Source organism: Bidens hawaiensis, unplaced genomic scaffold (assembly GCF_021521415.1).
Source record: "Bidens hawaiensis isolate Kalapana, Puna unplaced genomic scaffold, B.hawaiensis_p1.1 tig00003356_1, whole genome shotgun sequence".
Classification (NCBI taxonomy): Eukaryota; Viridiplantae; Streptophyta; class Magnoliopsida; order Asterales; family Asteraceae; genus Bidens; species Bidens hawaiensis.
In genome coordinates, this window is record NW_027491185.1 from 711,564 (window position 1) to 783,652 (window position 72,089).

The 72,089-nt window shown below is 35.2% G+C and overlaps 2 protein-coding genes across 2 annotated transcripts; both read left to right on the plus strand.

Annotated features, from left to right (window-relative positions):
• The first annotated feature begins 24,518 nt into the window (after positions 1-24,518).
• LOC143623135 (BTB/POZ domain-containing protein POB1-like) lies at positions 24,519-26,407 on the plus strand. The gene is made up of 5 exons (XM_077094111.1): positions 24,519-24,687; positions 24,947-25,011; positions 25,087-25,150; positions 25,227-25,506; positions 25,570-26,407. Exons 1-5 carry the CDS (start codon positions 24,519-24,521, stop codon positions 26,387-26,389), a joined length of 1,398 nt encoding a protein of 465 aa, XP_076950226.1. The 3' UTR covers positions 26,390-26,407.
• A 37,087-nt stretch (positions 26,408-63,494) lies between these two features.
• Positions 63,495-67,381, plus strand: LOC143623254 (jasmonoyl--L-amino acid synthetase JAR4-like). Its single transcript, XM_077094203.1, has 4 exons — positions 63,495-63,534; positions 64,938-65,231; positions 65,315-65,416; positions 65,953-67,381. Exons 2-4 carry the CDS (start codon positions 64,948-64,950, stop codon positions 67,286-67,288), a joined length of 1,722 nt encoding a protein of 573 aa, XP_076950318.1. The 5' UTR covers positions 63,495-63,534; positions 64,938-64,947; the 3' UTR covers positions 67,289-67,381.
• Positions 67,382-72,089: the final 4,708 nt, after the last annotated feature.

A 72,089-nucleotide genomic window follows, 5' to 3' on the forward strand; every position in this document is an offset into this window, starting at 1 on the left:
AGTATAGTTATTGTTGTATGGTGGTGGAATTTCACAGAATCCAATTCCCCCTTTGTTAACCAGGGAACATTGAACACTTATGATATGATCTAACATACTGGAAGAATTTCTAAATTGTTCAATTTTTCTATTCAATTCCACCACTTTTACCTGGTAATCGGCTATCTGTTATCCTTTTCAGCAATTAGTTTGGTATTTTCTTCTAAAACTTCATAACTAAGATCAATTACTTGTATTTTTTCAGCTAGAGTGGCTTTAAGACTTCTGATGTCCTTTTCGCTAGCTTTTATCTTTACCGAGTAACTATTTTCTTTAGTTTTAGAATAGTGATGATCTTCTTTTAAGGTTTTAAATTGTGTGTCCAAACTAACAAACTGATCAGTTAATGTTTTCAATTGATCAGACAAATTTTCACATTGTTCACAATGAAGTTTAGAACTTACCTCAGAGAGCTGATCGTTCACTTCTGCCATGTATGCTTGATCTTACCCCGTCTCTTTCTCACTTCCCCCAGTTTCGATGTTTACCAAATTTGCCTATTCGAACACCTACTCAACTTGTATATTCCAGTTGTATCCACCGAACGGTTGAGATACCATAGCCCTATTTTCACTACCACCCCCATTCTGTTGAGTAGGCCTGTTCTGACTTCGTTCGACTCTTTCATTGGTACATTCCTTAGCAAAGTGACCATTTTGTTGACAGTTATAACAACGAACCTTTGATTTATCAAACCATGGTCTTTCTCCAACAAACTTTCTACCCGTTTTCTTCATAAATCTCTTTACCCTTCTGACTATCATAGCCATCTTCCACTGCAGATCCATCTCTTCCAGATCATCAGCATCGATCTGATCATAGTCTTCATCCAAAGTTGCAGGGTCGACTATTTTACCTTTGATATAGTTCTCATAAGATGCAATGAAAGATGCATAGAGAGCAAACTGTTGTTCAGCTGATTTCACACTCATAGGCATCTGTGAATAGTTCTTGTTCGAAGCATTGGTTGAGAAATTACCAGTTGTAGTCTGAGGTTTTGAGAGATTACTATCACTTGCTATGAAACATATGTCACCATCCATATTGAGACTCACATGACCATCTGGAGTGGAGTTCGGTTCCCCCTTTGAGTAATAGGCAGTGGATTCTGATTTTGAACTTGAGTTAGGAGTGACTTTAGCACCATACATTCCCGGATCCTGAACCTGATCAGTCGGTGTCTTCTTTCGAACCATGTTAAGTTCAAACTTTCGTAACTTATTTACTACCATCTCCAAGTCGATATTCTCAAATTCTTTATCTTCTCGCATCAGAATTGTGTACATTTTCCATTTTGGTGGGAGAGTATCAAGAAGCTTTTCTACTATCTCTTCTTCCTTGTATTCAATGGAGTAGTTATCTAGCTCTGTCATCAGATGATAATATCATGTGATGATATCATTAAGTGATTTATTTTTCAGATACTTGAATACAGAGAATTGGGTTTTCAGCAGCTTTGTCTTGGAGGTACGTATTCCAACATTACCTTCATATCTATTTTCTAGTGCTTCCCATAGCTCTCTAGCAGTTTTGTATTTCTTGAAGGTATGAAGAATATCTTGTGGAAGTGCCATTGTTATAGCTGCATGAGCTTTACTCTCTGCCTCATACATTTTCTTTTCGTCATCTTCCATCTTACTGTACTTCTTAATCTGTTCACGACCTTCAAACATGGATGTTGGTGGAATGTACCCGTCTTGAATGCAAACCCACATCTTAGCATCTTGATACTTCACATACTGTTCAAACCGATCTTTCCATGCAACGAAATCGGTACCCTTAAGCAGTTTTGGAGCTTTAGTTGCTGAACCGGCTTCAACCTCCATCTTTACCAGTTCTGTGATGTTTATTGAAGTCATAGTTGAAAGAAACAAGACTCAAACCTTTTTTTTTAAATAACCTTCTGTGAACAGTGAGCAAATAGCGAAGTTGATATAACTTCGCTTGAAACTTAAGTTCGCTGAACAACTTCGCTAGCCTGACAACTTCGTCTGCTTCTTAACTTCGTCAATCACTTAACTTCGCAGCTAATCAACTTTACCAAACCTACATCTTCGCTTAAACCCTACGTTTTATGGCGGAAACTTCGCTTGACGAACAATGAGGTTTTGCAGGATTTGTTAGGTTGATTGCGATGGACGCGAGGGTGTTTTTAGGGTATATATGATGAGGGAGGAAGAGAAAAAGACAAAAACGAGGTATTTCAACGTAAACTCGTTCCGCGAATAGTCAAACGGAACAATCTTAACACCCGTGTGATAATCCCGAACCACAAAATCACGAGCAAAATGCTCTGATACCAATTGTAGGTTCCCAGCCGGATCACACAGGAGTATCTTGTAACACGAGGGCGCGGAATCCCCACGTAATACGATATGAGTGTAAGTCAAGTAATACGTTGAATCGGTAAAACAAACACACAGGATAATATTGTAAACTAGATATATTGCCAAAACTCCAACACGTGATTCTCAAGATCACAAAACAACTCGTTCTCCAAAAAACTTCACCCTAAAACCCGAAGTTGAGGTTTATATACACCTCGACAACTTCGCCTAACAAGCTAGGCGAAGTTGTCATAACTTAGCTAAGTCCCCAAGTTCGCTTATACATACCAGCGAACTTAACTAATCAACAGTATTCGACATGTAACAAACACACTAAACAATTACAGACACAGACAAAACACGAGATACTGCATGCACCAACAGTTAGCACAATCTCCATGATTAAAGCTAACAAATGCCTAAACCAAGGATGTTTAGCATTTATGGCATACGTAGCCGAAGAATCCAAAAAGAAAGAAATCAATGATGTGCTAGTAGTAGCCGAATTTCGAGATGTATTTCCAGAAGAGCTACCAGGAACACCACCAAACCGAGAAGTTGAGTTCAAAATTGATTTGATGCCTGGAACAGATCCAATAGCTAAATCGCCATACCGACTAGCACCGACAGAAATGAAGGAGCTAAAGAAACAACTAGACGAGCTGTTAGAAAAGGGATTCATTCGACCAAGTTCTACACCTTGGGGAGCCCCAATTTTACTTGTCAAGAAGAAAGACGAGTCAATGAGAATGTGCATCGATTATAGAGCTTTGAACAAAGTAACTATTAAGAATCGATACCCGCTACCCAGAATTGATGACCTATTCGATCAACTCCAAGGAGCGAGTTTCTTTTCAAAAATAGATTTACGTTCAGGATATCATAAGTTGAAGGTCCAAGAAGAAGATATACCCAAGACAGCCTTTAGAACAAGGTATGGACATTACGAGTTCACGGTAATGCCATTTGGACTTACTAATGCTCCAGCTGCATTCATGGATATGATGAACAGAATTTGTAAACCATATTTAGATAAATTTGTAATCGTATTCATCGACGATATACTTATTTATTCTAAATCAGAAGAAGATCACAAAGTTCATCTCATAATTTTACTTGAGTTACTTAGAAATGAGAAGTTGTATGCTAAATTCTCTAAGTGTGAATTTTGGCTTCACAAAGTACAATTTCTTGGCCATGTTTTCAATACAAGTGGTATACAAGTAGATCCTGCAAAGGTTGAAGCTATAGCTAAATGGGAGATCCCAAGGTCGCCAACCGAAGTCAGGAGTTTCTTAGGTTTGGTAGGATATTATAGAAGATTCATAGAGAATTTCTCTCGAATTGCAGTCCCACTGACTACATTAACTCGTAAGAATGTTAAATACGAGTGGGGACCAAAACTACAAGAAGCATTCGGCATGCTAAATTAGAAACTTACAAATGCACCAATCTTAGCTTTACCTGATAAAATACTTTGTTGTATATAGTGACGCTTCTCACGCTGGTTTGGGTTGTGTTCTTATGCAATGAAACAAAGTTATAGCTTATGCTTCACGGCAACTGAAAGTACACGAAAAGAACTATGCAACTCATGATCAGGAGTTAGGTGCCATAATATTTGCATTGAAATTATGGAGGCATTATCTTTATGGAATAAGATTCATAGTGTACACTGATCATAAGAGCTTAAAGCATATTTTTAACCAGAAAGAATTGAATAGCGTCAAAGAAGATGGATGGCGACCATAAATGATTATGATTACGAAATAGTCTATCATGAAGGAAAGGCCAATGTTGTAGCAGACACATTAAGTCGAAAAGAGCATGAGAAACCCAAAAGGGTTAGAGCATTAAGATTAGAACTACAGATTGATTTGATGGAACAGCTGAAGAATGCTCAAAAGCAAGCAATAGAAGAAAACAAGATTGATGAGGAAAAACAAAATGGTACCATTTACTCGTTAGTCAAAGGTGAAGATGATATTTCAGACTTGGGAATAGAATCTAGGTACCAAATGTAGGAGACTTACGTGAGAAAATTATGGTTGAAGCTCATAAGTCTAAGTATATGATGCATCCTGGTAGTGATAAGATGTATCAAAATCTTAAGAAAAACTACTAGTGGAATGGAATGAAAAAGATATAGCTTTGTATGTTGCCAAATGTTTGACTTGCTTACAAGTTAAAGCTGAACATCAAAGGCCATCAGGCTTATTGCAACAACAAGAATTACCAGTCTGGAAATGGGATATGATAACCATGGATTTTATCACTAAACTCCCAATGACTTCACATCAAAACGATACTATCTGGGTTATTATAGACAGATTAACAAAATCTGCCCATTTCTTACCAATGAAAGAAACATTCTCAATGGATAGATTAGCGCGTCTTTATGTGGATAACATTGTATCTTTACACGGTGTGCCGCTATCTATTATTTCAGACAGAGACAGTCGATTTACGTCTAACTTTTGGAAAAGTTTTCAAAATGCCTTAGGCATACGTGTGAACCTTAGCACGGCCTAACATCCCCAAATTGATGGGCAAAGTGAAAGAACGATTCAAACATTGGAAGATATGCTCCGAGCATGTGTGATAGACTTAAGAGGCAGTTGGGATAACCATTTACCTCTAATGGAATTCTCATACAAGTACAACAACAGCTATCACACAAGCATTAAGGCTGCACCATTTGAAGCGTTGTATGGTCGTAAATGTAGAACACCAGTGTGTTGGTCTGAAATAGGAGATAATCAAATGTCTGGACCAGAAGTAGTCCAAGAAACAACTGATAAAATACTTCAAATCCATGAACGCTTGAAAGTAGCGAGAGACAGACAGAAAAGTTACGCTGATAATCGTCGGAAACCCCTAGAATTTCAGGTAGGTGATAAAGTAATGTTAAAAGTATCACCTTGGAAATGGGTGGTCCGATTCAGAAAGAAAGGCAAACTAAGTCCACGTTTCATAGGACCGTTTGAAATCACCAAAAGAATTGGACTAGTATCCTATCGTTTACGTTTGCCAGAAGAAATGAGTGGAGTGCATGATGTATTTCATGTCTCTAACTTGCGTAAATGTTTAGCTGACGAAACATTAGCAATGCCTTTAAAAGATGTCGAAATTAACGAAAATATGAAGTTTGTAGAACAACCTCTACAGATAGAAGATTTCAAGGTTAAAGACTAAAGAGGCGAAAGTTAAAGTTAGTTAAAGTAAGATGGAACTCCAAACGAGGTGCCGAGTTTACCTGGGAATTACAGTCTGAAATGAAGAAGAAATATCCCTACTTATTCGATCAATCTCGAGGACGAGATTAATTCAAAGGTGGGGAGGATGTAACAACCTACAAATTGCCAAACCAATTTTGACAATTTAAAAAGTTGAGGGACCAATTATTCATTTACGTAAAATAAATATATGAAAATTCTCATGAAGCGACACGTGTCCGATGACTAAATCGCATAAAAGCGACACATATCCGATGACTAATCAGATGAAATTGACATGTGTCCAATGACTAATCATGTGGAATGACATGTGTCGCCACATGTCAACAAGAAATGACACGTGTCATCAAAAGAATGAATGGTGGCGAGCGACGGTCCGACCGAGGATGTGAGATTCAACTATAAATAGTGGTCATAGGCTGTTCATTTGTGACATCCCGAACACCAAACCACTCTCACTTTCTCGAAGTTTGTGCCATCTAGTTGGATTCCCGACGCCACTCTAGAGTTTTGACGTTTCATTCCCCGACACCCTACGTATAGTCGAAGTACTCCTCGTTCGTTCTTAAGCGTTATACCCATTATAAGGTAAGAGTTATGTTTAAGATATTTCAACTCATAACCTAGATCCTAGTCGATGGTATAGCCTAAACCTTGAAAAGTTTATAGATATGTTTAAGCTTTTTATATATAAAGTTTACAAAAATAGACGTTTCTTTATTATTAAGAAACATAAAGTTTTGCATATAAAGGTTATTGTCAATTGGCGTTCTTCTAAATGAATAAACGTTAATTTTTTTTATATATAAAAGATAATTGTAAATCAGAAAAACATGACGGGCATGTAGTAACTGGAAGGGTGACGATACCGGTAGTCGAGTCTCTTGTCTAAGGAAAGTAATTCGTATGAATCTCAATCAACCGCGGGACCCGTTTACTTTCCTGAAGAGCTTGATGAGAGTGTTGGAACCTATTAGGCCAAAGCATGCTACATCAAACGTCATATGAACTAAAAGGTTTTAAGAAATCATTATGAATAAATAATGTTTCTTCTAAATGAGGAAACATAAAATTTTTATAAAAACGATTTATTCTATAGGAAGAATAGTAATTCGTATGAATCTCAATCAACCGCGGGACCCGTTTACTTTCCTGAAGAGCTTGATGAGAGTGTTGGAACCTATTAGGCCAAAGCATGCTACATCAAACGTCATATGAACTAAAAGGTTTTAAGAAATCATTATGAATAAATAATGTTTCTTCTAAAGGAGGAAACATAAAATTTTTATAAACACGATTTATTCTATAGGAAGAAACGTATAATTTAGATGATTTCTTCTACAGGAAGAAACGTCAATATTAAAATAGGATTTTATAGAATAAAGATCTAAAGTAATATTTTAACAATAAAATATGCATTCAAGGTTTAAAGCTATTTAACCAGACTAAATGTCTGACACTAGATCATTTGATCTAGATAAATTATTAAACTATTATTCTTGAACTATAGATCCGAGGTAATCGTTCATCAAATACAGAGAAGTTTTTAATTGAGCAACTCATCAAAAGGTGAATACGCCCCCAACTCTTTTAAATTATTTAATCGAGTTATTTCAACGAGTCTAAAAGTTTACATGGGTTTATAGATCCCTAAAAACTTTAGTAGTCACTGGCTCTCAAGCTAGATATACGTGTGGCTGGATCCATACATATGTGGTTAGAGGGTAGGCATACCCCGCCACGCTTAGCATCATGTCCCTGCTCATTGAGCCGGTCTATAGGGCCGTTAGGGCTTGACTACGTGATATATTTGGTATGCCGGTCTATAGAGTCGTTGAGTTGTTACGAGTGAAGCTAAAGGTTTATATAAATGATTTAGTGTCAACGTGCTCACCAGCAATTGTCGCTGACGTATTTTATAAAACTATTTTACAGGTAGTCAGTAGAAAGGTGTAATAAAAGATGGAGGATATAGCCGTTAGACGCATCTGATGGCTCAGTTTGGTTTTAATTATCTAAAAGATATAAATTAACGTTTTATCACTTTTAATATTTTGTAAGACAATACCGGGTATTAAATCCCGAGTTTTCTATAAATGAATATTTTAAACAAGAAAAGACTTCCGCTACGCAACACATACTTTTGATGTATTTTCAAAACAGGTACCAACAATGGTCACACGCCTAGGCCCATGGAGCTGGGTGTGACAGTGGCAACCACGTAGATGTTTTGTTAAGCCGTGACCGGGTCGAATGAATGTTTTAAAATTCCTTAATTTACCCATTGGGGGTTAAGGTGGACGTGTCCCGGGATAGTTTGACTGTCCTTCGGGCGAAATGATGTTTTCAAATCCCCTAATAATTTATCTGTCCTTGGGGTGAATGTTTACTCCGGTCCTTGACTTTGTGTTTTGAACTTGAGAAGATGTGACCCGTGTTACTTGCTTAACGGAGAAAAATTATTTATTTAATTATTTATTATTGTGGAAGTTGTATGTTAAATATCTTAGTAAGTCTTTAATAGATTATATTTATAAAAACATGAACTTACTCAGCTCAATCTGACTTTGTGTGTATGCTAGGTTGATTTCAAGTTAAATGTGGATGGGATTACTGCTTGGATGTGCTCAAGACTACCCGTGGTCCCGAGGCAGTTCCAGTCGATGCTCCTGATCGTTTTAATAATTAAGACGATTATAATTTACATTTTTCGTCTTAAGAATAATATTTGAATGTTTTGTTATTTTTTTGCTGCAAGAATACTCTATGTTGAATTTTTAAATTATATGAAACCGGTATATATTTCATATTTGAATTTGTTTGGAATGATTACCAACTGTAGGACTCCCGGGTTTTGGGGTCTTACATAGTGCCCCAATTTACAGGTCCTCTAAAAAAATCAACGAATATGACTATATGAGTACCTTAACTTTTCACTACAAGAATACTCTATGTTTTCAAATCACCGGATATGACTATGTGGGTACCTTAATTATTCTCGTTCAAAAAAAAAAAAAAACTCAAAACCTGGTCCAACTCTAACCTATTCCGACTCAAACCAAAACGACCTTTTTTTAATTGACCCGTTCTGACCAAACTCATTCTGACCCATGACTCGTTCGACCCAATCCAACTCATTTTCCACCTCATATATATATATAGGTATTGGATCATTTCAGAAGTTTTTTTACAGCGATAAGTGAAGGTGTAACACCATTAATCCCTAATTTCACTCCCTTTCTTACGTGTAGGTGCGTTGTGTATGTGCATATGTATGTGTGTAGGTACGTATGTTTGTATATGTGTATGTATGTTTGTATGTGTGTAGGTAAATAGGTTTGAATGTGGCTCGGTACATTTATATGTTTGTAAGTAGGTTTGAATGTGTAATTAAGACATAAATACAACCAACCTGCATATATGTATGTAACATCATATGAAAGGGAGTGAAATTAGGGATTAATGGAGTTATACATTCACTTCTCGCACTTCTCGTTGTAATATCACTTCTCTCAACTGTAGAATCGGTCAATTTTTTTTATAATTAAATAAATGATTGCTGTTTGTTCTTCAATTTTTCACCTAATCATACAAATTTGAGCCTTCAATTTTACAATTGCAACTTATTTTGGATGTTAAACAAAACTGAAGGCACTGTACATTTAAACGTTCTGACCAAAATGAACACCTTTAAACGTTCAAGTTTAGAAGTCCAGTACAAAAACTTTAGAAGATCTAACAAAACTTTAGAAGTTCTATACAAAACTTTAGAAGTTCAGTACCAAAATTTAGAAGTTCTTACAAAGTGTTTTGGACAAAAATCAACTAAGGATCAAGTATCCAAATATGTTAAGTGAGGTAAGGTGCTAACTTGATAATGACAAGTGTATAAGCGTGATATCGGTGAGCACAATGGTTTGATCACGAGGGAAAAAGCCCTTAAACGCGATAGTCTTACTTCGGTCAAAACTTATCGAGGTAATCGTTGGTAAAATAACTCCGGTCAAGGATTAATAGGATAATCTTTGGTCGAAGCACTTTAGTCAATGATCAACAAGGTAACCTTTGGTCGATGAGTATATGATTATCGTGGTCTCCGGCACAAAAAACCACCGGACGGTGAAAACTATCACCGTCGATTATATTAATAAACAAAAGGTGGTTACAAATGTGGTGGAGTATATGATCGAGATTACAAAGAAAGCTAGTGCGTAGAGAGAATATTTAGTTCTGCTCTAGTGTGTGTAAGTACATGTGTCTCTAGCTCGATCATATCTCATTATAAATAAGATAATAATACTAACAATATTTCCTATCTATTCGGAAGTCTCCCACCTAGCCGCTCCACGACCTTTGACCACGTGCCAATAGCCACCCAGTAGCGAGATAAGCGGAAGAATGAGTCTCCTAGCCGTTGTTGATATTTACACGTTTATCTTCACATGAATTCGTCCATTGACAGCTACTTTGAAGTAGGATCCTGGATTCACGTTCCAGCTATAGGATGTCTTGTGAGGATAACTCGTACAAGTACGTCTTAAAGTTGCTACAACTGTCTAACACATCACCATACTAAATGCAATCATTAGTAAACAAATAATACTGAGGATCGTCGATCCTTTATATCCTGACATATATTTCATGGATAAACTACCTGTAAGACAGCTAAGGATAAAGGATCCTCAGTATAAACATCGTGGCCTAACAATTGCCCCCAAAATGGCGGGTGATTATGTAAAACAGCTGTCATTTTGAAATTCAAACCTGCTGTGAAAACTGATAGATGGGACGGTTTTGCCAGAATATTTATCATTTTGGCCCTCAAGGTTAATTATAACCGTCTATATATGCTGCCCTATATCTTTGATTATATACACGCCTTCATCCGACGCATCAGGTATTCTTCCAACCTTTCTTTCTTATTTTCTTTTATCATGTCTGCCGCTTCTTCTTCTTCTTCTTCTTCTTCTCCGGCCCCTTCTAAACCTTCTGAACAGTCCTCCGGCGATTCCAAACTAACCGAAATGGAACCACAAGGTTTTCTCACCAGCCCATTTTCCGAAATCTGCAAGCTTACGGATCCCGAGGTTGAAGATTTTCGCACATTATTCCCTACAAAAATCGTATTCCGACCCTACGAATCCAGTGTCAGAAGCGACGTGTATTCGAAAGTGTGGATCTTTTTTCCAGCGACTCCCTTTCTTATCGGATATAAAGACCCTTTTCCGCCTTTTACCCAAAGCTTTTTTGATGCTACCGGCATATCTTACATACAAGCTATGCCAATGATTTGGAGAGTTCTCAGCACTATCGAGAGAATCGTTGAGGAGGAAAAGAATGATTTCGGCCTTCCGGAGTTGTCATATTTGTATACCCTTACTACCTTCGGCTCTGCCCGTTTCATCTTTAAATCCAAACCTCGACAGCCACACCCGATCTCAAAAGCCACTCTAAATGATTCCGTGTGGAGGATTCAGTTTTTCTTTGTAAAACGCGACTCAATACCAGGGGGAACTGATCTTCCTTCAACGTGGGTTAGGAAGGGTAGGATCCCGGATCCTTAAGGAGTAGCAGGATCCTTTATTCTTCAATCTTTATCCTTACACTGTTTTTGTTGTCTGTAGTTGAGAACTTCGCTTCGCTGAGCAAATTACCTGGAGCAGAAGAAAAAGCAAAACGGTTCTTGGAGCTGGATACCGCAGTTAGAACTTTTCAAGCTCGATTTGTTGAAGGCTTTTGTGATATCCCCTCAAGTTCAAGCATGTCAAGTAAGTTAATAATTTTAAAGTAAGTAAAATAAAATAGAATACTTATATGTCGATTTTCCTTCCACAGTCACCAAGAAATCCGGAAAGTCTGCCCTCAAGTTCTCCCTGAACGATATCGATTGTATGGTGACTTCTCCCACTGCCAAGAAGGAAGCTTCAAAGGCTGGAACCAGCTCTGAACCAAAGACCGCCACAACCAGGGCCAAATCTGCAGCTTCTAAGAGGAAAAGATCCTCCGATCCCGAGACTCATTACGACATTGTCTGCTCCGTAAGTATATTGTATTTTTGTCTTTAATAATTTAGGATCCAGTATTGTCCCAATCTTGATATCAAAATTGTTGATAGGCTGTGATTGCTATGAGGTATTATTATGAGAAGACTATCCTTCAGATGAGCGAGAAGATGGCAGGTTTAGGGAAAGCTGTGGTTGCTAAGGATAAAGCTATGATCCAACTCAAGAAACAATTGGAGGATCAGATATCCTCAGCCGAAGCCCAACGTCAAGAGGCAGTGGAGCAGGAAACTGATGAAGCCAAGGTGTGGGCTGCTAGGTCGATCTTCCAAGCGCGGATCAAGATGGCGACGGAGGCTGGTGATCCCGCTTTCGACAAGTCGGCCTGGGGTGTTGAGAAATGGAAGGCTGCTCTTGATGACCTTTGCGGTGAGGACGATGAGGAGATGGTTGAGAACACCAAGGCTGGGACGTTAAGGAGGCGGTTGAAGCCGGCAAGGGGGAAGGTGATGTTGCGGTTGAAGACGCAGCTTAAGTGGGCGATGAAGGATATTAAAGACAAGGCCCGAGCCCACTTTTTTATTTGGTGTTGATGTTTTTATGAACAATTTCCATGCTTTGTAATAAACAATAGTTTCTAGGATAAAGGATCTAGGATCCTTAAGACAATTGTTGCCCCTGTTTGTGGGGATGAAGCATTTGTTGCCCCTGTTTTTAATTTCCTGCACTTTATGTACTATTAGTAACTTCCACTTAACCCGGATGGATGGTCCATCTTTTCGTATGGTGAAGTCCGGGTTAAAGATTTTGGATAAGTCCTTGGGGCTTATTCTAATTAATATATAAATCTTTTGACTATCTACTTGTTATTTATTTTCAATAACTTGTTAAATATAAGTTTAGCATTATTGATAGTTTGAAAAACAATTTTAAGTAAAGGATTTTTAGGATATCAGATCCTTAAGAAAATCGATTAGGATAGAATATCCTTAGAGAATAAATAGCAGGAAATAATATACTTAATAGTTAATAAAACTTATATAATAGAATTCCTTCAAAAGGTAAATTTTTAGGATAAAGTATCCTTAAGATAGACAAATTTTTAGTAATCAAATAACTTTGAGAAAATAGTCTTTCCAACCGGAATATCCAAATTTATTGCATTGAATAACAAACTTAAGTTAATCGATAAAGATCATACCAGAAGGTCTAGATAGACCTAAGTTACCAGAAGTACCGAACTCTTAATGTTCCTTACAAGATTAGTTTTAGGATCCGTGATCCTTAGCTGCAAATAATTCATATTATTTACTGGGATAAAACCCATTAAACTGGGGACAAGCCCAACAAATATTCTGGGGACAAGCCCGTGCAACTGGGGACAAGCCCATGTAATAAACTGATGTTAAACTGGCGACATGGCACTTGAGAAGAGGTGAAAACCCCTTAAACCTTGGGATTAAACTGGCGACAAGGCCCTTGAGAAGAGGTGAAAACCCCTTAAACCTTAGGAAATGGTACATCTACCATAAATCGTAGGATCATCCATATAGCCGGAAACAACGAAATTGCCAGCCACTAAGCGTGCACTGGTCTCGCTGCCCCGAACTATACGATGAATAGCGTGCGCAACTGGCGATCGTAAGAAAGGTGAAAACCTTTAAACCGTAGGGGATATGACCATCGGGGGTCATACCCAATCGTGGGCAAGGCCAAGAGAAATAGTAAAGTACCTTATTTGTAAATGAGAGGTGGACAACCCCTTAGACATTGAACTTCTTATCGAAATCTGCATTGTTACTTAAAAACTTGGAAAGGATAAATGTTAAGAATATATTATCTTCAGAATAACAAGAATATAAAATGGATAAGTAATCAGATAGATATTACCGATTTTAGGATCCTTGATCCTCAAAGGATAATATATCCTCTCAGGATACTGGATCCTGATCAGAAAAGGTACTTCTTGAGGTGGATAGCATTCCATGCTCTTGGTGGTCTACTGTCTTCCATTGTGAGAAAATGATATGCCCCCTTTCCTGCTTCCGACTCAATCTGATAAGGTCCTTCCCATTTGGGCGCTAGCTTCCCATCAGCCGGATTCGTTTAAAAATACAAACCATAAAACAAATGAGACTTCAATTACTCTGTTTAATCTAGAATAGAACCTTGAATGCCCTGGATTACCGGATTCATTCTCGTCCTGATCCATCATGAAATTTTTTTTTTGTGTTTTGGAAGGCTTTGCTTAATACTAGATCTCCTTCTTGAAATCTTCTGATTCTGATATTTTTGTTGTATGCCCCAGCTACCCTTTGCTGATAAGCTGCGATTCTGATTTTTTCTAGATCTCTGAGTTCTTCTATAGTATCTAAGTCTTCAAGAAGGATTTCTTCATTAGATTTAGGATCACGGATGGTGGTTCTCGCAGTATGAACCACCATTTATGTGGGAATTACTGCTTCTGATCCAAACACCAAAGAGAAGGGTGTTTGGCATGTTGCATTTTTGGGTGTAGTTCTGTCTGCCCAAAGAACATAAGGAAGTTCTTCAGCCCATTTTCCCTTCTTGGATCCTAGCTTCTTCTTTAGATTGTTGATGATGATTTTATTGCTAGACTCCACTTGGCCATTGGCTTGAGGATGAACCGGAGTGGAAGTAATCATTTTGATGTCCTAACTGTCACAAAAGTTAGTGGTTCTCTTCCCGATAAACTGGGAACCATTGTCACAAACAATTTCAGCGGGAATACCAAATCTAGTTATAATGTTTCGTTTAATAAAAGATATTACTTCCTTTTCTCGGACTTGTACAAATGCTTCTGCCTCAATCCATTTGGAGAAGTAGTCAGTCATAGCAAGCATAAAGACTTTTCCACCTGGTGCTTTTGGTAGCTTGCCTACAATATCCATACCCCATTTCATGAAAGGCCATAAGGAGGATATATGATATAGAGGCTCTGCTGGTTGATGAAGGATATTCGCATGTCTTTGACAAGCATCACATTTCTTTGAATACTCTACCGTATCTTTCTTCATTGTTGGCCAGAAATATCCAGTTCTAAGTATTCTGGAGAATAGTGCTCTTCCACCTGTGTGATTGCCGCAATCTCCTTCATGAAAATCCTTGAGTACTTCTTGGATCTCGGGATCCTCGATGCATCTCAAATATAGACCTGCAAGAGATTTTCTATATACCGTATCATTTAACAAAATATATTGGGATACCTTGAGTTTGAAGGACTTGGGATTTTCTGTGGCTGGAATTTCTCCAGTCTGAATATAATTCTTGATAGGATGGATCCATGATCCTTTATTATCTGAGGATAAAGGATCTCAGAGTACGATTTCTTTGTCATTTGTTATTTCTCCAACTTCCTGTTCTCCTATTGCCGGCGAGAGAATGTGGATTATTGGGATTTTCAAATCTTCAGGAATATTCAAAGATGAGGCTAAGTTTGCTAAGGCATCTGCCCCAGCGTTTTCTTCCCTCGGTACCTGTGTGATACTAAATATTTTGAAGGATTTTGACAATTCCTTCACAACATCTAAATATTTCATTAGTTTCTCACCTTTAACAGCATACGAGCCGTTAAAGTGGTTAGTTATCAATAAAGAATCTACATAAACTTGAAGATACCTGATCCTCATGCTTTTGGCTAACTGCAAACCTGCTATTAGAGCCTCGTACTCTGCTTCATTGTTTGTTGCATGGAACTCACAAGCTATGGACTGGGGTAATATGTCCCCCAGTGGCGATTTCAGTAGGATCCCTAATCCTATTCCTCTCACGTTGGATGCTCCGTCTATGAATAGTATCCAAGGATCCTTGGTCTTTTCCAGTTATTGGACTTCCAAGTCAGCTTCTTTTTGTAGATCACTAGTGAAATCAGCCATAAAGTCCGCTAGTGCTTGAGACTTGATTGTTGTTCTGGGCTCGTATTGGATATCATATGCACTTAACTTTACAGCCCACTTGGCCATTCTACCTGACAACTCTGGTTTTCTAAGAACATTCTTTACAGGATAGTTAGTTCTTAAAATAATAGTGTGAGTTTCAAAATAATGTCTCAGTTTAGTAGAAGCCATAATAAGTGCAAGAATTAGCTTTTCTAAATGAGAATACCTTGACTCCGCATCTAGAAGACTTTTACTTACATAGTATACAGGATGTTGTTCACCTTCATGATCCTTTACCAAGACTGCACTCACTGCATTTCCTGAGACGGCAAGATATAGATACAAGGATTCTCCATCCACAGGCTTTATTAGTGCTGGAGCTGAGAATAAGTAATCCTTCAGGGCTGTAAGTGCAGCTTCATGCTTTTCAGTCCATTCAAATTTTTTGTTCTTTCTAAGAATATCATAGAAGTCTTTGCACTTCTTGGAGGATCTTGAGATGAATCTATTCAAGGCCGCTATTCTTCCGGTGAGTCTCTGGACGTCTTTGGCATTTGCAGGAGACTTGAGATTGACAATGGCTTCGATCTGTTCCAGGCTTGCTTCAATTCCTCTCTTTGTGACCATATATCCTAGAAACTTTCCAGCCTTAACACCGAAGTGGCATTTGGACGGATTTAGTTTCATGTTATAATGGTCAAGGATATTGAATGCTTCCTCAAGGTCTCTGAGGTGATCCTCTGCCATCTTTAATTTTACTACCATATCGTCTATGTATACCTCCACAGTCTTGCCCAATTGGTCCTTGAACATCATGTTGACTAGTCTTTGGTACGTCGCTCCTGCATTTCTTAGTCCAAACGGCATAACAGTATAACAATATATGCCAGTTGGAGTCATGAATATTGTATCCTCTTGATCAGATGGTTCCATCTGAATTTGTTGGAATCCAGAGGAAGCATCCATAAAGGTGAGCATTTCATGTCCAGCCGTTGCATCCACCATGGCATCTATATGTGGTAATGGGAAAGGATCCTTGGGGCATGCCTTGTTTAAATCCGTGAAATCGACACACACCCTCCACTTTCCATTATTTTTTGAAACAACGACCACATTAGCTTGCCATCGAGGGTATTGAACCTCTCTGATCATACCGGCCTTAAGAAGTTTTTCAACTTCTTCTTGTATGATCTTGTTCCTCTCATAAGCTAATTTCCTTCGCTTCTGATGGACGGGTTTTACAGATAAATCAAGGCCGAGTTTATGAGTGATTACCTCTTTTGAAATACCTGTCATGTCTGAGTGCTTGAAGGCAAAAGTAGATCTTCTTCGCCCTAAGAAGGATATTATATCCTCCTCGATCTTACTGGGGATACTGGATCCTAGGAACACCTTAATTTCTGAATCCTCGGGGTCCAATGATACTTCTTTAAGGTCTTTCTCCCGAGCTTCCAGCACGTTCCTAGCGCTATGATTGGCTTGGCTGTTGGCTTCATTGATGATGAATAATAGTTTTTGGCCTCTGCCTGATCACCCACTATCTTTACAACTCCCCAAGGAGTAGGCAACTTGATGCATTGGTGATAAGTTGAGGCTACAGCCTTCATTCCGTGGAGCCAAGGCCTACCTAAAATAACATTGCAACAGGAAATGTTATCTATAGCACAAAATTTTTTATACAAATTTAACCCTTCGATATAGATTGGCAGGTTGATGTCCCCCAATGTCTTCTTAGTTTCGCCACTGAAGTCGACCAGCACCGATGTTCTAGGAATGATTTCTGAATCCGGGATGTTCATCTTCTTGAGGACATCATGTTGGATAATGTTGACCAAGCTCCCACCGTCCACCAGGATCCTGCGTACATAATGGTTAGAGATAAATAAAGTAATAATCAAACCGTCATGATGGGGATCCTGAATATTCATCTTGTTTTCTTCATCGAAGAAGATTCTCTTGTCTGTTGTTAATGTGGTTGACACTATTGGATGATCTCCGTTATCCATCTTGATCTCCTTGGCGAGTCTTTTTGCTGCAGAGAAAGAAGTTCCACAAATGTCTGAACCTCCCGAGATGAAATTAACTGCTCGCACATCTGGCTTGTCTTGTTGAGGATCCTAGGTCATTGAATTGTAAAAGATTCTCTGATCAGTCACTTGAGTGGTGGGGATGAGTGGTCTTCTCTCATCATCCAACTCGAATTCTTCAATGGGAGTTTCTTCTATGGCACAAGAATCTCTAAATAATTCGTAGTCTCTGGAGACAAAGTTGATCACATGAGCATCCGGCGGTGGTGGTGTTGCTTTCTGTGGAAGATCTTCAGGATCCTGGATCTTGGATTTCTTCCTTCCTAGGAGTTCTTTAAAGTGACCCTTGCTCAGGAGGTACCCAATTTCTTTCCTTAAGGCGATGCATTCGTGTGTCGCGTGGCCAAAGTCTTCGTGGAAAGCGCACCACTTAGACTTGTCCTTGAAGCCGACAATCTTTTCATTCTTCCGGGGCCACCTTGCTCTTTCTCCCAGATCCTTCATGGCACAAATCAAGCCATGAGTATCTACAGAGAAACAATAGTCGGAGATGCAAGGATAGTCTTCATCGTCATCTCCTTCTTCAACTGCTCGTACGTTCTGATTGTTGAACTTGGCATATGGCTTCGAATTGTTGTTCCTATTCCAGGATCCTTTATTCTTTTCAGGAGTTCCTTGTTCCGTTTGTCCACTGAGACGATTTTTATCTTCTTCTAAGCGGATGTATCTCAATGCCCTGCTTCTGCCTTCATCTAATGTCTTGCATGGAGTCATCACTAAATCATCATAAAAAGGGGAGCTCTTTTGAATTCCCATCTTGAAAGCTTCAACAGTAGTAGTCATATCAAGGTTTGGGATTTCTAGAGCTTCCTTTCCTAACCTGGTAACGAAATCCCTAAGGGATTCATCACTGGGTTGGATAACACGATATAAATCACTGGTCAACCTCTCAATTTTCCGACTACAGGAAAATTGAGTGTTAAACAAATTAACTAAATGAGAGAAAGATGTAACCGAGAAAGGGGGGAGACTTAGCAGCCATTTCAGTTCAGCTCCCGTTAGTGTGGCTCCAAATCCTTTACAATGGCAAGCCTCTTTGAGTCTCTCAGGAACATGATTAATTTTCATTCTTTCCCGATATTGGGCAACATGTTCCTCAGGATCAGTGCTCTCGTCATACGTCTTCATGTTGGGAGTTTGAAACCGCTTCGGGATTTCAGCATCACATATGGGCGGAGCAAATCTGGATAGTTTGTGACTCCCCTCCGGGATTTCAGGGATTTGACGTATCACTCCCGGGATACTGGATATCATATCCTTTATCTTCTGTAACTCCCTGGCCATGGCCTGGTTGATACCTGAATCCTGCATGGGAACACAGTTAGTATCTAAAGATATAGGATCGTACCAGTTACCTCTTTACTGGGTGAAGTTTGGTATTCCAGACAAGTATCTGGGATAAGAGGAGTCAGCAATCGGAGTAGGTCCTCCAGAAGCTATGGTCTGCATGGGGATTATATCTCCTTCATGGACTTCGGAGGATCGTTGCTGTTGTATTCCTGAGGATCCTTGATTCTGAAAGAAGGATCCTTGCTGAGGATACGTTCCAGTAGATTCTGGCAGAAAGAAGGTTGACTCTTGTCGATAATATGAGGATCCTTGACTTTGCTGACCCATAGACCCTTGATGGAAGTTAGATGACATTGGCTGATCTAACGAGAACCTTTGAGCTTGTTGAATCACGAGCCTCTGTTGAAGGGTAGAGGATCCTGGCTGAAAGAGTGAGGATCCTTGAGCCTGCTGACCCATGGACCCTTGTTGTAGGATAGAGGATCCTGGCTGAAATATTGAGGATCCTTGAGCCTGCTGACCCATGGACCCTGGTTGAAGGATGGATGATCCTTGCGAGAACTGTGCCATGGATTCTGGACTGCTGAAATCCAGCGTCCTGGGCATCAAGGGGGTGAGATCCTCTGCTGGCCTCTTGTTCTTCCTGAGATCTTCTATCTCACGAAAGATCCTCTGGTTGGTCTTGTTCTGTTGTTCCATATATGCTTTCACCTGCAAAAACATAGAGGAAACGTCTTTGTTAGAGTTTACCGCCGAAGTAGCAGGGGTTGTTCTCGAGCTCTGGAACACTGGTATTTGCGTCTTGCTCCCAGAAGTAGCAGCCTTTGGTGCTCCCGTGATTGGCGGAGGCAACGGCGACAAGGTCCTTGAGGAGAGAGAAGCCGTAGCCGGCATGGTTGACGATGCAGAGGTGGATTGAGAGGCCATTGTAGGTGTACGGGGTATGAAAAAATGAAAATTGATAGGGAATAATTTGGATTACAGCACCAATTGCCCCACGGTGGACGCCAAATTGTTTTGGACAAAAATCAGCTAAAGATCAAGTATCTAAATCTGTTAAGTGAGGTAAGGTGCTAACTTGATAATGACAAGTGTATAAGCGTGATATCGGTGAGCACAATGGTTTGATCACGAGGGAAAAAGCCCTTAAACACGATAGTCTTACTTCAGTCAAAACTTATCGAGGTAATCGTTGGTAAAATAACTCCGGTCAAGGATTAATAGGATAACCTTTGGTCGACGCACTTTAATCAATGATCAACAAGGTAACCTTTGGTCGATGAGTATATGATTATCGTGGTCTCCGGCACAAAAAACCCCCGGACGGTGAAAACTATCACCGTCGATTATATTAATAAACAAAATGTGGTTACAAATGTGGTGGAGTATATGATCGAGATTACAAAGAAAGCTGGTGCGTAGAGAGAATATTTAGTTCTGCTCTAGTGTGTGTAAGTACATGTGTCTCTAGCTCGATCATATTTCATTATAAATAAGATAATAATACTAACAATATTTCCTATCTATTCGGAAGTCTCCCACCTAGCCGCTCCACGACCTTTGACCACGTGCCAATAGCCACCCAGTAGCGAGATAAGCGGAAGAATGAGTCTCCTAGCCGTTGTTGATATTTACACATTTATCTTCACATGAATTCGTCCATTGACAGCTACTTTGAAGTAGGATCCTGGATCCACGTTCCAACTATAGGATGTCTTGTGAGGATAACTCGTACAAGTATGTCTTAAAGTTGCTACACCTGTCTAACACATCACCATACTAAATGCAATCATTAGTAAACAAATAATACCGAGGATCGTCGATCCTTTATATCCTGACATATATTTCATGGATAAACTATATGTAAGACAGCTAAGGATAAAGGATCCTCATTATAAAAATCGTGGCCTAACAAAAAGGTTTAGAAGTTCAATTTAAATTCCCACCCTTAAACATTCAAGGTTAAACTTTTAAACATTCAGACAAAATAACTTAAAATTTCAGGCAAAAAACTTTAAACGTTTAAGCCAAATTCTCATACTTAAACGTTCAGGCTTAAACCTATAAACGTTCAGTTAAAACCTATCACTCAAAACTCAATACAGATCAACTAAAGCTTCAAATTGATGATTAATTGGATCAATTTCAAAGTTTTATTGATCAATTAGTTCAGCAATGTCAATTTCAATTTCAATTTGATCAACTGACGTGTGAGCAACTCGTGATGGAGGAAGATGGTGTTCTCGATAGTATCGCCGATGGTCGCGATGGTGAATGCAATCGTTGGATGGTGACGAATTGATGAACGGTGATGGTGAAGGTGGACGGAATCGATGGGAGCAGTGGATCAGATTTGATAAAAATTACAGTATTGCCACCGCTTTTTATTTGAAATCGACGGGGATACGAGTCACGTGTGTAATGTACAATTAAGGATTATTGTATTTTATCCTTTACGTATATATATATATATATATATATATGTGTGTGTGTGTGTGTGTGTGTGTGTGGTGATGATGAGAACCTTTGGAAATTGAGAACTTTAAGAACCATTTCGAGCCACAAAAAAAACCTTTAAAAAAATTATAAAACAAGAAAACACAAAAATTTTTAAAAAGTAAAAAAACCAAAAAATTTTATTTTTCATCTTGGTTTCATATTAAAAATAAAATAAAAAAAAACTTAATTATACACATATGTATGTTTGTATTTAATCTTGATTTACATAATATGCACATATGTACATCATCATATATCTTAATTGTACATATGTGTATAAAGAATAACATGTATAAAATTAAAAAATAAATATTATACATATGTGTATAATTTTGCTAAACTGATATTTTTTTATTTTTTTATGAAACTGAATGAAAAATAAAAACTTTTGGTTAAACGTCTTTACAGGCAATCGTGTCATCGTGCGTGGTGGCTTGACCTTCAGTACGAGCTTTCTCCAACCTGTCTTTGGATCTATCTCATCAGTATACTTTTTGGTTGGCACCTGCGGTTTAAAAAATTAAACCTATGATTATTTTTTACATTTTTTATTTTTGCATTTTTTTAGTTTTATAATTTATTTTATTTTATTTTAATAAAGTTTTTTTTGTGATCCAAAATGGTTTTCAAATTTCTCAATTTCAAAAATGGTTCTCACATGATATAATCCTATATATATATATATATATATATATATATATATATATATATATATATATATATATATATAGGTAAAGGATGAAATACGAAAATCTTTTATCGTACATTACGTACGCGAGGCTGTGGAACGTTCGATTACAATTAGCGATTTAGGGTTCTTCGATCAGAATAGCGAGAAACAACAACGGCGAGCCGGTCTTCGTCCCATCACTGCTCCGATCGATTCTGTCCACCTTCACCATGACCATTCAACAATCCGTCACTATTCAACGAGTCTGTCCACCGTCCACCGTCCACCATCCAATGATTCCGTCCACTGTACACCATCTTCCTCCTTCACGACTTGTTACAGGTTAGTTTATCAAATTGATCAATTGAAATTGAAATTGATGAACTAATTGATCAATTAAACTTTGAAATTGATCCAATTAATCATCAATTTGAAGTTTCAGTTATCAATTTTGAGTTTGAGTTCTGGGTTTTAACATTGAACGTATTAACATTAACCTAAAACGTATAAACAGAACGTATAAACTTTTTGTACTGAACTTTTAAAGTTTAATTGATTTTTGTTCTGAACGTTTAAACAGAACATATAATACGTTTAAACAGAACGTATAAAGTTTTTGTATAGAACTTCTAAAGTTTTTTGTATAGAACTTCTAAACCTTTTGTTAGAACTTCTAAAGTTTTGGTACAGAGCATCTAAACTTGAACGTTTAAAGGTGTTCGTTTTGGTCAGAACGTTTAAATTTGTTGTTTTGATCAGAACGTATTAGTTAAACGTTTAAACTTTTTGTTCATTTTTTGTCAGAACGTTTAAACTTTTTCTTCATTTTGGTCTAAACTCTTTACTTTAGAAGTTCTAGACAAAAAATTTAGAAGTTCTGTACAAAAAGTTTAGAAGTTCTGTACAAAAAGTCCAGAACGTTTATAGTTTTTGTGGAGAACGTTTAAACATGAACCCTAATCAGAGCTCGATTGAGTGTGTTATTTCTGCAATTCCATAATCGATTGATGATTCTAAAGCATTTTACACATCAACTCGATTGATTAAAACATCAATTTTTGATCAATTTGAATATTATTAACCTACATCGATAATGAGTTTATCGATTTTGATTATGCTTAGTTTTGTGGATGATTTGATTATGGTTGAAAGCTTGCAGCAAATAACGATTTGTTGTGCGAGAAGTATCTTTTGATTTAATTACAATTATGCCACCGTGTAGTTTTAATTGCAATTTGGATCGGGTGGTGCTGGGTCTCACGTACCTAATGTACGATAACCTATTATTGTACGTTAACTCACTCATATATATATATATATATATATTAAAAAAATTGTTCTACTAAAAAAACCATGCCTATATAGACGCCTACATTACCCACCCTTAAAGCCTCCCTAATATTATGATGTTTGACGCTTATGTGGCTAACATAAACAAAGGCATTATCCCATAACACCTAGTGTTGTGATAAAATTGTGAAACTCTGTTTAAAATTTTGATATTGAATATCGATCGTAAGTTGACTCTATTAATTGTCCTTAAATATCAATTAAAGATAAATACGATATAATCACAATTCACATATGCATGTTGTTACCTTTTTTCATCGGATATATATCTAACTATCTATAAAATTGTCTACCAAGAAATCCTATGTGTCGTTCTCAGGTTATTCCCTCCATTCTCTAGAGCCATCAGATTGTTTGATTTCTAAATGAAGGCTTCTCATTTATTTGACTCGAATTCACGGGTATGGGTCTTACCAAACCTGGATAGTCTTTAAATGGGTTATAACATCTCATATATTTATGAAACTGTTTCATAATCAAACAATATTTTTTGCGGGTCATGGGTCTCACCAAACCCGGATAACTCCTAAACGGGTTATAACATCTCATTTATTTGTGAAATAACCCCTTCAAATGGGTTATAAGATCTCATTTATTGGTAAACACTATCATTAAACCTTAATTTAATTTATCTCCTTTACATGTTCTCTGTTGCTGGTCTATCATCTTCATCGCCGGTTAACTTCCGATACTACCCACCATTGTCAACTACATTTATATCCCCTTTTTCATTAGACAAATATTTGTGTTCATGTTTGTTCATTTAAAAAAATCAACATGCTCGTGTTCGTTTATGTTTGTTCATTAAAAATCTAAAAAACCCACGCATCTCAATTGAAAAAACTCAAACGCTAAAAAATATAATAACAAACTAATATATATGTATTAAATTAAAACTAAACTACGTTAAAAATAAAATAAATTATCATAAAAATAGCAAAACGATTTAAAACTAAACTTTAAATAAACTCCCGTAATATGGGAAGATCAAACTAGTATATTTATATTTATTTATCATTCAAAACTTATGATCTTATATAGCGTGCTTATAATTTCATCACCATCTTCCTGGGACATTAGGCTTTTCAAATTCCTCAAACTCTTTTACCAGATTCGAATATGGATATGTTTGATCCGAGAACTATGGTCATGGACTATGACTTTCCTCATGAAGATGGTTGTGATCATGGAGACTTTAGTTTTGCGTTCAACAATAGCAAATTCTCCGATCGTGTTCTTCACATCGCTATCTATTCAGAGCCGATGGACTCTACACTGTCACCATCAGGTATATTTCGATCATCCACTTTGTCGTCAATAAAGCCTTTCTCGACAAGTTGTCAAGATACTTGGTGTACGTCATTGGTATATACAGGGACACCCTATCTCGACGACATGTCCTAGGGTACTTAAAAAAGTTATTTTTTCGTAAATGCTATATCTTGACAACTTGTCTTCGAGATAGAGTAATTAAAAAAATATTTTTTTAAATACTGTATCTGGAGGACCGGAATATGACAATATATTCTATGATTTATAATTTGCAGTAATAGTTGAAGACATGCATATTAGCTCCCCAATTTTGGCTGCAAGAAGTCCATTTTTCTACAAGGTGATTTGATTTTCGAATATTGATTTTTGTTTACTCGAAATTTGTTTCGTTTGTTGTTTGATAGTTTTCATGCAGCTCTTTACAAACGGAATGAAAGAATCAGAAGAACGAGATGTAACCTTGCGAATCAATGCATCAGGCATGTAGTCATTTCTTTATTTAGTTTCTATGAGTTTTTTTTATCTTAATTTTTATATTCTATGATTTATGGACAGAGAAAGCTGCTTTTATGGAACTCTTGAACTTTATGTATAGTAATAATTTGACATTTACAACCGTTACCGCTCTGCTTGATGTGCTGGTGATTGCTGACAAATTTGACGTACCTTCATGCGTGAGATACTGTGGTCATTTGTTAAGAAATCTACCAATGGAACCTAAATCCGTACTACTTTATCTTGATCTTCCTTCTACCATTTTAACAGCCGAAGGACTTCGCTCCCTAACAGTTGCTGCCAAGCAATTCTATGCGGTCCATTACAAGGACATTACCAAGTAAGTTTCAACAAGAGCAAATCCAAAATGTATAATAATTAATGAACATGTTAATAATGACAGGTATCAAGATGAGATTCATAGATTGCCACTTGAAAGTGTGGAGGCAATTATATCTAGTGATGATCTCAAGGTGGCTACAGAAGATGATGTTTACGTGTTTGTCATCAAATGGGCCCGGACACATTACCCTGAAAGAGAAGATCATCGTATAATCCTCATGTCCCGCATTGCAAAGTTTATTCGTTTCCCTTACATGACACATGGAATGCTTACAAATCTCCTCACTTGCAATGAATTCGACCCTGAATTTGCCCAAGAGGTAGTAACGGAAGCAATTTCTTTTAACGCCGAGGTCCCACGAAGGCAACATGAATATGAACAAGGGTTCGTGAAACGCGCCTACAAGTACCAGCCCGTTAAGATGGTTAAATTCGAACAACCCTATCCATATCATGTAGTGTATGTGGATTTAAAACGAGACGTGTGTGCAAGTTTGTTTCCATTAGGCCATGTTTGTTCTGAAGCCTTTAACGTAGGCGGTAAAGGTTTTTACCTGTCTTTCCAATGTTCCGAAACAGTAAAGACGCTCCAAGAAAGGTCTTTCAGGATTCTTTTGGGTACAATGGAAAAGGTGTCGATTTCTTTTGCGGTTGACTATGAGTTTGCAGTATTGTCAAAGCCTAACGAAAAGTTTGTTAAAAAATGCCATGGTAGTTATATATTTGAAGTTAAAAAAACTAGGTATGCAAATAGCTTCTTTGTAACCTCTTGGAAATTGTTTATAGGTAAAGATAGTGTTTATTTCATTGATGATGTTTTTCATCTTTCTGATAAGCTTAATGTAAGGGAATTGGATAACAAGGAATTGAATGGTATTTAGATTTTGTTTCAATTACAAATTGTTGTCATCTCCTTCTTGAATGATATACCATAAACTTTAAATAGAAAACTACATAAACCATATAAACATATATGTATTTATTTTTAATATATATAAAAAAGGTTATATGTAATCACATAAGTGCCTCTCTTTTCTCTTCATTATACAAATTACAAATAGTTCTTAATGGCTTAACAAAGCGTTACTATATTTAATTAGATGCATAAACATCAAATTTCGTATATATTTAGTAGAACATCAAAATTAGTTATGTCACAAATATTTATATTCTTATTTAATCATTTTCGCTTTTTATAAATCAATGATTCTTGCTTTACGATATTGATTTTGTTATGATAGACTATACAATATTATTGTATTTGTAAGATTCTCATTTTTATTTTTTGTTTTATAAACAAATTAAGGGTCATCATATTCGGACCTGAGCTAACCAAAGACCCGAACCGGACCTACCTTTATGGTCGAGTAACTTATATGTTTTGTTAATTTCTCAAGTTATATATTTCATGAATATGTCTTTTACCATCAGTGAACCTATACTGACTGACTTTCTGTCGCGACACACGGTAGTTCTCGAACATGTAATGCGTTTAACTTTGAAAAGCATGTATTCCTGAAAAACGGTAACAAAAAAAAGGAAAAAGAAAAGAAAACGAAAACCATTTATTTAGTTGCTTTACGTAATAGTGATTAGTGAGACCACTGGGCTTAGTAGGCCCAGATCACGAAGAACACACCCAATGAGACAATGAGTGGCCAGTTCAGCCCTGCACACCTTGGGTTTTCTTATGTCCTGGGCCTCTTTTATTGGGCTTATTTGGTTTAGACTCTTCCTGGCAATACAAATATACTATTACAAATTCCACTTCTTTCATATGATTGCTATGAAAAAATATTTTATTTTTAGGTTTGCTAGAAATTATGCCAATGAAGATTTATAAAATGTTAATAAATGGAACTTCTAGGATCCAAAGTACTAAGTTTTTAGTTTTGTTAATTATATTATGAAACTTAGGCCAGTATACTAACCACCGAACGTTTCGTGAACCATTCGGTGGGAAGTTCGTTTATGTTCGTTTGTTTATTAAACGAACGAACACGAACAAAAAGTTCTTGTTCATTTAAATCTGTGTTGTGTTTGTCCGTGAACGTTCGTTTATGTTCATTCATTAATGTTCGCTTATGTTCATTTTTTATAAAACTTTTGATGAATCATCTATTTAATGTTTTTTTATTTGTTAGTTTGTATTCATTTAAGTGTGTTTATTTATGTTGGTTTATCTTTGTTCAATTATGTTCATGAACGTTTATTTAGATTTTAGAAGAACGAACATAAACGCACACGAACATTTTCATTTATTAAATTAACAAACATGAACACAAATATTTAGTGTTCGTAATCGTTTTAAGTTAAATGCATGTTCAAAAATAAGCCCTTATTCATGTTTGTTTGGTTCGTTTACGGTACTAATGAAACGTAATATATAAAATGTTCATTTAAACAATGTATAATGTGAATTGTGTAAAGATGCTTTATAAGGTAAAAACTAAGAAATTCTAAACCTCAAAAATCAAAATGGCAAAAGTGGGTCATAAGTATGGTCCACCATTTCCTTAGAAGATGGTCCGGGTCCTGTAGCTGAAGACTGGGTGCACTAGTTGATGTTTGATGTTTGAGTGTCAAAAGGCTTGAGCTGGACAACCACATTATCCTTTCATTCGGATTAGAGCTTCTACGGTGTTCCAGTAAAAGCGCATGACGTGAAGAAAAGAGAGAAGATAGAGTCGTTTTGTGAAATAGTGCCCTCAAACTAGCTTATGTGAGTAAAGGGGAGTGTTTTTGTTAGTTTTGACTTTTGAGGGTTCACAGTCGTAGCTTTGTGAGTTTTGAATCGGGTTATTTAGTGATGAAGATCTGAAAATTGTATTCGAAGCCGAATTCAATTTGAACTTGAATAAAAGTTTGAATGGACTTATTCGAATAAGATTTTCAAATCTGAATCAAATTTGAGTTTATTTGACTTATTCGAATAAGGAACCTTTTTTACATAAAAACACAAATATTACGGGAAAAGATAACCTAAATCGTTATTTTCTCAAACCTTAACAATCTAGCACATACATGATTGCAAAATGAACAAAAGGAGCATGGAGTAATGTTAGATTCATGTAGGTTAACTAAAAGAAACATACAATGAGTCGATCAAAAGTAATCACTAATTACATAGATTGTTAATTTGTTATGTTTTTTCTTTTGGTCATAAAACAAATTATACTAGTGGCCAAACTTAGACACACTTAAATGCTCATATATCATATATCTATCAACTTATTTTGATTTTTCACCTTTTAATGTGTAACGGTTCAAACTCCTTTCTACAAGAGGTAGCAATGCCTTACTTGTATGATATGTCTTCCCCTATGTATAGATATGGCCAACATCCTTTGATCTACCCCTAACAGCCTATATATTATGTGTTTCACATTACACATATAATTATAACACAATGTCCCGAGTTTAATGGGTTTTATTCATAAGTTGAATTATGTGGTACTTAGTCGCTTCAATTGTGAATTAGCAAGTTTCTTAGTGTTTTAGAAGAGTTAGAAGATATCCAAAGAAACAAAAGCGTGGCAAAGAAATGATTGAAAGTACTATAGAATTCAAGGAAGCTAGACATGATACGTTACGTATGATATGGTATGGACCGTATTGTGGTACATATAGGAAGACGAGTCTATATGGGAGAAGCTCATAATCACTAATACAGTTGTATCACATCATGTAGTTTGTATCCGGTAATTCATGAAACCATAATGCTAGGTTATTAAGTCCAACTTGACAACTAAGTTATGAAGTTCAACACGAAGCATTTGAACCCATGAAAAGTCATGATTTGTGGAACTCAAATAAACTTGATTATATAAGTTAGGCCAAGTAATTTTCTTATAAAGGCGTCGAACTAACACATAGATTGTGTGAAACGTCGCAATGTTAATAATACAATTATGATACCTAGAGATTACCGAAGTTCCAAAGTCACTATTGACCTTCAGTTTCACCATCGAACTTCAAAGTCACTACCAACCTTTGGTTTACTACCAAACGGCACTAACTTTCAAATACCATTTTTTAGCAATTGTTTGTTATTAATGCTAATATACACGACCCATGCATGAGGCGTTGCTCGTTAGGCCCCACAAAGGGCCACCCCCCTGACCCGTATGACCAACGAGCAAAGCCTGTTGAAACACCTCATTCGAAATGTAAACCAAATTCGAAATTCGGTTAGGATAAGACCCGATTCAAATGTTGGAAATTCGGATTTAAATCTATTATTTAAATTCGGTACGATTCAAAGTTTTTAAACCTATTTAAACAATTAACACTCTTAATTTTTAAAGTCAAAATTATTGATTTATGTCAAGTGAACAATCCTGATCCGAAAAATGATGCCGGCGCACACTTGTTTATAAAATCACGTTTTTGTTATTAACATTTTAGTTATATTATATTTGTTTGATATATGCAACATATTATTTTAAACTGCATATGTGCATTTGAGTGTGTGCGATACACATGTGTCAACTCAAGAATCTTTGACAACATGACATGCTTTGAATTGTAAAGACACGTTCGATTATTGTTTAGTAGATGGTCGAGAACTCGAGGTGGATTTTAAGTATTCGACTAAAAAAATAACTCTATGGGTTATTTGTTAACTTCAAAAAGTTTTGATAGACCGATTAAATTAGTCTGTTTATTTTAACGGGATTAAATGTGTTTCAACTTTCAATTCATGTTGTTGTTTTTTATTTTAATTATATAAAAAGTAATATATTTATCACTTATTTTTTCACAACAAAACGTTTTAAAGACAACAATGTTTTGTCTGATTTAACTACATCTACTTGCGTTTATCTTTAGAATGATGCAAGACTTGCCTATTTGGCTCGTTTGATAACAAAAATAAAATTATGTTAAATCCAACTTGTCTATTTGGCTCGTTTGGCTTATATGCGTTACATCTTTTGCTTTTCTAAATCCAACTTCCTTTTACAACTTATTTTTGTTTCTATTGATATACCTTGTTATTCTTCCAGAGTTCTAGATAAATCGAAATATATAAGAAATATTTTTAAGGGTTGGATTATAATAAGAAGATTAGTTTTTCTAATAAAGATAGAAATAATCTTGTCCATTCATTTAAAAACTGAATGGTTGAGATTAGATTAGAAAAATCATAAAGTGTAAAACAAGGGTAAGGGCATAATAGGGATAACACATTTGTTGACTTTCTCTCTCCACATGCAAGACACATGTCAAATACCCCCATCATTTTAAAACGCTCATAACTTTTTTATACGATATTTTTTTTCAAAACAATTTCACCATAATAACGAGTGTTTTTTTATCTTTTATATGAGTACCATATTGCTATATAAAAATAAAAAAAAATTTCGTGGGTTTTTTACAAAGTGTGTTTTATCAAAATTGTGTTTTACAAAATTGTATTATACAAGTGTGTATTATTTTTTCATAGTGTTTTTTACATTGTGTAATTTAATTGTGTTTTTCATTGTGTTTTTTTCATAGTGTTTATTTCATTGTGTTTTTTACATTGTGTCTTTTTCATTGTTTTTTTCATAGTGTTTTATTTTCCGACGAAATTTCCGGAGAATTTTCCGGCAAGGTGGTGGATGTGGGTGGCGGTGGGCGGTGGTGGTTGTAGGAGATAAGTGAAAATTTAAATGGGTTTTAATTAAGTGTGTTTTAATTAAGTGAGTTTTTGAAATAAAATAAGTGGTTTTTCAATATTAAGGTATTAGACAAAAATACCCTCCTTTCTAGCCTTCTTAGGATAATCAAACTTCTTATTTGATCTTTTCTTATATTTTTAATACACTTTTTAGATAAATCATAATTAAAATGTTAACTTTCTAATGCTTTAGAGTTTTGTCATATATGTTTTTTAGGAATGGCAACGGGGCGGGTTTGGGGCGGGTTTTGCTTAACCCGAACCCGAACCCGAAACCAAAAACCATCCCCGTACCCGCCCCATTACCCGTCGGGTTTAATTCGGGGATTCCCCGTTTGGTTTTTTGTAACCCCCCGACCCGCCCCGTCCCCGAACCCGAAAACCCGAAACCGATCCGACCCGACCCGAAATTGGTTCATCACATAACTGAACATTTATCGAAATAAACTTCTGCATCACACACATGAAAGCTGAAACAATGTATTACAAAGGAAATAAAACCAAGTCTACATGGCCAAAAAATCATGCCAAATACACAAACTACAAACTTGCGACCAAATCTAAATACCAAATCAAACCAAATCATCCAAAGTCGTCGTGCCACTTTCTTTAGTACCTACCTACATTAAGAATATTTATCAATAAATCAACCAAGTTAAAAGAATAAAAGCTATGTTACAAAAATAGTAAATTTTATAAATATTATTACCTCTTCCACATCCATTTCATATTCAATGGTGCGGCAATATGCCTCGGTCTCTTCCGAACAAGTTTCTATATTTAATAGTAATAACATAAACATATATTCATGATTATGAAGATAAATAACATGAGTAATAATGTAATATTCAATATAGCGTTACCTCGAATCTCATTCAACAACCAACTTTGAGCACACATTAAAGCCTCCAAAGTTTTTGGGTGAAGTCGACTTCGGTGAGGACTTATTAATCTTCCACTTGTACTGAACGCAGATTCAGAGGCAACGGTGGAAACTGGAATTGCCAATACATCTTTTGACATCCTTTGAAGTGTCGGATACTTACCTCCATTTGTCTTCCACCAAAGCAACAAATCCAGTTCTACTTCATCAGGCAAAAGATTTTCTTTCAAGTAGTTATCTAACTCTGCCATATCATTCAAGTCATCATTCACCTTAGCTTTGGATTTAATGTCAGATAGGAATTTTTGGAATCCACCAGAAGAACACTCTGACAACCCCGAACTGAATAAAGATGAACTAGAACCACCACCTATAAATTAATGTGAATCAAGATAAATCAAATATTAGCAATTTATATTTATACTCATTAAATATTAATATGATTATACCTTCATAGTAGTTTTTACCACGTGAGTTGGTAGATTCATATTCTTTAAAAAAAGCTCGGACAAAATCCTCAAGAGATTTAAACTCTTCCTTTGCCATTTCTTCACCGTATAAGGCAGGCATAAGCAACTCTACGTATTTTAGCTTGTAACGTGGATCTAAAACCGCAGCCATCCCCATAATCCCATGAATTACAGACCAATATTTATCAAACTTGATACTCATTTTATACGCCATTAGACTAACGTGGATTATATTTTCTATGTGTTGGGTTTAGTTTGACCCGAAGCACTTTTTAGTTCAAAATCTTTGAACTCTGTTTTAGATGATCAGTGCAACATGCATGAATTTAAAAATAATATGATTGATATCAGTATAAATTTTTTTGGTTTACCGTTTTATTTATTTAAATGTAGTTGAAGGCAATCGGATTGGTGCAGTTCATAGCAGGGACTTGTGCAGTAAGTCTTTTATTTATTTCTGTCACTTGCAGTGTCTTGCATCTTTTATGTATTACAAGTTAAAATCATTCTTTATGATTCTTGACTTAGAGGTGGCAAGTTTGACCCTTTTACATATTAATGGGTCGATTCGGGTTGTGTTTTATCTCTGCCGGCTCAAACAGGTAAACTGCCAAATGTTAACAAAAAAGCCAAACGGGTCAACGGGCTGAAAATTCCCAAAATCACCATTCATAATCAATTTGAGACGTTGATTGTATATGGTTAGCATGTGTTTATCTAAACGGTTTGCATATTTGACTATTGAAATAGATTTGGATTGGAAACTGGTGAAATAATATTTACGTTAACATAAGTTGGAGTGAAAACAGGTGAAATAATAATAATAATAATAATAATAATAATAATAATAAGAGAATTAGGGATCTTACAGGTGGTAGGATGAGAACGAGGAGGAGGAGGGTGGTCCGGTGGTGCAGACGGCGATTGAGTGGATGGTGATGGTGGTGCAGACGGCGATTGAGTGAATCGGGGGCGGACTGGCGGTGGCGGAGTCTGGATGTAGGTAACCTAATCAGTCACTTTCCTTCCTTGTTAGGCTTTCCTTGTTAGGTGATGGTGGTGCAGTCTGCAGACGGCGATTGTGTGGCTGCGGTGGTAGTCTGGATGAAAGACCTAATTAAGCAGATTGAGATTGTAAACCTACAGTAGGTTTAGGTTTTTAATATATATATATATATATATTATTTATATTTATATTTATATATTATATCGGGGCGGGGGTACCTGAACCCAAACCCGAACCCGAACCCGAAACAATCCCCGAAACAATCTCCGAAACCCGACCCAAAACCGAAAAAACAAAACCCGACCCGACCCGAAATAAGCCGGTTTTCGGGTTTCCCCGTCGGATTCGGGGATTTTTGCCATCCCTAATGTTTTTCAAATAAACTTTGTTTCATTAAACTTTTATCATAAAATTATAAAAGTTTCTCATATACAATTTATGGCCTCTCAATTATAGTTTTACATACGTAACAGAAGATTATAAGACTTTTATCATACATCCTTTTCAATGTGATGCAGCTGTAAGAAACTTGAGTTTCTCAATTGAGACATAAGTTCAAACTTCACTAACAACACTTTAGAGGGAGTGAGTGACTCAATAAAAAAAGACAAGGACTTTTGTGATATCTAGTTTGATCATGAGGGCGTCCGAGTTTTACCACTGGTAGGCCTTCGAGCGGATGGGTTTTCCCCTGAACTGGAGGTAACTTGGAGGTGCTTAAGGGCTTCGTGCGACTAGGTTAGGCCAGCTGGTGGTGGCCTTTTGCCAATAGGTCAGTCGTACATAATACCTAGGCACTTTTGTTTATTAGTCATTCAAAAAAAATGTAGCTTTAAGTATTTACTTTTTGGCTCTCACCTTTGGTAATGATACTTTTGCCTTTTTCAAATTACATAATTACGTTTTGACCTATCAAATTTGATAATAAGACTTTTGGCACAAAACTTTTACCATAAAGAAATCAAATTCAAATGTCTATAGAACCATAGGTTATGGTTCAACTTTTATGTTCTTTTTTATATATAAAAAAACTTATACTTTACGTTTTATATGCGTCATTTTGTTTATTATTAATTTATTTTTCATTTGGTTTGTATTGTGCCTTGAAAATGCAACCAAAATTGTGAAATTGGCGTATATTTATCACATAATTAAAAATGAGATATATGGGCCATTTTTTTACTCACCCGGATACCTGAAATTTTAAAGAATTCTCGAAGAAGGGCATGCCTGTCAATATGCTCGGTAACTTTTAAATATGTAACGTGTTTAACGCGAGAATAGAGTTACTAAATGCATTTTCATACTTAAATATTGTGCATTAATACATTAGTATATATATTTTTTCTCTTTAATTCTGGAAAAATTAAGCAAACTTTTTCAGATAAATATATCTCTTAATTATGAAATGATGTTGAAATCGTTTATATTTTGTAATAATAAATAAATAAAAATAGAGTCGACCAAAGTATGAGGTGGATAATGAAACAACGTTAGTGTAAGCTTCATATTCTCCCGACAGTCACAAATCATAATACTCGGCGGCCGCAATATAGTCGGTACACTAAGTCACTAACTAGCACATGTCGTGTGGTCACCTATATATCCAATATAGTTGAAACCATGAATGTAGACTGTAGTGGCGTCACTTATCCCAAATAGTATCTTGGGTCAATTTCTGTTAGAAATTAATTCATGTGATGTGCTAGCATTTAGCAAGTTGCAACACAAAGAAATAATAATGGATGGTTAATTATTAATTTATTACTTGCCTTTTGACATTTATATTTTCAAACACCATGAAAGAGATTGGGATAATAACAAGTTTGAATATTTAATCACGTTTATGTTATTTTTGCATGAGATTATAAAATAACTACGATTATTTTATTAATTTTGTGCATCTTTAAATTGTGTAAATAATATAAGACGCTTTAAAACAAAATACAATACTGAAAGAAAACTATAAACTAGAACGGGGAAGGTTACAATATTAGTTACGGTCTTAAAAGAAATAGAGAACGGGAATAAAATTAAGGAACATGGCGATTAAGACCCTTGTTCGAAAGTACAGTTCGTTTAAAACAAATTTTGTGTCACCTTTCATAACACGACGATCAACTAGAGTTGTGTATAAGCAAAAGTCGTTACGCTATTAGAATTGACCGCCGAACTTGAATTAAATGTAACAAGAGTATATGATTTGTATTTGCAATAGTTTGTGTTTTCTTTGGGTTATGATTGAAATTTACATTTAGCCTCATTTAACCAAGATAGCATCCTAGCTTTATAAACGCTTAAAAAGAAAAGTGGTAAATAATTTAACAACGTTAAAATAAAAAATTAAGTTACATTAAAAGTTTTTAATAACGATGTTAAATAATTACATTTAATATACCATATCTACTAAATTCTTAAAAAAAAAAAAGATTGGGTTTCAGGGACCTCCGCCCTCTCTATGTGGGTCCACCCTTGTGTCCATCATGCAAAAAAGTTAATTCTAATAGGAACAAAGTTACTTCATACAAATTTCGGATTATGGTGAAGAAGCAAAAATTCCTCAATAGAATGTCGACTTGAGAAGGTGGCAAAGTCAGGTGTAATGAGATGGACTAGGAATATCGACAATCTTTCCATGTCATAATCGATTGAACATATATTTTTCCACACTTCAATAAGTTAGATTTAAGAGGGTAGTGAACTATTCTTGTGTTATAATGGATGGCCAACATTTTATACTACAATTCATGTAATTCATTTTTAAGTCTTTCACCACTATTTGGATAAGAGTGCAAGATTTGGTGCTTGAAGGATTCATATAACCAAATCACCGTGTTTTTAAGATACCATGAATGAGTTTCAATTGGTTTAATGGATATCCTTTGTCTTACCATTCCCTCTTAATAGGAATCACCTCTAAATGATTTTCAGTGTGTTAATTATATGGATAGGAGTCTTGAAAATAGAGAAAAATATCCAATGGGGCTAGGTTGACACTAATTTGATGAGACTTATTCGACCACCAAAAGATAATATATTGGCTTTCCAAGTGGAGAGCTTGGATTCAAACGTTTTAGTAACTTGCTTCAAATTCTTATATGTTTCATATTCGCCCCAACAGTAAGACCTAGGTAGACGAACGAGAGTTTGCCAGATTGACAATGGAAAAGGCTCACCTTCTGCTAGGCTAGACTGCTAGACAAGTCTACACGTGACCACATGCAACTTTTAGAATTACTTCCCTTTAAGTCGGGTGTTAAATAGAAACAACGAATTGAAATAGTCAAAAGATTTGAGAGTTAGCTAGAGAGCATTCACCAACAAAATAATCAGCGAGAAAAGATAAGATAAGGTAGGTCCATTATTGAGAGTCATTATCTGGTAAAATAATCTCAGGCAAGCAGCTTTTTTCATCAATACATCCAATGCTTCAATTATTAGAATAAATAAGTAGGGTGAGATGGGGTAACCATGTCTAACCACTATAAGGTGTACTCGGTGTTTGAGTTAGTTCTCGCACTTGCCTAGGATCCAGAGATGGCCATGAATGCTTTGCAATTTATTGCATGCAGATTACCCTATACTTTGCGTAAGAGATGTTAACTCTCATGGTTTGAACCCATGGCCTCAAGATCACTAAGCAATAACCGTACCAGTTGCTCTAAGGTCTGGCATCCTTGAATAACCCCTAAGTTAATAAGAAACCATGAGAAAAAAAAATAACTAACCAAAATAGTTCAATACATAAATAAACCACGTAGTCACGTACCCTCAACCTTTTTTAGAACGAGTTCTAATCCTAATCTACTCCTATTAACCATATATATCCGCACCTTGAAAGATTTGAATCATTCACATTTTAAATAAAAGAGACACACATTATCATAAGATGTCCCTTTGTTAATAGATTAAAATTGCTCATAACAAAAGAGATTGTCAACATAATAAGTTTCAAAAAAATAAGTATATTCCTCGTCAATTTTAAAGAAAAATGCTAAAGTAACGACTATATGTAGCGCACATCGTACATGGACACTATCGAATGAGACAAAGTATTCATATACTCTTTCATAACATTTAATTTTATATTTGATGAAAAACTCATCACGTAACTAATTATAACTGGTTGCGTAATTTAAATCATCAATAAATTGATAGTAACTAGTAAATATTCTTTCCTATCTAAGGCTCATTGGAGGTACGGACTTATTAAACAAAGTTGTCTTTTTAACCGGTAAGAACTCAAGTCATGTTCTAATTTACAAGTATAGTTAAACGTGTTTAAGTTATCATTTTAAAAAAATATCGTTTCCAAATATTACTCTAGTTGTTATTTGGTTTCACATACATTAATTAATATGATGGGAATGGATTAAAAAACACTTTGATTTGCAATATACATGGAATTGTTGTCATTAACTTTTTGTTAACCACATAGACTAAAATATAGAAATAAATTACCTTTCTTTTACTTTTAAAAGCAAAGAAAAAGATGGAAAAAAACAGAAAGTAACGATCTTACATGGGTCCAATCTGCACTTTCCGGCTTTTATCTTTTCCCCTTTGCTAGGGGCCGCATTAAGTGGGTATGCTTAATTGCTTATCACTAATGTGATACTTATTTTATCTTAACTTTTCTCTTAATATTAAAATAATTATAGAAGAAAATTACATGACAAAGAAAACAGGTTAGAATACCACATGAGTTCGAGTACTTTAGTTTTACTCGGGTATATATAAGAATGAATTCATAATTAAAAGCTTCTGGTTCCGTATTGTTCATCACTTATTACACATAACTATTTATTGTTTAGTTTATTAACAACGTATTTGACACTTTATCGACACATATGTCATTAACATTGTTCGAGGGCTAGATTATTCATTTTACGGTAATAGATAGTTGGCTCTTACATTTTTCCTTTTTCATCAATCAACATTTATAACCTCTTGATTATGAATTAAAACTAGAAAAGTTTTTACGAAATAAGATCGAACAAGTACGAGTGTATGAGAAGTTGAGTATGATGGGCATGATAGAAACGCTTTTGTCGCCGTGCCTTTTGCCGATATCATTTTCTTACAATTTACGTTTATTATGGGAAATTTTGTTGCTGGAATCGTATATTCGTATGCGCTTCTTACATAGATACAATTTTTTTTTCATTTCAGTTTGAATGGTTATTTTATTTCTACTCCACTTACGAGAGTCTTAAATAAAATATATCAATTGAGTTTATTGCATCTTTACTATAGTAAAAGATATGTTTTTGATTTTTTTTTTCTATACAATTTTTTTCATAAGATTATTAAATAAAGTTTTAATGATAGATACGATAAAAGTTCTCATGATTTTATTACTTGGAATATTTATTAAATATTTTCTATACAATGTTTTAGCCATTTTTATTTTTTTGTCGGTCACCATGAATTGTAGGCTGACAGCCTGACACATGTTTTCTTTGTCGACATACCACACAATGTTTAAATACATATGACCTATGAGATGACGATGCAAGGGATAATAAAGGAGCCGAGGATAGTTCTTGGTAGATATCCACTAACACAATATTTACTTATATGATGTTGGTGTTATCAAATATTAGATTGAATCATTTGACTACAACTTGACACCTTCATGGGTCTTGGAAGTCTTCCATTATAGATTGTAGTGCGTCTTTTTTAAGTGCGAATAACTAATCACGGTTTTGTTTAGTTATCACTCTTTTCTTACTTCAATTCATCATTCAGACCGTTGAAAACTTAAAACGAAGTATCCGAATTAACCAATTCAGGTGATTGTATAAAGGATGGGTTAGTGATTTTAGTATAATCGGAGATTCATCTATAATATATATAAACGAAACCAATAAAATTCTACGTGTCGCGATGTAGTCGCTCCTCTTTTTCTGAAGTCACTAGATTTGTTTGATTTTTAAATGGAGATTTCTCATGCATTTTACCCGAATTCAGGGGGATGAGTTGCATCGCATCAAACCCAGATATTTCTTAAACGTACGTTATAACATCTCATTAAGTTAAAAACTAATATCACCAAATATTTGATATAAAAATTCTATAAAGTAATGATCTACTAAAAATTAATATATGATTTATTTAAAAAAATATATATATTATTTATAATTTTATAGTAAAAAACATAAACGGGTCTTGGGTCTCATCAAACACATATAGCTTTTAAACAGGGTTATAACATCTCATTTATTTGTGAAAAATTTATAATCAAACCATAAGTATATTATTAACTTTCACATAATAAAAAAGAAATTCAAAAAATAAATAAATATTGAAAACAAATAATATAAAATAACCCCGTAATACGGGGATAAAAACTAGTTGCTTTATAAAAACGTATTAAAAATCTAATTTTATTAAATTGCGTATATAATATCTTGGTGTCTAAATGGAGCGTATCTAATGTATTTTAAATTTTAAAATACATGATAACTGCCAAAGTTAGTTATAAAAATCCCAACCCTAATAACGGTTTCCTGATCATACGAAGTTATCTCTAGTTCATCATCCTCTCATAAATATCGTATTTAAGTTTTGCTCAAATTAATCTGAGTTTCATCAAGTCAAAATATTAAGGAACCACAAATAATTTTGATCTAATAATGTTTATATGACACTCAAACATCCAAAGATACTCGTTCGCATAAATTCCCTAACAAGATGTTTAATGTACATAACATACAAAGATCTTATGCGTCATAATTATGCATAAAGTAAAATAACACGCAACATATATGACTAATTACACAACATGTAAAATAATCACACAACGAACTATCACGCAACTAATTATAAAAATAATCATGTAACCTATGTTTAATCCTTTGTACGTTAATATATATGGGCGAGTTATCACAAGAAAACTCTCCTTCCGCTAGTTTCACTATTTCGATGCTAATTCTTAAGGTGGAACTAGACTGCAAGGACTTTATCAACCGGTATTACTATTGAAGCATACATGACACATATATCTAAGACTCTATTTGAAATCACCGGTAGCCTCTTAATGATTCCGCTAGGAGCTACCTTTGATTCAGTCAGAGGCAGAATATAATATCTTTGGTTCATTTAAAAGACACCTCTTAATAGTTAACTCTTAATGGGTAAGATTTAAAAACATGATGACAAGTTCAAAAACTAGCTCTTATTCAATTGAACATGTTAGTGGCTCAACACAAGATTGTCAAACAGCCTTAGTCTACTTGAGTAGAAGGTAATTCAATTCACATATATTGACACATGCACAAGCTACATTCCTTGACATCCACGAAATCCACTTAAACCGAGAGATGACTAGCAATTCATTCAACAACTCGTTTGAGATCGTGTTTGAAAAGGCATGTACATTGAATATTCCTAATAAGTATGGTACCAACCACCACGTGTCATCTGTATATACTTTGACTAAAAAGTTAATTATTTTATTTAACACTAAATATCATAATCGTTTGTAAAAAGATGAATCAAAAGTTGCATTTACACAACGCATGGCACTAGATAGTGATGAGGGTTCCAAACATTGAATCGTTACTTGATTTTCAGATTATTAAAATAATAACCGGTCTTCTTTAACTTTAATATTGTGGTTATTGGGAAAAAAAGACACGACCACTTAAAAAAAAAGTTCAAAAAATGTTCTGTGCAATAATATATGCCGGTCTGTCTACCTGCGTGTATCACGAGTTGTCTAACGTAGGAACTTACACATATAGTAATACTAATATAATAAAATGATAATTAAAAACAATATAAAATAAATAATGTCTCAAAACAATATAAACTAAAACACGAATAAATGTACTATTGAAGTTATATAAGAAGGTTACATTTTTTTATATATTTTAAGAACATATGCTATTTTATTTTACTAATAAGATCCTTAAAAAAATAAGTAGAGAACATGCAAAAGAGTCGTATTTAACCGTCTAACGTTCAGATCACATGGTACTTGTGAACATAAAAAATTGCTAGTTAAAGATTGTATAATCAACTTAAAACAAAAATTATAAGATCCCAATTTATATAGAATTTACAACGAAACAATTTCATTTAACTTTGTTCTTTTTATATTATTAATGGACAAGAGACCCTTCAAAGCCCATGGAGGTGCAAGAATTGTGGAATTGTTTTGATATACTAGCAGGCGTAGAACTGGCCGAATGGACATAACAAGTTATTTTGATCAAACAAATGTTTTCAGTTCAAAATTTCACCCGCAGGATCTCTGAGACAGCATCATTTGTCTTCACATTAGGTTATATTACATCGTCTAATTGCCTCAACCAGTTGCAAACTTGCAACAATTCCATAATTTTCAAGGTTGTAGAAGGAGCCCGACATCAATATGAGAGTAGTTCGACATTGTCATAGTAGAGTACTAATTGTTCCCCATCTTTGATATTTTTTTCTCTTCCCCAAACAAAACAAATTCTGTATATAAGATATTGTAATATTATTTAACAATTTGAGATTCTTTATATAGTTAAAAGTTTAATATTTATAAAATATTGGACTATAATTTATCTAATTATAACTCTTATTTTGCGTATAGAATAAACAAATATTGAGTGCAAATCCACATTAAACTTTATAGTTAAATAATATTACAATATTTGATGATATTGTGTGTAAATCCACATATGAAATCTTAGTTAGAAACAGTTTTGGAAAGAGATGCCTTTGGTGATATGTATGGTGGGACTTCAATAAAAGCGTTCAACTACTTTTCCTTCTACAATAATAATAATAATAATAATAATAATAATAATAATGGATAATGGCAATGATAGGATTTAAGTGGATATCTAGTAAGTGTTGACCAAGTGAATGGGTGGAGATCGTCGTCAAAACTTTGATCAGGTGTTCCAATGAACAAGGAAATATTGGTAGATGTTGAATGGTTAATTAAAAACATTTATAAAATACTTTTACTAGTTAGGGCAAGTAAGGTGTCAAATTCACAGAGAATTAATAGAAAGTGCAAGTGAAACTCAAATTTTATTATAAAAATATTTAAAATGGACAAGCGATGTCAAGCGGTTTAAAAAAGTAGTTTGTAAGCAATGATATGAAAACAACCAAACTTCAGGGTTCAGGTTTTGCAGCAAGTTAAGGAATTGATAAACTTCTTTGGACGGTTTCTTATAAGATATGTAAACCAAAAGACTTAACGATTGATTGTGTTGATCGTCAGAACTGAATCCGAACAATTGACACAGCTAAATGAAAACCTATTTGATAATCGGTTTTACTTGTTGAAACACAAACTCAGTAATATGGTTAACAATAAACGGGTCAATGACAAAAGAACTTAATCCTAATTGTTGATGACCGCAAATCAATTGGCAAAGATTAAGTAATCAATTAATAAAAACCGTTTAAGCACAAAAGCAAACACAAAGAATTGATCAACCGAATGATTGATCAATTACAAATCCTAAGTTGAAGTATAGAATGTCAAAATCTAATATGCAACTCAACCCTACACCCGGAGATGGTTATGAAGTCTTTAGCCTTGCATATTGATCTTCATGCTCTTGATGATTGTGTTGAGGAATGATTTCATGGATCAATTGAGTGATTAGAGTGTGTTGTGATGGTGCAATATCGCCTCCAAGAAGTCCCACACTTGATAATTATTTAATACCTCCGACTTTAGGGTTTTAGGGCTTTAAATATAGAAGAAAATCACCCAAAATCCCTTTTTCCGTCAAACCAGACCGTAAGCTACAGTCTGGCCACCGTAGCTTACGGTCAGACCGTAGCTTACGGTTATTGAACTCTGCTTTACGGTCACTGCTAGGCCAAAACATTGTTTTCTTCATAAAATCTTCATTTCAACTTCGTTTGCCTCCCCGTTTGCGGCCACGTCTTCGTATTTCAATTCTCTATCATCTCATAGATCATTAATTTCATTTCCACTCCATAATGAATGATCCAAGTTAGCTTCTTTAAGCTCAGTTAAGCTCCACACACCTGTAACCGCAAACGCACTCAAAGTAATCGTGTTTACAATATATAACTAATCAAAACACACGAATTTGCACACTTAATAATACACATATTTTTACCCACACGTCAAATATAAATGGAGAAACCATTTCAAGTATCATCATATGAAATACAGGTCCTTTTATAGTTATCATAATAGGACTTAGTGATGTATCATGTATGCAAAATCTGAAGTATGTACGAGTAAGTATTTATTGTGTTTATTTTTAACTTGGGAGAATCAGGATATAAAACCTTTAAATAACCCTATTGGTTAATGTGAACTAGTTATCAAATCAAAGCTAACGTTCAAAAGTGTCACAAGTCCAAGTTAACAGGCAAACACACTTAGACCGAATAACGTAAGGTGAACGGGGGCGCAAGTTAGTGGCGCGGGCACGTCAATCACGAATACCTCAACGGGTGGTGCGTATTAATACCATAACATAAAATAATATTCCCGTACATTATTTTTGTTTAAATTCAAAATAGTGAGAATATTCTAGAGGATTATGTTAGTCAATGGTTGTTGAGCTTTCCAACTTAATTCCTATAATATTGCCTGTAACTATGCACTTGTTGCTATATGTATCGTATGTACCATGTATTCATGAATGTAAATTAATATCAAAAGACTCTCTTTACATGGTAATCAGAGCCTACAAGCTCTAACGAGTACAAACTGATCCACCACTTCTTCTTTTTGTTTTCCATCCATGGCTTCTTCCACCACCCTCATTACTCTCACCGCCTCCACTCACTTAACCGTCAAACTAACCCATCAAAACTTTGCTATTTGGAGACGCCATGTTCAGTCCACCTTAATCGGCTTAGGCCTGGACGATTTTCTTACCGGCGCTTCGGCTCCGGCCAAAACCATTACGGACAACCAGACCGTCAAAACCAATCCAGCCTATACAACCTGGTTTCATCAAGATCAGGTTATCTTCAGCGCTCTCCTCGGCTCTTGTTCTGTTGAAATCCAACCAATTATCGCCTCTGCCTCCACTGCAACAGAGGCTTGGGAGCGCCTTACCTCTAGTTTCGCGAGCAAATCACGCTCTCGAATCATTTCGTTAAAGTCCAAACTCGCAAAGAACCCTAAAGGGACTAGACCAATCTCCAAGTTCTTGAACAAGATGCGGTCTATTGCGGATGAGTTGGCTCTTGTTCAAAGCCCGGTTCATGAAGAAGATTTAATGGTTCACATTCTTAGCCAACTTGGTGAAGAATATAACCCCATCACTGCTGCTCTTAAGGTACGAAAACAACCAATTTCCTACCCGGAGCTCTTTGACAAACTTGTGGACATTGAAAGATCTCTGAAGGAAGTTGAATCTGGTACTACTCTTCTTGCCACTGCCAATGCGACCCAGCGTCAGCAGAGTCGGGCCTCATTCAGATCTGACCCTCCACATCGCAACAACCGTAACCACTCAAATGTTTCATCCCAAAAGTCCTATCTGTCTAACCGAAACATGTCGGCTTCGTATGGCACTCACACCAATCAGTTTTGCAATTTTTGCAATATTCCTGGCCATGACACGAGTGACTGCCGAAAGCTCGTTAAGTTCTTGCAAGACAATCATATCTCCTTTCAGAACTCCTCTAATCCAGTTGCTAATGCCACTACCGCTGCTCCAACACTTCAAAGATGGATGATGGACAGTGGTGCCTCTCATCATATCACTTCGTGTCCCGCCACTCTCACGTCCGTTTCTGAATACGGGGGCCCCGATGAAATAGTCTTGGGAAATGGTACAGGTCTTTCTATGTCTCGCATTGGTTCGACAAAAATTTCCACTAAATCACAACCGTTACACTTACTCGATATTTTATGTGTTCCTAATATGCGTAACAATTTAATTTAGGTTGCTAAATTATGTCGTACTAATCAAGTTTCTATTGAATTCTTTCCTTTTCATTTTTTTGTGAAGGATCTCAAAACGGGGGCGCCCATCCTGCGGGGGGAGAACATCAATGATGTTTACTACCTCAATCGGTTGAGCTCACTTCCCCAAATCAATGCTACTACATCCGTCTCACCAATCCAATGGCATCACCGGCTTGGACATCCGTGTTTTCGTATTTTTCAGCTTCTTTGTAAAGACCTCGGTCTTCGTTTTAATTCATTGTCTAGTTTACATTGTCAATCGTGTGCTATCAATAAATGTCACAAGTTGCCATTTGGACAAAACTCGTTTGTTGCAACGAAACCGTTACAACTTCTTTATTCGGATGTATGGGGACCGGTTCAACAATCTATTAACGGTTTCAAATATTATGTTTTGTTTGTGGATTACTATTCTAAATATGTGTGGCTTTATCCTATTAAATATAAATCTGATGTGTCAAAACTCTTTCCACAGTTCAAGCTACTCGTAGAAAAGTTTTTTCAAACACCCATTATATCTATATTTACCGACAATGGTGGTGAATACATGGGGCTCGTCCTATTTCTTCAATCAATGGGTATTTCACACTATACCACTCCACCTCACACCCCCGAACAAAACGGAATAGCCGAGCGCCGCTACTGACACATTGTCGAAACCGGCCTTGCATTACTACACTACGCCGGCTTACCGCTCACTTATTGGTCTCATGCGTTCCAAACGGCGGTTTATCTTATAAATCGTCTACCTACACCAATACTAGAGTCTAAAACCCCTTACCAAATGTTATACCGTGCTTCACCAAACTACAAAAAATTGAAAACTTTTGGGTGCTTGTGTTGCCCGTGGCTTAAACCTTATGCCACATCTAAATTACAACCCCACTCAAAGCCATGCATTTTTCTTGGCTACTCTACCTCCAAGTCTGCTTATAAATGTCTTGATCCTAAAACCCATCGACTTTACCACTCTAGACATGTTACCTTTATAGAAGATCAATTTCCATACAAACAAAATTCATCCACTGTATCTTTTCTTCCAACAGTGGATAAGTTTTTATGCCACTCTCACCTCATTCCATCAACTTTGCATATTCCACTTCCCACTCAATCCCCACCTATTCATGCAAGTTCCCCACCTACTTTGCATGCAACTTCACCTTCCCATGCAATTCCCGATTCACCTACTCACTCTTCCACTCAAGAAACTTCCACGCCTTTACCCACTCCTTCAACCCAAAATTTACCTATTAATCCCGACCCCACCCCTTCTTCCTCTAGCTCATCCGCTGCTTCTACCAACTCGCCAACTCCCATTACATCTCATACTCAAACTTCAACCTTACCCCCTAGAAATCGAAAACCAAACTCCAAATACTACAATTCTCATTTTGTCAATACAACCACACTTCATCCTATACCACATTCTCTTGAACCTAACACCTATCTTCAAGCATCCAAGGACCCTCTATGGCGGAAGGCTATGGATGACGAGTATAATGCCTTGCTTCGCAACCAAACGTGGGAACTTGTTGCACCTAACTCACGGCAACTCATTGGGTGCAAGTGGCTTTTCCGCATCAAACGCAATCCTGATGGTACTATTGACAAATACAAGGCACGGCTCGTTGCCAAAGGCTTTCTTCAAGAATTCGGCAAGGACTATTTTGACACATTTAGTCCGGTTACCAAACCCGTTACTATGCGTACGGTACTTTCTATTGCCTTGTCGCGGGGTTGGTCGTTACGGCAACTCGATGTTAACAACGCGTTTTTGCACGGTACCTTAAAAGAGGAGGTCTACATGGTGCAACCTCCTGGTTATGTTCATCCACAATTTCATACTCATGTGTGTAGACTAAAGAGATCCCTTTATGGTCTTAAGCAGGCACCGCGAGCTTGGTATATGGCTTTAGCATCCTTTTTAGTTGAATCCAATTTCACCATGTCGCTTGCAGATGCATCTTTATTTATACACAATCGAGATGGTGTCATGTGTTACTTCATGGTCTATGTAGATGATATAGTTTTAACAAGTAACAATCAAGAGTTTATTGACCATTTTGTTAACAATCTTGCCTCACGGTTCTCAGTAAAAGACTTGGGTTATCCTAGCCACTTTCTTGGATTGGAACTAATACCAACCAAAAATGGTTTATTCCTTTCCCAACAAAGGCATATACATGATTTATTGTAAGCACATCACATGGATCGGGCTAAACCGGTTCTTACACCTCTTTGCTCATCTCAAGTTTTAACTCTTGATGATGGAACACCAAAGGTTGACACCACTCCTTATCGTAAACTTGTGGGTTCTTCAATATCTTGCTTTCGCAAGACCGGATATTTCCTTTGCCGTTAACCGACTCTCACAATTTATGCATCAACCATCACAGACTCATTGGCAAGCCCTCAAGCGGTTACTTCGCTATCTCAAAGGTACTATTTATCATGGGTTGTTCCTGAATAAAAAATCTCCTCTAGAGCTCACTGCATTTTCGGTTTCCGATTGGGGGGGAATCTTCACGGCTGGTAGGTCTACCACAGGTTACATACTTTATCTTGGTAACAATATTATCTCTTGGAAATCAGCTCGACAGAAATCTGTCTCCCGATCATCCACCGAAGCGGAGTACAAAGCTCTTGCGAACGCGGCTGCTAAGTTAGCTTGGGTTGAAAACTTACTCAAAGAACTTGGTATATCCACGTCCACTGCTCCTAGGCTCTATTGTGACAACACAGGCGCGACATATTTGTGTGCAAATCCAGTCTATCACTCGCGCATGAAACATGTTGCCTTAGATTACCACTTTGTTCGAGAAAAAGTCACCGCCGGAACTCTATGGGTGTATCACATAAATTCAAAAGATCAATCGGCGGATGCTCTTACAAAACCGTTATCTCGAGCTCCCTTTTTGACACTAAGGTCCAAGATTGGAGTTTCCGATGGATCCTCCATCTTGCGGGGGCGTATTAATACCATAACATAAAATAATGTTCCCGTACATTATTTTTGTTTAAATTCAAAATAGTGAGAATATTCTAGAGGATTATGTTAGTCAATGGTTGTTGAGCTTTCCAACTTAATTCCTATAATATTGCATGTAACTATGCACTTGTTGCTATATGTATCGTATGTACCATGTATTCATGAATGTAAATTAATATCAAAAGACTCTCTTTACAGTGCGGGCCGGCATGTGACCGCTAATGGTGAGTGTAGGGGTGTTGACGGCTAACTCAACACAACAGGCTCAAGTGACAGGGTGCAAGTGGGTAGGGGTAACTGCTCAGGGTCCAGTCAACGCTATGTGACGCAATATGATATGATAATTTTAATTGTGGTTTCAACCACAACACATTACAAAATCCAAGGTTCTTTTATTATTTTAATTTCTACTGTGTGTTCTACATTAAAAAAAACGTTATCTGTGATTATGGTTGTTGATGACCTTTTGCTAATGTGTTTACCCGAATTGCCGGGCTTTGTTGGTCAAGTATAGCACTTATTATATAAAGATTTGTTTTAAGTCAATATGCATAGATTAAGATATATTAACAAATAAGGTTAATTTTTATGTTTCTATTGTAAGTAGTTGAAATGCATAAGACTGATAGACTTCACTTTTAGTTAGAAACAAGTAAAGTAGTTATCATTTTGGTCTAATAACTTGAGAGTGATGATTAAAACTTATGATCTTATGATCTCATGTTCGAAATTTATCTTTAGGGGGGTTTTCCACAGTGAAAGGTTTTCTCTTGACGGTGTTCGGGGCATCAAGATAAGTTTGAGCCACGATATCTCATTTAGAAAAACTCACATGAGTATTGAAGGTAGTTTCTGATAATAATAATAATAATAATAATAATAATAATAATAATAATAATAATAATAATATCATAAATGAGCTGCCCTTGGCCGCTATTTATAGGCAAAAATTTGGATCCCATCGCGGTTTGGCTGGCCCGTTGCGTACACCAAATCAGCTCTCACATCTCATTTGAAGTCATTCCCTGTCATTTTGGTAAGAACTCACTCTCAAAGGTTGATATGTAGTAGAAAGGAATCATATTAATAATAATAATATGACTCCTTAATAATATTAGTAGAACTCACTTTCAAAGGTTGATATGTAGTAGAAAGGTTGGTAAGAACTCACTCTCAAAGGTTTATTAATAATAATAATAAAGTTTGAACTCACCATTATGTGTTCGTCGTGATTTAAGACTTATATTTATTAATTTCCAGCTTCCAATCCATTTCTAACCTCCATATATTAGTTAAGGGCCATATTAATAAAGCTGTATACATAATTGATAAAAGCATGCTTTCTACAATTCTACGATATATCTTATTTTGGAGTTATTATAAAGCTACGAGTAATGAGTGTGTGAATGTGTGATAACTGATAAGGGCTACGAGTAATGAGTGTGCGCGCAAAAGTGATAAATGATACTAAAGTTAAAGTCACTTCCTTACTTCTTTTCTTTGAAGTATAGAAGCAAAAGTTTAACTAGGGGTGTTCATCAGATCGGATAACCGATTATTCAGGTTATTCGGTTCGAGTTATTCGGATTGGAAAATTTTTAGACCATATCCGAAATCAAATCCAATCCGAATTAGGAATATTCCTATCCGATCTGAATCTATCCGAATTCAATTCGGATCGGATTCGGATAATATCCGAATAATCCGAAATTATCCGAATAATCCAAAATAAAGCTAATTTTTTTTTTTTTTTTTGTTCCTAACATTTAATAGTTTAGAACCACAATAAACATACAAACCGGAAAATACGAATTACTCTTAACATAAATTTAAAGTTTAAACTTCAAATAATAGTCTAAAATATATAACAAACTGAAAAATACCAATAAAAACATGTTTCTTATTCGGATTAATCGGATATCCGAATAATCCGAACAATCCGAATTTTTTAAAAATCCATATCCGAATCCGATCCGAATCCAAATTACTTATTCGGATATTCGGATTGATCTGATCCGAATATCCAAATAAGAATTCGGATCAGTTTATTTGGGTTTCGGTTTCGGTTCGGATTTCGATTTTTTTCGGATTTCGGATTTCTTGAACACCCCTAAGTTTAACATTAAACCGGGAGAAGTGGTACAAGTTTAATTTTATTAACTCTTATTTGTAATGTTTCAAACCTTGGTTGGGTTGTAATCGTTTCTTTTTCTATGTTTTGTATGTTTTAATCGCTTGCTTTTTGTAAGTCGTTTCTTCTTTTACTTTTATTTTATTGGTCTTTCAAAGAAAAAAGAAAAGACAAGAGCTAGGCCACCCATGTCGCACCATGGTTCCATGGACCATGAATGGGGGAAAAGAAATGGCGTGGGGGAAAAGAAATGGTTGGTGGGTTCAGCAATGAAGCTTGGACGAAAACGCCGGGAGGGGGTCTCAAAATGTCCAGACAAAAACGAGTAAAATTACAATGTGTATCCAAAATTTCGGACGCAAACGGGCAAGTGTACACTACTTAGCCAAAAAAACGGGGTTGGGTGGGGGGGGGGGGTCCATTAAACTTTGCCAATGGTTGAGCTCGTTGACTAAGGCGAGAAAAGAACACTTGGACTCAAGTGATTTATTTATAAAAAAACTATAAAATAACCCACAGTTTTATAAGAGTAGAATTTTTGTTTTTTAACGACCAGCAAAATTTATTAATTGAATAACAAACTTACCACAATAAATCATGGGTACAACGAGGTCTAACGAGACAAAAATGTTTAAAATGTGAGAATTTTAACGGAAGAATCTTACTGAAATTATTACTAGGCAAGTACAAAAAACGAAATTATTAAAACTCAATTTGGCTAATTCAAATATAAGATATTATGGAAGAAATTAAAATAACTGTTAATTCCAAGATTAATTTTTGCTTTAAAGCATGGGTTTTAAAAGATTAAACTATTCATTATAGTTAGTTAATGACGTTTTTTTAAGGATTTTTCTAATTGTCCTTTTATGTTGTTGGCCTCCTGTTTGCCATCATATATATTTTTTTTTGTCGTTATCATGTTCACATGTGTTTTAACTTTTAAGGCTGCTAATCTTATGTAAATTTGATTAAAATGTTGATTTCTTTCTTTTGTATGAACTAAAACGTGTTTAATAATTAGGTAAATTGAAAATAAGTAATCTTATCTTTTTTGTATTGAACGATAATAATCTTACTTTAAAAATCATTTTTACTATCGGTCAAATCTTTCAACTACTTTTGTCTAAATAAACTTACGTTAAAAAAAACACTTACCGTCGTAATGATTTTTTCCGAGTTTCAAGCCGATATTTTAGGTCTTTTGATCCGAAGAAGGATGCGAGTCGACTGATGTAAAATATATCTCAAACGGTGATTCAAATGACTTGATTTTTGTTAATTGTAAATTCACACACCTGAATTGAAACATTGTTTCGTCATTTGGATCACTGTTTCAAGTTAAGTTTACGTCAGTCGACTCGTATATTTCTTCCGATCAAAAGCCCTAAAACTAGGGTTGACAATTTATACACGAGACACGAATACACAACACGTACCTACACGACTTTAACATGTAACATGTTAGGCCTTAACAAATTTCGTGTACTAAACATGTAGACACGAAATTACCTGTTAATTTTCGTGTCTAAACATGTATAATACCTGTTTACCTGTTAAGTACATGTTAAGTTTCTTGTTAGATTTTTATAATTAAATATATATAATTATAAGTTATCCTAAATCCTAAATTCCTAAAAAGTTCTCACCTTATGTTTCTCAGTCATCACCACTCACGAGCATTCCCTCTCCGGGTTTTGTTTCATTAAACATGTTGTCAAATATGTGTTTCTAAACAACTCTTACCGTGTATTATCGTGTTTTATCGTGCATACCAGGTAGTAACAGGTTCGTGTTCGTGTTTGGAATGCAGATACACGATAAGTTTTCGTGTCGTGTACAGATATAGACATTTCGTGTTCGTTGTGTTCGTGTCTTATCGTGTACGGGTATACACGATATGTCAGCCCTACCTAAAACATCGGTTTGAAGCTTGGAAAAAACTTAACGGCTTTAATAGAGGCCCACTGAGACATATATAGTAGAAAGGTGGGACATTTGGTAGTGATTTTTAAATGTGTTACTATACCAGTCAATACACAAAATGTGAGATTATTGATTTTCAATTTGTCTAATAATTTTAGTTCGAATCGAACCAAAATTTTAGAAGGTGAACTGGTTTCGAAGCTATGCGTAACGAGAAGATTTTAGAAAAAAATCATAGCTTAACCTTTTGATTTTTATAATATAAGCTCTTGTAGGAAAAAAAAAGAGAGAACAAAAGAAATTGTTTGATAAAGTAGTTTTTTACTAAAACTAAGGTGGTGTTTGTTTTTCTGAAAAGCTCTTTCTGACATCTTCTGTCTGCGCTGCGCAGACCACGTGCAGACATGACCCTCTGCAGACTGTTTGTTTTTCCGAAAACGTTTCATTAAAAAACGGTTGCGCGCCCACTTCCTGGTGCAGATATGGTCCAACCACTTCTTGCCTCTTCTCACACATATTATTCATCAGACCTCTTTACTCAAACCCTAATCTCATTTCCTCTATCAAACACAGCCACCTCCACCTACCTGCCGCCTCCACCACCTCCCCTACCTGCCGTCGCCGCCTTCTCCACCTACCCCAGCCAACCGCCTCCTCCACCTACCTATCGTCGCCGCCTCCACCTCCCCTAGCCGCCGCATCCGCCTCCTCCAGCTCTATTTGCCACCGACGCCGCCGCCTCCTCCACCTATGTTTATTTCTTCACCATTATTGTAATTGTGTTGTTATTACGAGTTTGTTGTTAAATAAAGTTTGTAGAAGGTTTAGATTTATAAATGTGTTGTTGTTTGATTGTTGTTAAAATTGTACAATTATTACTAGTTTGTTGTTGAATAAAGTTTGTAGTTTTTTGTTAACTGTTAAAGTTTTTTGTTGATTTTGTTAAATTGTTATCAGTTTTGTAGAAAGTTTAGGTTTGATGAATTATTATTATTAGTTAACAGTCTGTAGACGTTAAATAACAAAAAGTCTTATTGTTGGAGACTGCATGTAACACCGCGTCTTTTACCCTCTTTAATTTAAGCCTAAATATACTAACTTAGAAAATATAGGGACCAAAAGTGTAAATTCTGAAAATATTGTCCCATCGTGGTACGCGACGGGGTAACACTCAACCCATCGCGTAGCGCGACGGGCTTGGTGAGTTATCGGACACGTGTCCAACACCGTGTCAACACGTGGCCCAATGTGACAGGCCACGTGTCACCACCGCATAAGGCGGCACAATATTGCGGCGCCGCGGTACGCGACGGGTCTTAAAGAACCGGTCGCATACCGCGACGGGGTCCAATTTTGGCTATAAAAGGGGGGTGACGGGCATGAGCTCCATTCATCCAAAAATACACCTCTTTTACACACACATAGCATTGGAAAGCGTGCCCTATCGCCGTAACAAGCCGACGTGTTGTTTTCTCGTATTTCGTGCAAGAAACGAAGTTATAACCAAGTAGCAATCACTTAAGCGAGTAGATCAAGATCCTGCCTTTTTCTTATTATCATCATTCTAAGCATCTGAATTAAGGTGGGAGTTATGTTTAAGTTATTTGAATTATAACTTAGACTATCAATTGAGGATATGGCCTTTAACCTTGATCGTAATTTACAAACATTCATTCACAATCATGTTTTCATAAACGTTACTTCATGATGAAGTAATGTTAGACAAAAGATATATTTTGACGGGCATGTAGTAACTAGAAGGGGGATATCACTAGTAGTAAGTTTCTTGCCTAAGGAAAAGTAATTCGCATAAATCCCAATCAACCGAGGGACTCGTTTACTTACCTGAAGAAACTTACCAACGTGATAGAACCTATTAGGGCAAAGCATGCTATATCAAACGTCACATAAAACTAAGTGTTTTCATTCACAATCAAAGATAAACGATTTCAAGGTTAAGCTTACAATCATAGCTTAACATCATTCAAAACATTCATACGAACCTATTTATGTATAGGTTAAGTATCATTCACAATCAATCAATCAATCAATCAGTCAAGGTTTACAACACCGACGGTACAGGTGAATATGTTAACCTTTTTATCAGTTAAAACATATTTATACTCAATGAGACGAACGGGTGTTTGTCTTAACGAGTCAATCAAGTTTACATGAGATTATGTGATCTCTAAAACGTTATAATACAAAGTAGAAAATAAAATCAACTTAGACCGAATACACATGTGTCTGGATCCAAACATAACCGTTCAGCCTAAATCATTCCAGGCTACGTGGCCGCGGGCTAATGGTCATAACTAGTCTCCCGATAAGGGCTACGTGGCTCGGGAACAATTGTGTGTGTAGGGCAGTGGTACATAGACCAGAAGTAGAAATGCTTCTGCTGAGCTTGTAGAGAAAACTACATTTGTATTGTAATGTCATTCAAAATGTTTTATTGAGTTATACGTGTTCACCAGCATATAGCTGACGTATTTTTCCAACCCATTGCAGGTAATTAAGCATAATTAGCATTAACAAGGATTGGAGTCTTATTGAAGATAGAAGCGCGTATAAGATGGCTCCGTTTTTTATATAAAATCCTTGTAATATGAAAACATATCTTTTGTAAACCAATACTCGGGTATTTAATTCCCGAGTAAATTTTCAATGTAAATTAATATTATATTCAACATAATGTCTTCCGCTAAAAATTAACCATAAACTCTGATATATTTACAAAACAGGTACCAACTTGTGGTCGCACGCCTAGGCCCTAAATTGGGGTGTGACACTGCAGATGTATGGTTCACCTCTTCTGCTACAGATTTTTACAAATGTTGTCCGCAGACTGCAGACGTTTTAACTCTGAAAAAACGAACAACACCAAAATCACTACTAGAAAACTACTTACCTTTGTCTAAAAAATAAACGTAAATTTAGCAACTGATTTGCAATCAGAATCAAAACAGTTGAAATATTTTTCGACCTAAAGAATGTCATCCACGAAATAGGATCACCCACAAAGGTTTTTACCACCAAATTTTCAGTCGTAAATAGGCTATTTGCAACCTATTTGCATGACTAATATTGCAATCATGTGCATACACACAAGATAAAAGTTTAGTTATCTTAATTTGGTCGCAATATATAAAATTAGTTATGGTTATTTATGGGCATACGAAGTAGAGCAAGGATGGAATTAGGATGGTGATCATGTAGCCAAATGGTATCAAAGCGAATTCCACACTGGCCTTTATGTAGTGTTTGATATATAGGAATGGAAAACAAAATAGAATGAAATATTCCTTCAGTTCGAGGCTCGAACCGATCTTTGTGACCCGATTTTGGTATTTGGAAATACGGGCTTCGGTTCTTCAAACTATGTGTTGTTATTGAGACCCGAACCGATCTTCGTGTCCCCAACTTCAGGCCCGAAGAGAAATTACCCGATATAAATCCAACCCAAACTTGTTCTATTGTCATCCCTATACATAATATTATTTTTAATTCATAGTCAGTCCAATAATAATATTAATTACAAGTTAGATGAATAGAAGGATTTCAAAGTCATACAAGTGGGACTTGGGTCGATTTTGGTAAATGATTATCCAAATAACAAATTCAAATTTGGTAAATACTTTTTCAGATACTTCAAGTTGATAAAATATTTTTTCAAGTACACCAAGGAAAAATAAATAAATTATCTACACTTTTTTGGAATAAATGAAATAAATAAATAAATAAACAACTCTTTAATAATGCGAGGAACCTTGTTTGTGTGCTTTCAGTAACTTTCATGGCTCAAAATTAATTTGTCCAAAAGTCGAGCCTATTTGTTAATAAGTTGAATGTGTGAAAATTTAAGGGTGTGTTTAGGATTTGCTTATTTAAGTGAAACAAAAACTTTTGATTGAAAGGACTTATAAATTTATGAAATTTTAAAAAGAAGTTTTTAAAAGAATGTTTGGATTAGCTTATGTGTTGGGAAAATCAAAATGACCAAAAGGGACACTCTTTTTTAAAAGAAGTGTAATGAGGTTTAAGGGTGAGAGGGGTGTAATAGGTAAATTAAACTAATTAAGTTAATAAGTTATATATTCCTAACTTTTCAAAACCTCTCTATTTTGCTTTCACCATAAGTTAAAAGGGATAATTCCCAAAATGATTAAAACAAGAGAGAGAGAAAAAAATTATCATACATGGGTCCACATTCCCAAACTAACCTATGAAATATGTACTGACCAGACGCTTTGAGAAAATAAACGATTAGATTTTTAATCCAATCAAAATGTGACATGTGTAAAGGATCTGACACACCAGACGAGATTTTTAAAATCTCGTCTGTTCCGACCATATTTTAAAGTTAACTCACTTTTTAAAAATAGGCTTGTGCAATATCCGAAGATCGTTCACGTATCGACAAGTTTTCATTCACATTTAATATATACATACATAACATATAAACCATGTAAGGATACACTTACCAGGTAAGGTAAGTGTATTAACTATCACATCGAGTATGCACACAACCCTGAAAACATAACAAGGAAATTGGGCTAGAAACTCACCTGAATGCGGTTACGTTCACCGTTTATGGTAATCCCTTTCTTGAGCTGTACACGACTAACTGTATAACAATTACACGTATCAATTACTATCACTATCCATAAAGTATTTCTAGTTCAATTATAACCCACAACGAACCGGGGTCCGGGGGCAGCGCCCCTGGCAGCAGGGTTCTAGGGGCGGCAACCCCTAGCGGGGTTCAAGGGGCAAAGCCCCTGGCTAGGGAGCTGCCAGGTCAGCTTGGAAAAATTTTATTTCCATTAACTGTCTTAACACATTTTCCATAGGATTTTAATTTATTATTTTAACTCTCCTGTATTCGCAAGCGGTCATAAATGTAAGCGAACATACGTGTAAACGAACTTAACTTAAGCGAATTTAACTTTGCGAGGTTAAACATTAAGCGCACTTAGCTTACAACGAATTTGCCTACTGGCGAACTTATTAACAGGCGAAGTTATAGCCAGCGAACTTGACTAGCAGCGAACTTAATCAACAACGAAGTTGATCAGCAGGCGAACTTGCTTACAAGCGAACTTGCTTGCAGGCGAAGTTGGCTTGTAGGCGAAGTTGTTCAGCAATAGTTTCTGTTCGTTCTAAAACCCCTTACTCGTATTCGTTTCGTCGTGAAATCCTTGGATATGATACTTACCAAACCCGAGAGCATTCCCAAGATCTTTTTCGAGCAAAACTCGGCCCAGAAAAGCATAAAGTTTGGACCTTTATGCTTAAAACGTTTAATACTAGGTCTAAGGTTTATTTTAAACGAGTCATAAGCAGCCGCGAGTTCCTTAAGTTCGTTTCTAACATCAAGTTTACAACTTTACGTTTCATTTACACCCGATATAATCTCGTTCTAAGTTTCAAGGTTAAACGTTAATAAAAACGTAAACTTTAAGGTAAAAGACATACCTTTACGTGCTCGTTTGATCTAGGTTAGCTTGCTTACGACTATCAATCTTGTATATATCTCGTGTAGTAACGATCTATCAAGAATCACGTTGCTTGGCCTTGGATCACTCTCTCTGCCGTGTATCTGTGTAGGTGTAGGTGTGTGTTTTTGAGTGTGTAGAGATTAGGATGGAAAGAAATAAGGATTTAGAGTTTTAGGGTGGTTTAAGAGGATATTTATATCCCTTAAAGCCCATAGACCTAACGCCCATTCCCTTTAATCCACCTTAAGTAATCCAAGTCCATGATATTTTCCTTATTAGATGCTAGTTAATATTATTTAACACGCGACAACTTATCCAAATCTTTCTTTATTTAATATTATAATATTTAGGATGTTACATCATCTTCATCTTTATCTTCTTCTTCATCTTCATCTTCTCCGGCACCCTCAACCTCACCACCGTCTGACACCACCTCATCGCCACCCGACACCACATCACCGCCACCCGTTGTCGCCGCATCACCACCGCCAACCACCAATTCCCCACCTTCGGCAGCCACTTCTCCACCGCCAACCACCAATTCCCCTGTAAAATGGCTAAGCCCAAAACATAAATAACATGACCTGACTGAGTTATGAGTTAGGATTCGTTACCCACTATATTAGATTGCGTGACACCTTTTAACCATTTTTTATTATTATTGTTATTATGGTGTTAGTTTCAGGTAGGATATCTTTTTAAGTTTTTTGGTTGGCGGTGGTGATGCGGTGAGGTGGTGTTAGAAGGTGGGGAACTGGTGGTTGGCGGTGGTGATGCGGCGGGTGGCGGCGGGTGGCGGTGAGGTGGTGTCGGGTGGCGGTGAGGTGGTGTTAGACGGTGATGAGGTTGTGGGGTGCCGGAGAAGATGAAGATGATGATGATGATGATGATGATGATGATGATGATGAAGAACATGAAGAAGATAAAGAATATGAAAATAATAATAATTTGAACGGACCAGACAAGAAACATAAAAAAACCGTCTGGATAGACTGTTTTTTAAAAAATGAGTTAACTTTAAAATATGGTCGGAACAGACGAGATTTTTAAAAATCTCGTATGATGTGTCAGATCCTTTACACATGTCACATTTTGATTGGATTAAAAATCCAGTCGTTTATTTTCCCAAAGCATCTGGTCAGTACATATTTCATGGGTTAGTTTGGGAATGTGGACCCATTTAGGATCATTTTTTCTCTCTCTCTCTCTTGTTTTGGATAATTTTGGGAATTATCCCTAAGTTAAAATTCATAAGGCCTTATGGTTTATCAAACACTTTATACACCTTATTAACTTTTCAAAAAGTTTATAAGTTATAAGTTGATAAAAAAAAGGAATCCCAAACACCCCCTAATTATCAAACAGACTCCTTTATTAGAAATCAAGCTTATTAATAATGTGACATTGTTTTACCTGACTTATTTAGAGTGTATTCCAAAGTGTTAGGGTTGTTGGAAGAATGAGATACATTTTCATGAAACCTTATATTCTTTTAACATTTTACAAATAATTAAGTTCACTTTTATTTAAAGAGCAAAACAAATTTTCATTACTCAATGCAACCAAAGTTTACACCTCAACAAGGTGTTGTAACAAGAAAAACAAAGCATTTATGTATATAAGGACACAAACGATGAAACGAACATCTTGGTAAGAAACGACTCCACTTCACACTCGCTTGTCACGGAGGCCGAATATATATTCTAGCAATTGTACGTTTATAGGAAACCCAGTTCTGAAATAATTTGTTACAATTTGTCCTGACTGTGCATATGAGTCTTTATTTATAGGTTATATTACTATACTACACATTAAACTTAGTCAAACTAATCCATTTATTAACCAAAGACATAAAATGACAAAGACCATAAACTAAATATTAAATTATGTCAATATTCTAGACTTTATAATTAGTTATACAAAGTAACAAATAATAATCTAGCAATTGGCATTTTGGTTTGATTGCATGGGGTCATTATTAAGTCTTGGGATCTTTCTGGTTTTAAAATCGAAACCTGAAACAAGGAGGTATTCCTACAGTGATGGGAATCCTCCTGATGGTGTTTATGGTGAGTTAGGCCTTTAACGTTAAAATCAGTATGTATAACTGACATTCCGTCTTTGAATGGATCACTCGAGTATTGGAGTTAGTTTCAAACGCATGTTAAAAAAATATAATAAACAATCCAAATTAAATTAAAAATATATTCTTTGTTATTTATTGTAATAGTTGCTGGCATATTTTTTCACTCTTTTCCACATTCCCATCAATCCATATATGAGAGTACGAGACAACGGTTAACTAATATGCATTGCATTATTCTTCCTCGCTTCAAAAGAACTGGTCCTCGAGGTTTTATTGTAGAAGAAATTTTTTTTGTTTATACACTTTTATAAATGTCTCATTCATCACATTTGGTTTTGCATTTTCGTCAATTACCAATTTTGTCACCATAGGAGCAGAATAATGTTATTAACTTCCTTGATTTCGTTCTTTTCGTCATTTGTTTTCTTGATTTATAGATTCTCCACTCTCATACATGTCTCCTCCATCAGGTTTGGTTGAATAAGGTATGGACCTCTTCGTTTTCACAAGATGTCGATGTTATCAACACCTATCATCATGGCATGTAGTTCTTCAATGAAAATTGTGTCTGGTTTGCTTGCCTTAGCATTGATGCCATTCAACGCACGTCACAAACCATCAACTCCACGATCTCTATTGTAAGAATGAGGAGGTCGATGTACTCCAACCCAATGTGCCATCTATCTACTAACGAACTTTGATACCACATGACTAAAAATGCTAGATGTGTTCTAGCCAATGATTATAAAATACTCAAATGAGAGAAATTGTAATATAATTTAAAATTTGTTAGGAACATCATTAGTGACCATCTATTTAAAGGATAATCTAACCTATGTAATATATTCGGTCAAACTAACTGATTATTAATTAAGAACATAGATTATTATTATTATTATTTTAAGTTATTGATATGTTTTTCGCCCTTCTATGAGTCGCAGGCTTTTTGAATAGGTAAAGTCATCAAAGATCATTCAAATGTCTACTGATTTCACAACTAATTGTTTTAAATTTTATATCACCAGTAGGTTGTTCTTGGTTGCGGCAAGACTTTATGTGTGCAAGACGTTTTTCTTTTTTGTAAATGAAAATAACACCTCGGTAAATATTTATGAATTTAGGAACCAAATCCAACGGAAAGAAAAGTTATTAATCCGTTTTTCACCCTTCTATGAGTCGCGGGCTTTTTTGAACAGTGAATCTATTTAAAGAAAAGGAAGCATTAACACTTCTTATGACAAATTCCAAATAAGTGCTAGGTTGCTAGCTCTCAAACAACATCTAGCATGATAGCCCGCACTACGTGAAGATAATTGGTGTATCTAATCCAAAATATGCAAGCCTACTATTATTATTGTGCATAAATCATAATGTTATTTATGTTATTAGACACGAATTTAGATAGGAGTGCCCACTTGATTTCCAATTTAAATAGCAGTGACTCGATCAAAATAATAAAATTTAAATAAGGTTTCAAAACTTTTAAAAATAAAATATAACTAAAATAATTTAATCTTTAACATAGTATGCTCATTAATACATGCATGATTATAACTTGTTAATATGAATGTAGTGAAGTGAATTGAATGTAGAGCTAGTGACTAGGAGATTATTTTACCCAATTAAAAATTACAAATTATTTCTTTTTATTAATTTTTTTCATACTGTACAATATGAATTAAAATAAAAAAAATTGTAAGTATATAGATTATGTGAAGAAATTGAAGTTATATTAACCAAAATATATAATTATCGTCTCTGTCTTGTGCATTTAATAATCACATAAGAAAACAAAAGTGAACTTATTTTATGAAATGAATAATTGAATAAATAGTTTTGAAATGCATATTTGACTCGAAGGCGTCTTTTTAGAGTAACGTAAAAGTGATCGAACTAGGGAGACCTCATAAAAAAATATTGCTTTTTTGAAATTTAATTTACTTTTTATATAATATCCCTTACTTTTTATATAATAACATGTAGTATATGTAAATTTTTTCTAAATCTAAACACACATTTTTATTTTTCTACACTTCGGCATAAATTTATTGAAAACTTGTATTTAATTTAACCTTTTTCCGTTATGCAATATGTAAAAATACATTATTTTGAATAAAACTTAGTTTCAAAGCATACATAAAAATATAGAGAATAAAGAGTTTGTATATAGATTTGTATAAAAATATTTGATATTAATAAAATTTATTAGAGAAAAACTAAATCCTATGCCACTTTCATTGGTAATCCAATGATGAGTTGTTTCACTATTTAAAAAAATCATTAAAATATAACATACCGTTTGGTATAACGAACTAGTTTGCAACTCATCTGTCACATGCCACATGTCATACGTTAGCAAATGAGTGGCCATGTTTTTAATTTCTTTTTTCTTTATTCTTTTGTATTAAAGAATAATTAGTTTAAAATAAAATCTTGATTTTTGCTAATAATTTTGAATAAATTTTTTTATAAAATCTAAAAAGACAGTCTTGTTCAGTTTTTTTATGAACATAACGATACAAATTTTATTAAAAAAGAAGTTAGTTTAACAAAATATTTTTTAATACAAAATAAATATTAGTCATTAAGTATGTCTTATAAATATATATTTTTTAATTTTTTTTAAAATAAGTATTTTATATTTTTTAAATAAAATGATTACTTTTTATATTTTAGTCACTTCAAAGAAACAACAATTATTAATAACATTTATTTAATAAAAATAGTAAATATTGAAATACTAATGAGTGTGAAAAGTCAGATCAGTTAGGTTAGGTGGGTAAAAAATTTAAATTAATTCTATAATAAAAAGTTTGGGCTGGGTTATAAGTGAGGATAGTATATATAGAAACCGAGAAAGAAAAAGAAAATTATAATTAGTGGAGATGTCACATTCAATGCGGCTACACATTTATGAAATTATAAAAATGTTTTAAAAAGATATATTAGTCATAAATTTCAAAATTATTATGTTAACGATCGAACGGAGTACTAGCTTATCTGATTATCTTTATTCGATCTTCAGGAGAAATCCGTCATAGATAAGAAAATCCATCATCCAACCCATAAACCCTATTTTTATAACATGTGAGACTTGAATTCAAAACTTTAGTTATTTTTAAGTTAAAGTTTTGATTGTCTCATTCGAACTACTTCAACTCTGAATTTTGACTCAAAATTACCCATTTCTACAAATATAATAAAACTTTATCTGTTATGAAGTAATAAATAAAATATTATCATTAATTAATATTACAAATTTAATAAAAAATTATCTGTTCTAGAGTAATAACTTGAAATATTATCATAAACTATATTAGGTAGGAAAATGTTGCAATTTAATGTTATTGGTACATTAAATACTTTATGTCCATACATACAAAAAAAAAAGGTCTACATATATGACATCTTCCATTACTCCTGTGTACCACCTCTTCAATCAAAACACAAAGGTATTACTCTCTCTATCTCTCCTCTCTCTAAATTCTCTAATCACAACTTTGTCCATATCCCACTATGTGTTTTTTGGTGCATGTTCAGTAGATACAGACAAAGTTTCTTTGAATATTACCTATTATTTAATTCAGTGTTTGAAGTTTTCTTCACTGTGTTCTATGTGTTATTGAATATTGTTGATTTAGCTTTCTTCAATACTCGGTATTCTTATGACTCAGGACCTTACCCTATAAGTTGGAGTGATATCAATACATCATCATATGTATAACTTTCTTGTCTTGTTATAAAAAATCCGATTTCTGATTTTAAAATTCGATATTTTATGTGTTAATGTGTTATAGTCCGCAAACAAATTTATTTATATTAGCTGTAATTGTCATTTTATTATAAACAATAATATTAGTCATTTAGTGTTTCTATTTCACTGTTTTAAGATTCACTGAATCAAAGTAATCATTCATGTTACACTGTTGTTATTATTATTAGTTTTGTTTTTTAGTTTATTATTTTTTTTTTTTGTAATAAAGTCGTTATTTATGATATATTGAGTTATTGACTTACATAATTCATAAAAGAAAATTATTTATTTTATTTTAATTTTGTTTTTCTAAGAGAAATATAATAATTTCCCTTCTTAAAATGTTATATATAGAAAACAATATATGTTCACATCTTTTTAATCATGGTTTAATTAATTATTTTTTTAAAGTGTCAAAAATAGAAAACAAAATTCAGAAATTCAACTAATAATATTCTTTTCCTTTTTCCTTTTTTTTAAACAGTTTATTGTATAAGTTATATTATACACCATGTATTTTATGTGATTTGCAATAAGCTTTTGGAATATAGTATATATTTGTGGTGTCTACATACACATGTGTATATATACATATAAATTAAAAAAAGTATATCACAAAATCTTATTGCATATATTTATATTTCACAATCTTTATAATTTCCAGCCATCACTGTCCCTACATGTCTTGTTCTGGTACACATAAACTATCAAATAAAAATTACCATAACTCTTTAAGCTTTTTGTTTACTTAAGTAACTTCACTCTCAAACACTCAAACTGCATTACTTATAAAATTCCATGAAGAAAGTAGTTTTTTTTTGTTCAGTTTTAAGTGATGTATATGCCTTTATTAATTTTGGGTTTGGATTAAATTATACAAATAATGAGAGTAATTATGTTAACATTAGGATAATTATTGTTACAATATATAGGACTTTTGAACTGGAGTACTTATTATTACACTGTATTATTTTTTATAACATAATTACTCTACTAAAAAAACTGTAATACTCTAGTTATCTGTATGTTTATGATGTATATCTTCATCTATATATTATTTATTACAATTCCCATTGGATAACTTATTGACAATCATTGCAGGATCAAGAAAATGGAGAACAAATTTGATTCAGAAAAAGTGATTGAAGAGTTTGAATCCTTAACCAAAGATGCCAAAAGGGTCCAAATGGAAACTTTAAAGAAAATCTTGAACGAAAATGGCGAAGCCGAATACTTGAAAAAATGGAACCTTGATGGCAAATTCGATCCCGAAACTTATAGTTCTTGTGTTCCTGTTGTTACCCACAAAGATCTTGAGCCTTATATTCAAAAAATTGCTGATGGTGCATCGTATCCGGTGCTCACAGGAAAACCAATCACCACCATTACATTAAGGTGAATATTTATATTACACCTAAAAATTGTATGTTTTTTTTGGTGTTTTGGTTTTTTAATGAACTGTTTGTTTATGTTTGTAGCTCTGGTACTACTCAAGGGAAGCCCAAATTTGTACCTTATAATGATGAATTGACTGAGACGACAATGCAGATTTACCGCACTTCTTTTGCTTTCCGAAACAGGTATTTTGATTAATATATAGTTATATACATACATGTATTTTAGCAAGGCTTCTTTTTTCGTAATCGGTATTATGTTGAGAACTAGATGTGTGCATGTAACCAAAATGTCAAAATAACCGAAACAAAACAATAACTGACGGTTTGATATTATGTTTTTGGGAAAACTGGATTTTCGGTTTGGTATGGATTCACATGAGATTAAAACCGAAAAAACCAAACCGAATTTATGTATTTTTATTATTTATTTTTTAAAATTAAGTAATTTGTAAGAACTTAATAATTAGTGTGACCAAAAAATTTTAGTCTAAATGTATAATATCAATTAATCATTAATTAAAAAAAGATTTGGTCCAATTTTTATCTCGGCCCAAAAATTTCAAGCCTAAACGATAAATCCAAAACCAAACAGAAACCAAAAACCGTAAAAATAAAAACTGAAAGAAAGCGATTTTGGAAACTCAAAAACTGACTTTTCGGTTTGACCCTAAAACCGACCCATACACACCCTTAGTGAGAACTGTTGTTATTACTTTCAGGGCATTTCCTATTGGAAATGGAAAGGCTTTGAGTTTCATCTTTGGAAGCAAGCAATTCACAACCAAAGGCGGGTTACTCGCAGGAACCGCGACTACAAACGTCTACCGAAGCGCACAGTTCAAGAAAACTATGAAGGCGATGCAAACCCCGTGTTGCAGCCCGGATGAAGTAATTTTCGCACCCGATTTTCACCAATCTTTATACTGCCATCTCTTATGTGGACTCATTTTCCACCAAGATATTCAAATTATATCATCAACATTCGCCCATAGCATCGTGCACTCGTTTAGAACCTTCGAACTCGTATGGGAAGAGCTTTGTTCTGATATCCGAACCGGTGTTTTGTCGGCCCGAATCACGGTCCAGTCCATAAGAACCGCCATGGAGAAGGTTTTGACACCGAACCCTGAACTGGCTGACAAGATTTACAACAAGTGTTTGGGTTTAACCGAGTGGAACGGGTTGATCCCGGAGCTGTTTCCGAATTGTAAGTACATTTATGCGATCATGACGGGCTCAATGGAGCCGTATTTGAAAAAGCTTCGGGTTTATGCTGGCGGGGTCCGGTTGTTGAGTGCGGATTACGGGTCGTCTGAAGGGTGGATAGGTGCTAATGTGAACCCGGATTTACCACCCGAGATGACATCGTACACCGTGCTACCTGATATCGGGTATTTCGAATTCTTACCGTTGACCAACGTCGATGAGATGGATTTAAACGAGCCAAAACCAATCGGGTTAACTGATGTGCAACTTGGTGAAGAATACGAGGTTGTGGTCACCAACTTTGCGGGTTTGTATCGATACAGGCTAGGAGATGTGGTTAAGGTTATCGGGTTTCATAATGCGACCCTGAAGCTCCAATTTGTTTGTAGAAGAAACTTAATGCTCACCATAAACATTGATAAAAACACGGAGAGAGATTTACAGTTATCGGTTGAAGCAGCTGCAAAACTTCTGGCCGCAGAAAAGCTCGAAGTCGTTGACTTTACTAGCCACGTTGACCTGGCGACAGACCCGGGCCACTATGTGATATTTTGGGAAGTGAGCGGGGATGCAAGCGATGAGATTTTGAAAGAATGTTGTAATTGTTTGGACAAGTCGTTTGTTGATGCGGGTTATGTGAGCTCGAGAAAAGTCAAAGCGATCGGGCCTCTTGAGCTCCGGGTTTTACAAAGGGGAACTTTTCAGAAGATTTTGGATCATTATGTTGGGTTAGGGTCCGCGTTGAACCAGTTCAAGACACCGCGTTGTGTGGGCCCGACTAACCCGAAGGTGTTGCAAATTCTTTGCAACAATGTTGTTAAAAGCTATGTTAGTAGTACTTTTGGTTAAGATAGATCGTTAGTGTTTTTGTTATAGTTGTTTAATTTTGTTTTTTTTTTTCTGTTGGGCTTGGAATAATACATATAAATTGTGTATAAAAGGTTTTTCTTTTTACTTATTATAGTTAGTTTTATGTCAAAAATGTTAATTAAATTAATTTGCTTTTCTTTTTTGTTAAGTAAAAAAATATCACATTTTAATAAGTTAGTCTAGTAGTGGAAGTGTTCATTTATGCTTTTTGTGAGTTGTGCTTCCATAAGATAACGCACCTACAAACCCACTTGGGCCAGTGGCCACCCACAATATTAAATATTAAATATATTATATTAATGGGAAATTATTATTTTTTTTCAAAATGAAAATGATAGGCAAATTAAATATCTCAAGTTCTCAACGGTCAAAACTGAATCTAGAACAAAGAACAAAACAACTGTGGTTGGTAAATTTGTTTCCTTAACAAACATGTATCATTGTATCAAGCCCATGTCGGCCCAAACACCACCGCATGCCATTTTTCTAATAGAATGAATCACAATCTGGATCAAAAGTCGAAACAACCCCCTTGTTAACAAGAATTGTTTTGAATCTCAAAAGGGCATTTTGGTCCGTTTATCCGTTTTAAAGTTAATCTTAAAACCTAAACCATTGTAAAAGGATGAAAAAGAACGATTAATTATTACCTAGAGCAAGTAGTCAGGGGGTTTTCTCTTATGGGGTTTATGCCTTGGGTTCAAGCTTGGAGTGTCTTAACAATTCAGACGATTGAAATTTCGTCACAAGTTTTGAGCTTGGGTAATAGTGATTGGTAGGTCAAAAGCTTACCACCGAATCCAAAAGTTGTTAAAGAAAAATAATAATGAATACAATATTTGAAATAACACGTGATATGGAAAACCACTACTAATTGTGAAGGGTTAAGCTAGATAAATTCTTAAAATATTAGAGTTTGAGTTTGAGTCGCGTATTTCATATTAGTAAGTCGTTTAATAAATTATCAACATCTCAGTTTTAATTCCAATATGACAAAAAGTTTTGCACACATACACATCATAGCAAATGATGCAACAACATAAAGAAGACCAATAGATTTCATCCGTTTATACAAAGTTTTTCTATTATGTGGTTCCCATTGAGTATACTGTAACAACATATTGACCCAAAGGAGTGTGAAATGACTGAAACAATGGATATTTGTAATGAGTAATGACATGACTTGTAAATGTATAAAGTTTTAATCTTTATTCTCCATAGCATGTGTCCCGTCTTTATTTGTGGGTGGATAAGAACACTTTTATTTCCTCACAATTAAAATTGTATTTAGTAAACTTTTATCAGGTTGAACGGGCACATCATTTGCTTTCAAGAGTTGAATTATATCCACCAGGCCCCTATGGTTCAGTGGTTACGACCTCTCTCTTTCACGTAGAAAACCATGATTGACATCACGAAGAAATAATGACAATCTTTTCTTTGTTTTTTTGTTTTTTTGTGAAAAAATAGAACTTGAACCTGGATGTGTGAATTTGAAGAGATGAGGATGGTTTATATGCGGCTTTCAAAGTCAAGTCGCTAATGTGGGAGCTCGATAACAAGAGCCATCCGGAGGTAGATGGGGTTTTTTGGTTGAATTAGGTATTGCTAAAACTAAATTGTTTCATTTGGAGATAATTACTCTAGCGAATTTCAACGGAAAAAAAAGACGCAATCATTAAAAGAGGAATAAATATTGGTGAGAATACAGTGAATACTTATGTGTCATGTGGCTAAGTGGCTTGTGAAGGATTAATCTGGAATTATTAGTAAAGTTAAGGGTTTATTTTGTTAAGTTATAATTTAGTTATTTGAATTGTAGTATGTTTAGGAAAGATATGTCTTGGAGAACAAGTTTAGTAGGTATATAAAGAGAGTCTAGAGAGTTAAGAGAGAGACAAGAGAGGGTCAAGAAGTCTCATCTCCATGTTCGTTTGATAAGTTTGTGAAGTTCATTTGTGAAGTTCGTTTGATTATATAAAAAGAGTCGAGGGTTGTCACCCCAATATCTCGTGTTAGTTTGTTTGATAAGTTCGTTTTGATTTGATTGTTTGATCCGTCTGGGCCAACAATTGGTATCAGAGCTTAGGCTCGTTGTTCGGCCGGAGTTCGGTAGTCAAGATCCCCACCGTTTTTATTGGTTGTGTTCGTCACCAAGAAAAGAAAAAGAAAGTGTAAGAAAGTTTGTTTTTTTATTTTCTTCGCATCGGTTCCATCGGAATTAGGATTTAATTTTGGTTTACCAAAAGAAATCAAAATCTATCAATCGTGGTGTTGCGTGGAGAAAGGGAGTCCACAAAAAGTAAGTAAAAGATAATTTTGTTTGGTTCTTTGTTTTTTTTATGTGAAGATCGCCACAAGATAAAAAGAGTTCAAACTTCTTTTATTAGTTTTCCTGAGTAAGTTAAAAGAGAACATTAATTCTCCATCAAATAATTGAAAAGATTGTTAGTCCATTACTTGTCAAATCTGTTAAATCCATATCGTGCATTCTGATAAGAAAGAACAAGAGAAATAGTTTGATCATTGAGTCATGTCCGGTGATAAAGAAGGAAGCTCAGGAATAATGAATGAATCGGTAGGTGGTTTTGTTTTGCAAGCACCAAAGTTAACTTCGACCAACTACGCGTCATGGTTGGTTATGGTGAAAATTGTTTTGGGTGCGAATGGTTTGCATGATGCGATTGATAAAGAAAAGGGTGCATGAATTGAAGAAAGAAAGAAGTTTATAGCATTGGGTATTATCTTTCAAACCCTACCTGAAGATGTGATGCTTCAGATGGCCAAGTATTCGGAACCGAAAGATGTTTGGGAAGCGTTAAGAGTTCGTTATCTTGGTGCAGAAAGAACTCAAAAAGCTCGTGTTCAAATTCTTAGAACCGAGTTAGATGGATTGAAGATGGGGGGAACAGAAAGTATTGATGATTATACAGCGAAGTTGGGTGGAGTACAATCAAAGTACAAGAGCTTGGGAGCGGTACTTGAAGAAGAGGTTTTGGTAAGAAAGTTCTTGAACTCTATGCCGGATAAATATTTACCTGTTGTTTCTTCGATGGAGCTACTCGCAGACATCGAAACAATGGCGTTTGAAGATGTGGTTGGACGTTTAAAGACATATGAAGAAAAAAACAAGTTCAAGAATGTGAATGGAAGTTCGTCCCAAAGTCAGCCCATGTTCACCCATAACGAAAAGAAAGTTGAAAACTACCGAGGACATGGTAGAGGCCATGGAAGATACAACGAACGAGGAAGAGGGAACCAAAGATGGAATGGTGAGCGTACAAATGATGAACAGAGTGAATACCGGAAAAAGAACCCTGGAGAATGGGAAGATAGAAGGAAGTATGTAACGTGCTACAACTGTGATAAGATTGGGCACTACTCGAATAAATGTAAAGAACCAAGTAAAGGTAATGATGAAGTGAATTTGACAAAGAAAGAAGATGATGTTGATACTTCTTTGTTTATGACAGTTGGTTCAATAAAGAAAGTAAGTTTGAATGAAGAAAAGGTTATCCCTGGTGTGTTTGAAAAGGATGAAAAGAATGAAGGTACGTGGTACTTAGACAATGGTGCAAGTCATCATATGTCAGGAAAGAAAGAGTTTTTTACTACCATGGATGAAGGAGTTTCGGGTCAAGTGAAGTTTGGTGATGGATCCGATCGAAATCAAAGGCAAAGGTAATGTGATTGTGGTAAGTAAGACTGGTGAAAAGAAAACGTTTTGTGATGTTTTCTATATCCCAAAGTTGAAGACCAATCTCCTTAGCTTGGGAAAGTTGGATGAAGAAGGATGTAAGATTGAAATAGCCAATGGGACATTGAGGCTATATGATCAAAAAGAGAGATTATTGATGAAGGTTCAGAGAAATCTAAATAAGACATACAACATCAAGCTTCAGGTATGTTGTAATTTTAACAACTTTGAAGATGAAAAAAAAAAGAAAGTTATGATGTGAAACCGATTATGAAAGTGAAGGAAATTCGGTTTGGAACGATTCCGAATAATTTGTTTGGAGTTCGTGAAAGTATTGGTCAAAAACGAGTCGATGAGAAGATGCGATTTGAGAAAGAAAATGACGATGTAGTTTAAGTTAAGTACGGAAGGAACAAATGCTAAGTTCGAAGAATCGGTGAAGCAAGTATGCTATAGTCAGTTGAAAAGGAGGAACAAATACAAGAAATACAATTCAAGATTAAGGGGGTGAATGAAGGATTAATCTTGAAAAATTAGTAAAGTTAAGGGTTTATTTTGTTAAGTTATAATTTAGTTATTTGAATTGTAGTAGGTTTAGGAAATGTATGTCTTGGAGAACAAGTTACGTATGTCTATAAAGAGAGTTGAGAGAGAGTTAAGAGATAGACAAGAGAGGGTCAATGAGTCTCATCTTCATGTTCGTTTGATAAGTTCGTGAAGTTCGTTTGATTATATAAAAAGAGTCGATGGTTGTCACCCCAATATCTCGTGTTAGTTTGTTTGATAAGTTCGTTTGATTTGATTGTTTGATCCGTCTGGGCCAACAACTTGTTTCAGAAACCACAGTGCTTCTAATGGTTCATTGCGGGTGGCAAAATGGATTTTGTCCATTATTCATAACTGGGTTAAATTACCGACCTCGCTGAGCTTTGATTCGGTCAAAGAGGTGTTAGAGTTTTCAATTAAACACAAGATTAACAAGGAGGAGGGCCTAACAATCCAAGCGATTTCACTTGTAACATGTTGGCTAATATGGAGGACTATAAATGACAAAATATTTATAAACATTATGATCTTCGGTGG

Bases quoted from the DNA above. Each gene is read 5' to 3' on its own strand.
- LOC143623135 (XM_077094111.1), top strand. From the start codon at position 24,519: ATGGATATGTTTGATCCGAGAACTATGGTCATGGACTATGACTTTCCT. The intron at 25,012-25,086 runs GTGATTTGATTT...GTTTTCATGCAG, and splicing joins GAAGTCCATTTTTCTACAAG to CTCTTTACAAACGGAATGAA. The intron at 25,151-25,226 runs GCATGTAGTCAT...ATTTATGGACAG, and splicing joins CTTGCGAATCAATGCATCAG to AGAAAGCTGCTTTTATGGAA.
- LOC143623254 (XM_077094203.1), top strand. From the start codon at position 64,948: ATGGAGAACAAATTTGATTCAGAAAAAGTGATTGAAGAGTTTGAATCC. The intron at 65,232-65,314 runs GTGAATATTTAT...TTATGTTTGTAG, and splicing joins ATCACCACCATTACATTAAG to CTCTGGTACTACTCAAGGGA. The intron at 65,417-65,952 runs GTATTTTGATTA...TATTACTTTCAG, and splicing joins TCTTTTGCTTTCCGAAACAG to GGCATTTCCTATTGGAAATG.